Here is a 72,089-nt window from a genome sequence, read left to right on the forward strand (position 1 = left end):
CTCGATGAGCAATTGTTGGCCATTAGTAGAGAGGAAACACGTGGTACATAAATTATTGAACAACATTGCAAGTAGGGTATTTCCAATCAGATCTTGAACTGCATGCGAAGAGGAAGTTCTTACATGATGTGAGGCTCTACGTATGGGATGAGCTATACTTATTCAAGCAGTGTACCGATCAGTTGGTGAGATGCAAGATATCTTGCATGACTTTCATGCATCACCCTATAGTGTGATTCATATGGTGAGAAAACTATAACATATATGCTTTAATCGAGTTTCTATTGGCCTAAGCCATTCAAGGATGCACATAATTTTATGAAAAAATGTGATAGATGCCAAAGAACTGAAACAATCACAAGAAGGCAAGAGATGCTACTACAAGGTATTCTCGAGATAGAGATTTTTGATGTGTGGGGACTTAACTTCATAGGGCTGTTCCCATACTCCAATAGATAAAAAAACATCTTGATAGCAGTCGACTATCTATCTAAGTTAGAGATGGCAATGGGGCGGGGCGGGGCGATTGCGGTACGGGTTTAGATTCAATTCGCAAAACTTCAACCCGCACCGTATAGCAATTTTTTTTTCTTTTCAACCAGCTCCAACCCGCCCCGCGTGAACCCGCCCCACCTAACAAAAAAACTTTCGGTTTCTTCTATAAGTTCTCTGTTTCGTTTGAACTTTTGAGTTCTGTGCAACTTTAATTTAGTGAAGTTTAATTATTTAAGTTAATTACAAAATTTTCTCATCTGTTTATTGCTCGTTGAACTGATATTTTAGCTATGCTAATTATATATTACTATTATTTAGTCTTAATAAAAATGTATACTTCTAGATTTAACTACTAGATTGACTTTGTTTCTTCATATTGTTCTTTTATTTAACGGTAACAACTTTATTTCAAAACAGAAAAAGGGAAAAAAACTTGAATGAGAAAAGGAAAAAAAAAGAGGAAATGAAAAGTAGATTTTTCTAATTAATATAATAACCATAGGCTTGTAAAATATTAAACATCCAAAATCTCATTTTAAAGAAAAGTATAAGAAGCAATGCTCCCAACAGTCTGTATATTCGGTGGCAAATTTGCTTGAAATTGAAGAACCCGTCTCACATGATTTTCAACCCGCAACCGCTTTTAGTTTTTTAAAAAATATTCTAACCCGCCCCGCACCACACCCGCCCCGCATGATCTCAAATCTGCCCCGCCCCGCATGACCTCAAACCCGTCTCTCCCCGCAATCGCACCGCCCCATTGCCATCCCTAGTTTAAGTGGATAAAGGCTTTTTCTCATCCTCTAAATGATGTAAAAGTTATGTGAACTTCGTGAGAAAGAATATTTTTTTCAAGATTGAGACCCACGGGTATTAATAAGTGATGGAGGTACTCATTTTTCGTAACAAGCTATTGGATAATCTCTTAGCTAAATATGAGGTGAAGTATAAGTTTACTACTGCCTATCATCCTCAGACTAGTGGCCAAGTCAAGGTGTCAAATAGAGAGATAAAGAAACTTCTTGAGAAAATAGTGAGGGTAGGTAGAAAGGGTTGGGCTCTAATGGCATACCGAATTACTTATAAGACTCCTATAGAGCCTCCCAAACAAGTTGGTCTATGGGAAGGTATGCCACTTGCAAGTGGAACTTAAACACAAGGATTATCGGTCCATCAAAAAGTTGAACTTGGATCAAGAGTTAGCGGGTGAGAAAAGATTGTCGCAACTGAATGAGCTTGATGAGTTTAGGTTGTATGCTTATGAAAACACTAAGCTATATGGGAAAATATCAAAAGATGAAACTACAAGTATATTCAACATCATGAGTTTGAGCCCGAGCAATTTGTTCTTTTGTTCAATTCAAGGTTGAAATTATTTTCGAGTAAGCTTAAATTGTGTTGCTCAGGTCCATTTGAGGTGGTTAGAGTCACTCCTCATGGTACAATTGAGTCGCGCACTCATGATGGAGAAAGGTTATTTTTGGTGAACGGCAAAGAGTGCACTATGGTGGTAGTGACTTTGACTATCAAATATCAAAGGTCCTATTCGAAAACGATTAAGCAAGTATTATGCATCGTGATGCAATATTAAATTAAGCACTGCATGGGAGGCAATCCAATGATTGTAGTGTAAATCGTCGTGTCGTGATACTAAATTGAATGCTTATTGGGAGGCAAACTAATTTTCTTGTTTGTCTTTTTTTTTTTTCATTTATTTTGATTTTAGGTTATTTGACGTGTTCTTGAGTGATGCATGGATAAAAGATTGCAAAAATGTAAGGTTCAGGATGAATGAATTGAGAAAGTGGCCACAATTGGTCAAAAATACAAAACATGGAAAATAAGCGGTTGAGCCATCGTTTGGGGCCCTCGCATCGCACGAGACCTAGCAAGAAAGGTCCCAGAGAAAAAACACAAAACAATATATTAGGGCCGATCGCGTCAGACATCGCACAAAAAATTATCCGCCTCGTCCAAGGGCCTCGCATCGCACGAGACCTAGCGAGAAACGTCCCAGAGAAAAAACTCAAAACAGTAAATTAGGGCCGATCGCGTGAGACATTGCACAAAAACTTTTCCGCCTCATCCAAGGGCCTCGTGTCTCGGGAGGTCTTGTACACGCCCAAGTGAGTTTTACTAAAACTGTAAAACCCCCCCCCCCCCCCCCCTCACTTAGTCAAAACACACACCCATCATCATCTTCTCCCCTCCCCCTCCCCCCACAAACCCCATTATCAACCCTTCCCCCCTCCTCTCCTTCTCATGCCAAAACAAGGTAATTCTGTCCCTCTCTCCTCTTTCCGTCCTTGTTTCTTTGCTGCTATGCTTCTCTTAGATTATCCATAGTTCCCTTATTTTTCTAGTTTATGTAGTTAGATTAGTTGGTTAAAACGTTGAGCATAAGATTGGGTTTGTTTGATTTGGTTGTTGAACAAGTGAGGGGGAAAATAAAGTTTCAACCAATCACTCACAATTGGGATGGTATTCACGAATTAAAGGTATTGAAATAATGAGAAGAATTCTATGCACGTAAGGTGCTCGATAAAATACCTAAATGAAATTTTCAATAGATTTGGCAAAGTTTGAGTAGCAACCAGACTTTTAATGGACTTGTTAGCATTCCTTAAGTGTGGAGTGGCCATTTGGGAACACTTGAACTTAAATTGCACTTGTTCTGGACAAGTTTTAACCGACTTAGACACGACTCGCGCATCACCTCGGCCTATTTGAACTTCAATTGTATGATATGGTTTTAAATGAATGTTATTGTGTTAAGGTAGTCACTTGTGCCTCGTCTTCTCACTTACGCTCATGATCTAAGTGTGGGGTGCGTCACGTAGTACTTTAACTCATTAAGTTAAGATCAAATTATCATGAATTCGGTGTTCTTCGCTGGTACAATGGTTGTTTCTAAGATACCTAGTTGCACACCTAGAATGGGAGGAGATGGTAAACCTTAACCAAAGAAGCCATCTAATAATAAGGATGCGCAGAAACATGCAAACAAAGAAAAGCTAACTAAGTTGAGGTATGAAAGCACACATGGAGGAACTTCTAAGGTGGGTACTGAGGCCATCGTACTGAGTATTGAACCACCCATGCAACCACAACAAAAGGCAAAGACACAAACGTCTAGGACAAGAGAGGTTCCATTCTAAACTAAAAAGAAATCTTCAAAGCCATCTCCTGCTAACAAGCAAAAGAAGTCCGAGGTAAAAGGCAAAGGAAAGGTAAAGTAGGTGTTTGTGACACATCTGATGCTAAGGTAAGATTTTACAGCCCGAGGGAGATGAGAGCCAATTGCTCTGGTTGATAAGTGGATACGGGATAAGAAATTTATGTGAGAGCTTGCTTGGAGGATACATTATAGCATATCAAAGGAGCAAGTGCTTCCCCAATTGCTAGAAAGTCCCCTAAATCTAGAGGCTACAAAAGATGCATGTGTCAACAAAGTGGCTGAAATAGAAGAAAGAGAATGGTTATGCTTTGCCCAAAGACCAAAGATCAAGGCTAACTTGACTGTTCAAAGATATTTGTATGCTAATTGGGAATGAACTCAGGGTGACATTATGAAGCTTCGCAGAGTGGACATTGATATTTATTCAAAGCAATAAATAGGTATTACAGGGCAACAAATCAGGTTATGATAGATTATTGGAGGAAGGAGACATGACCGAACTTAACTCATATGCTTCCAACTCAGTGCGAAGATCCAAGTATTGCTAGTTGGAGCAAGAGAAATGGTTTAGAAAAGGCTTTCATGAATATGGAGGTGCCAACTTGGCTCAATTGGATATGCAACAGATGAATACCAATAAGTCAGATCATTGTGATATAGAAGCCAGTATTTTTCATCCATGCTTTTATGACATCGGTCTATGTAAGCATTGGAGAGATATAGAGGAGTTAGATAGCTAAGACATGTAAGAACATGCAATAGGGACACTACTTTGTACACACCTGCCTGCATTATTGGAGAGTACAAGTTGTACGAGAAGGGAGATGTGATACTTGATGGAAAAAAGAAGCCATTTCATGACATATTCTATGTCCAGTACCTAAATGAATATAACCTCCAGAAGAAAGGCCATGGGGAGCAGATCACTACCATGGAGAGTGAGCTCAGGTAGTTAAGAGTAGATTTGGAGGTACGTGATCATACATTGATGACTGCAGCAAAGGTCCGGGACCAGAGGATCAGTCCTAGTTTGATTACATGATAGTCGTCCTTAAGAAGACGTTACTGACAATGTCTGTTGGGGTGTGGACTGATCTAGAGGAGGTGCAAAAGATGGAGTCTATTGCTACTGATAACACTCTTGTTAATGAGTCGGAAATGATTATTGCTACTGAGGAGCCTATTGAGGCAAGAGTTGAGGTTGTGGCGACTGGAGATCCTCATATGGGGGAGGGTGAGCTGATAAAGGCCGTTGATACACCTAGCGTCGGGCTTAAGGATCCATCAACATAGAGGTCCGAGGTTCGAGGTTGATCCCCTCCTCACCACAGTTGTCTTGAGGAACTTTCTAATACCTACTCTACTTTTAAGCTTTATTTGTTATTTTTATGATAACGTGCAACTGAGGACAATACACAACTTACGTGTGGGGTAGGGATGTCAGACTTTTTGTGATTGGCATGTACTTTAACTAATATTCTTGATTTATGTGTTTCTTGTTTCTTGATATATATATGATGATTATGACTTGAGTCTACTGTAATTGTATAACGCATTAGTGTAGTATTTTTCTTAGATTTATCTCGGATTTTCTTTGAATCACGGTTGTTTACCGAGGATGCCAATTTTTTTAACCTGGTTATTGTAGCTATTAATTTAAGTTTTTGCGGGTTTGACATTAGACTTTTAAATTACTTTACTAGTTGTGGACCATGTATACTTCCGTATACTTTGTGAACCAATACCAATTGTATTGCATAAAATCGAGTGAACAAGATTGCATTGCTATTGGAGATATTATTGTTACACTGAGTTTTAATGATGACTTTCTCAATAATAGAAATACTCATCTCATTCAAATCTATACAGGAAAATAGAAAGGAAAGAAATGCAAGTGATGCAAATGGTCCGTCTAGATTCAAGAAATCAAAACAAGAGGAAAAGCAAACTAATGCACAAGATCCGAGACCATAAGACATTCGAAGGAGCATCAATCAAACAACTTAGTAGATGGAAGATGGATTTACTAGCGGAAAATGATCGAGTGATCAACTCTCAATCAACTAACTATCCGAAAATCCATCCTGAAGATATGGCAAACACAAGAAAGGAAACAGAGTTTGGCATATGAATTCAGTCCACATCTATTGACTGGATTCATAGGCATCCCTTGGGTCAAATCTCTTAGAAAATATCTTGTCTCAATCAATGGATATTTTTCAATCTCGCTTGAAAACAATGAAGATTTTGGTGACCGAGATAACTCAAGACCTGCCTATATGAAGAACTCAGAAAATCAGAGAACACACGAAGCTTCAATATACAAGCTTTCTACATCTTTCTAGTTTTTAGTTAAAATATTGTATTCTTGAGTTTGCTAGTGTCACAAAAGATAGAAAGAAATAGAAAACAGCCAAGAGGTTGCGTCAAGAACTTGGGAAACGTTTAATTGTACATCGTTTGTGGTGAACGAAAGAAACCATAACTGTTATAACACATTATCTTTGAAGAACTAAGAGAACCCTTGTGACCCAAGGGAACTGGATGAAGGTACCACACCGGTACACGAACCAGTATAATATTCAGTGCCTTCTTTATTTCTTTTTACATAAATATTCGTTACTGCTATTTTGCTCTAACCTATTGCCTGTAGGGAAAAGAGTCGACTAATATTAAATTAGTCACCTAAGTTTTTTTTGGACACAATTCACCCCTCCCCTATTGTATTTCAATTGGTATAAGAGAAAGGTCTAACAACAATACAATTTTCTTAACCACAAATGAGTAAAAGATCATTGGATCTAACACAGTTATCAGAGCACTCTTTCAAAAAGGAACCTCTCAAACAAGAGGACCCTACTTTAATGCATTTCTCACATTAGAAAGTGTGTATGGAAACATATGCAAAATCATATGACATTAATGTCTGGCGCATGATAAAAAAGGAGATCTCTCTTTTCCATCAGCAAAAATGGACAAAACCACTGAAAGCCATGTATCATATGATCCCATTGATTTAGATGACTACACTGACGAATATGCTGCCATTGTTCAGGTAAATGCTAAAGTAAAAAATCTCCTCTCTAATGCCATAAGTGGAGAAGATTATGAGAAAATATCAAGATGTGAAACTGCAAAATTATATGGAACAAACTTGAAGTCACTTATGAAGGGACAAACAAAGTCAAGGAAACCAGGATAAATCTTATGATTCATGATTATGAATTATTTCAAATGAAAGAGGGAGAATCTATTGAAGAGATGTTCTCTCGATTCAGTAAAATTGTTGGAGATTTAAAATCATTTGGGAGACTACTGAAAAGCCGAGAATAAGGCAGGAAAATTCTAAGGAGTCTACCTATTGTGTGGCAACCTTAGGTCATTACCTTAGAATGTCAAAGATATCGACAAAATCTCCTATGACAAACTATGTGGAGACCTTGTAGCCTTTGAAAAGACTCATTTAAACAGGCGTGTACAAGAAAAGAAAAAGGAAGAAGAGTGTGGCATTCAAAGCCACTGTAGTGGAATCTGAAAATGAAAAAGAAAGAAAGAGGAGGAGGAGGAGCAGAGGAAGATGAAAACATAGTAATATTATCAAGGGTGGTATCAAACATGATGAGAAGAACCAAATACGGGAAAAAGGTCAAGCAGTTTGTTAGAAAAGGAAGACCGTCAAGTGAAAATGAAACAAATGATGGAAGATACTATGAGTGTTGGAAATATGTTCATATACAAGTTGATATTCCTAGATCTAAGGAAGAAAATCAACAAAAGTTTTCAGAAGAAGAAATCCTTTGGCACATGGAGCGATGAAGAAGAATCTGACGGTGAAGAAATAACCAACATGTGTTTCTTGGCACTAGGTGAATGCGATAACAATAAATCAGACAATGAGGAAAATGCAAATCTATGTCTGATGGCAATCGGAGAAAACAGTAAGGGAATTCTTTGTCATATATGCAATGAACTTCAAGAATTTATTGATTTATCTCTCATTGATATTGAAAAAGTTCTTTATGTACTCCAAAAGATTCAAAGAGAAAAAAGGAATGGGAACTAAAACTAGAACTTTGTAAAATTAAAAAAGACATATTTTAAAAAGAAGTCTATGAACTCCAGCTACAGTTAAATGGATTAAGAAAATCAACCAGTCAAATAAGTCACTAATCACATAGGTTCCAAAAAGAAACTTCTTGCTGGATCCCATGAAGGATCTGAACAAAGCTTTCCTGCATGTTTTTATTATGGTAAATCCGGTCATATTTCTAATCGCTGCAGGTTTAGAAACAAAAAAGAGTGGGTTTCGCGACTCAAAACAACCTCTGAGGGTACCACATCTAAAGCTAACCAAAAGGACCCAAGAAAGTTTGTGTACTTAGGAGAAAATGATTTGCTTGTGTTGTAGGAACACCGCAAGAAAATTAGAAAAGGAAAGTGATATCTTGACAGTGCATCTTCCAGGCACATAACATGTGACAAACAACTTTTCAAATATGTCACAAAACTAGTGGAGGATCGGTCACTTTTGGAGACAATTCCAAAGGAAATCTCATTGGAGTTGGTAAAATTCTGTTGAGCTCATCATGCGATGTAGATGACGTATACCTTGTGGATGAACTAGGGTAAAATTTGCTTAGCATCAGTTAGCTATGTGACAATGACTATGAGGTACACTTTAAAAAGACTGGCTGGTCTAAAAAAACAAAGGGAGCCCGGTGTACTAAGCTCCCGCTATGCACGGGGTACGGGAAAGGGCCGGACCATAAGGGTCTATAGTATGTAGCCTTACCTGCATTTCTATAAGAGACTATTTCCACGGCTTGAATCTGTTACCTTCTAGTTACATGGCAGCAACTTTAAAAAGATTGGCTGGTCTATTATAAATAAATCAGGTAATTTAATTATTTCTGGAAATACAGACAAAAATGTTTACACTCTTAGCAAAATAGACAATCTTGAAAATCATATTTGCTTAGAATCCATGATTGATGATCCTTGGTTATGAAACAGGAAATTAGGTCATGCTAGCATGCATTCCATTGAAAAATTTTCAAACCAAAATTTGGTCATCGGTCTTCCAAAACTAAATTTTTCAAAAGATCATATTTGTGATGCATGTCAACTCGGTAAATAGACCACATCTTCTTTTAAAACAAAATACATGGTTTCCACTTCAAAACCTTTGCAACTACTGCATATGGACCTTTTTAGGCCTACCAGGACATCTAGCATAAATGGCAAGAAGTATGCTTTTGTTATAGTTAATGATTACTCTCGCTTCACCTAGGTTATTTTCTTAAGTCACAAGGATGAGGAATCAAAAAGTTTTGAAGTTTTTTGCAAGAAAGTCCATTGTGAAAGAGGTTACTACATCTCTAATATAAGAAGCGATCATGCATGGGGATTTGAAAGCAATGCCTTTGAAGCCTTCTGCAATGAGCATTGAATCACACACAAGTTTTCATCCCCAAGATCTCCTCAACAAAATAGAGTAGTTGAAATGAAGAATAGAACTTTTCAAGACATGGCCATAACATGATTGTAGAAAGTTCATTACCACATTACTTCTGGGTAGAAGTAGTAAGTATAGTCTCCCACATTATTAACAGATGCATGATCAGACCCATCTTGAGGAAGACTCCTTATGAACTTTGGAAAGGCAAAAAGCCAAATGTAAGCTATTTTCATCCATTTTGATGCAAATATTTTGTTCATAACAATGGCAAGGACAAATTGGTAAGTTAAACCCAAGAAGTGACGAAGGTATATTTCTTGGATACTTCCTCTCCAGTTGAGCTTATTGAATTTACAATAAGCATACTCTTGTCGTAGAAGAATCTATTCATGTAGTATTCATTGATACTAACCCTCGTTTTGAGATTGTTAAAACAATAGTAGAAGAAGAAGAAGAAGAAGAAGAAGAAATTACAGGTATTCCAAACACACTTCAAGTCACTAAAAATGACATTGAAAACTCAACACAGTAGAAAACTTAGTCAACTACTAAGGAACCTGCAAAAGAAACCTCTTCCACTCCTGAACTAATCCATGAAAGAGTTGAAATTGATGTTGAAATGGTTCCTAACGAATGGAAAGGTGAGCATGTATACCCCGAGAAGTTTATGATTGGAAAATCATCAAGAAGGCATTAGTACCATAAGATCTTAGAAGTTGAACTCTCATGTGGCTCTCATATCCCAACTTGAGCCAAAGAAAGTGCATGAAGCACTCAAGGATGACCACTAGTTAAAGCTATAAAAGAAAAGCTTGAACAATTTGAGAAAACAAAGTGTGGAATTTGGTTCCAAAACCATCTGGTGCATCAATTGTAGGAACAAAGTAGGTATTCAGAAATGAACTAAACGATTCAGGACAAGTAGTACGTAACAAGGCAAGATTGGTCGCGCAAGGATACTCACAATAGGAAGAAATCGACTAAGATAAAACTTTTTGTCACGACCCGAAATCCCAACCACTTGGTCGTGTTGCTAGAAAAGCCAACACTAGTTAAACACTTAATCAATTTTAATAGTTTAAAAGTAAATGATTAAGAATATAAGTCTGAAATACTCGTAACATAATAATATAAATCAACACTGTCTAGTCTACACCAAGAAACTGGTGTCATAGGTACATGAACTGCTAAAAGTACTACAAACAAGGTCTGAAGTAAAATGCAACTGTTTGAACGAAATAAACAGTATTAAAGATAAGAAGGTGACTTCAGGGTCCGCGAACGCCATGCAGTTCTACTTCAAGTCTCCGGATAATGACAATTTGAGCAAGTCTCCACTAAACACCACTGGGACAAACACCAAAATCTGCACAAGAAGTATACAAGTGTAGTATCAGTACAACCGATCTCATGTACTCCGTAAGTGTCGAGCCTAACCTCGACGAAATAATAATGAGGCTATAGCAAGGAACTCACTATAAACATGTACGAATTTAAGTAAAACAATAACAGAATAGAAAATCAACGATTAACATGAAAACCGAAATATGAAATACATAAGAGAGGGCCCCAGAATATCATCTACACCCGAATTCACAGCACAATAGGGATAAGGAACCAACAACCAAGAACAACCATAATATATATCTTCTCCGTTGCAGCGCGCAACTTGATCCACACATTTATATATACTAGTACTATTGCAGGGTACAATCCGATCCCACGTACATTATCAATATTTATTGTGACGTGCAATCGTATCCCAAATACAATATCAATATCCATTGCAGCGTGCAATCCGATCCCAAATACAATATCAATATCCGTTATGACGTACAATCCGATCCCACATACAATATCAATATCTGTTGTGACGTGCAACCCGATCCCAAATACAATATACAATATCAATATCCATTACAGCGTGCAACCTGATCCCAAATACAATATCAATATCCGTTATGGCGTAGAACTCGATCCCAAATATAACATTAATACCATTACAGTGTGCAACCCGATCCCAAACATCATATCAATATCTGTTGCAACGTGTAGCCCGACCCTCTATATCTATAGTAATACTACAAACAACTATGACGTAACTTAAAACATACGAGAAAGGAACCAAAACAAGTAAATACTCTAAGGCAAATCAATTGTCACGACCCAAAATCCCAACCCGTCGTGATGGCACCTAACACACCAGCTAGGCAAGCCGAAATATGATAACAAAGGAAACAGAATAACAAAATTCATAGAAATAGCATAAACTTGAGGTCTTAATACAATAACACTGCCAATACAAAGTAAATCTCCCTAGAAAATGGTAAGTACAGAGTCATGAACTACTATAACAGGATACAAGCCTAAAACTGAGCAATAAATACACTGTCTGAACTATAACAACAGTATGAAAGGAAAAGACAAGTCAACCTGCAACCAAGGATGCAACTCTGCCTCGCCTCTAGCAGATAGTCTGAAAAATAACCTATTGCTGATAACTGGTCCCCACACCTGAATATGCACAATTGAGTGCAGAGTGTAGTATGAGTACAACCGATCCAATGTACTCAATAATTATCGTAAATAAACACAGCAAGGTAAGAGAAGCACAAATTATTAATGATACTAGCCATCACATGTGTAGTTTATCCTTTAAACTGATACAAAACAATATTGAAGTCAAATCATCAAGTTTAGTAGGAAAACATCCATGTGTGTATGTGCCCTATTTCTCAAATACTTTGTTCATACAACATCTTGGCTTATAGAGGTGATACGCAGTTAAATCAGATAAATGATCAAGGAAATTGCAAGTAAAGATGAAATGCAAAATCCAACAAAATACTAACCAAATTCCCACACTTTTCCATATCTGTTCCAAACCACTATCAGTATTTCCAATATCCGTATGTACACCATCAAGAGAGAAACGTGAGAGGGTGACCCTAGGGGGATAGATCCATATCCACATACAAGCACGGCCAATTCAATATGCTGCCATCCCGGCATGATCACAAGCTCAATATCATAACTCGCCCCGGCGTGGTCGCAGGCATAACATACAATCCACCTGGTGTGGTCATAGGAATAACAATACAATCCGCTCGGCGTGTCATAGGTATAACAACATAATCCGCCGGCGTGGTCACAGGCATAACAACACAATCCGCCCAGTGTGGTCACGGACATCCAATCCAATCACATCATACAGGAGCAATAAAACAAATATACATGTATGAAATGAGTGAAGAACAAATCTCATGCTCCTGGACAAGCATAAACGACATGCTAAAGTAAAGGCATGTGCAAGTGTACTATCATAGCTCAAATCGGCAATTTTCATCAAAGAATAACATTAATCAGTTCGTTCAGGGATTAAGGCCCTATGTGGCCTCAAACATGGCCCAAATAGTTCACAACAATGTCACAAATGCGCGAAGTATCATAGTTTAAGGTTTGACAGTCAAATTCTAGTCTCATGAAATCCTAAGCACAACACGAATCATGAATAAATAACCCCGGTGTCCACACATGGGTTCATCCCCATGTATGTGCACACCCAATAGCAAGTAGCTATCACAATAATTTAGGCAATTAGTGCCTCAACCGAGTTTAAATATGATACTTGCCTCAAACAAATCAAATCACTTTGGTAGCAAGCCCTTCCCACGCGAATCAATCTCCGGAAGGCTTGAATCTAGCAAAAAATAACGTAATACTATCAATATAAGCTATAGGAATTGATCCCAAATGATAAAGCTACGATCTTTAACCAAAGTCAAAAAGTCAACCCAAAAGTTAACCCCGGGCTCACATCTCGGAATCTGACAAAATTTATAAAATCCAAACACCCAATAAAGAAGATGTCTTTGTCCAAAACAATATTTTTATTCACATGGAAAGAAAAAAGTTTAAAATTCATTATGTCAAGAGTATCTTTGGGTTGATTTGACCGAGAAAATTGGTATTAGAAGAAGGTTGTAGTAATGTATTGCCATATATATGTTATAAAAATAGAGCTTATTGCTGTTGTTGAGGCTTGCAACGAATTACTATTGATGAAGAGATTTTTTTGGGGAGCTAAGATTTGCCTAAGGGGAAGATGTATGCTCTATTGTGATAGTCGAAGTAAATTTATTCAAGGTGCAATTAATTTTGACAAGAACTTTACACTTCATTGTAGGCCTAAACATATTAATGTGAGATACCATTGGATTACAGATGTGGTGGATTCAAAAGTGATTGAATATTAGAAGATTCACACAGATGACAATGGTTTTGACATGTTGACTATGCCTCTGCCGCTTGAAGCATGTGATTCGATCATCAACATGGCGGTTCATCCACATATTCGAGAGGGAAACATTGTTGAGTTTTGCCCTTCCTATGTGTCTAAAAGATTGTTTTGGATCTATGGCCCATTAGTGTTTTAAATTGTAGGCCTAACTTTAGGTCTGTTCTTGAGAGATATTTGAAAAGATCAGCCGTTTTGAGAGAAAAGAGTGCAGTCAAATAGTTTCCTCTCTTGCGGCAGAATTTTCATGCAATCCACTTGGTTGTAATTGCGTTTCTCAATTCATTCATCGTTGGATCAAGTAAAGAGTGTAGAAAAATAGTTTCTTCTCTTGCTGCAGAATTTCCATGCAATCAACTTGCCTGTAATTGCATTTCTCGATTCATTCACTATTAGATCAAGCTGACATATTCACTGGGAGTATCTTAGATCAAGTTGTTGATTTTTTCCCATTCTTCACTTAAGAGTATTTGCTAATTTTGAGCAGTCGATTGTATTTGGAGATCCGTTTTGTTATTGTTATTATTTCTTTTTGTTTGGCACTGATGTTGACCAACTTGGAGTATGATGTCGACCATCTTGGAGTATTTTGTAAGTATCTATTGATATAGTGGAACTTTTCATGGACAGGAGATTTGTTGGTTTGTACTTTTCGATGTTATAAGTTTTATCACATATTTTTTGGTGTCCCGTGCGATTGGTTCTCGTGTGATAGGTTGTTGTACCTTTTCCATATTTATTTTGTTGTTTATTATACTTGCCGTTCACATATTTGAGTTTTGCTTGTTCCCAAGGGCAGCCTGGTGCACAAAGTATCCCCGCATTCACGCAGGGTCGGGGGAAGGGCCGCACCCTAATGGGTGCAATGTAGACAAACTACCCTAATACAAGCATTAGTGGTTGCTTTCACGGCTCGAACTCGTGACCTATAGTTTTGCTTGTTCCTCTTGGTTCAAATAGATTGGGAAGACTTTGACTAAGTGTTTATTCTGTTGTGCCATTTTCTTAGTATTGTTTTAGTGTGTTCTCTTCTTAGTAGACAAGTATCAAAGCCGAAGATTCGGTTGGACATGGAGATGACAAAGGGTAGACATTCTCCTATGTTGTTGCCCTTGAAGAGTAAAGAAACAAGTCCAACAAAGTGATTGCGTAGAAAGAGCCAGTTACTTGTTGTGTCCGTCTATGGACTAGTTGCCATTATCCATAGTCTAGAGACACACAAGGAGAAGCATGTTGGCCTTGGTGGCGATAAATATACTGTGATGCTGTGTGTAGCCGCTGAGACCAACACTAGAATCTCCACAAGAAGTGAAGAAGTGTAGTATGAGTACAACCAACCCCATGTACTCTGTAAGTGCCGAGTCTAACCTCGACGAAGTAAAGACGAGGATATAGCAAGGCACTCACTATAGACATGTATGAGTATAAGTAAAAACAATAACAAAATAGAGAAACAATGATTAACATTAAAACCAGATCATGCAATACATTACAGAGGGCCCCAGAATATCACCAACGCCAAAATTCACAATACAACATGGATACAGAATCAACAACAAAGAACAATCATGATAGATATCTTCTTTGTTGCGGTATGCAACCCAATCCACACATTTATAAATACCAATATCATTATGGCGTGCAACCCGATCCCATATACAATATCAATATCCGTTGCGACGTGCAACCCAATTCAAAATACAATATCAATATTTTTTGCAGAGTGCAACTCGGTCCCAAATACAATATAAATATCTGTTTCAGCATGCAACCCAATCCCAAATATCACATTAATATCGTTGCGGCGTGCAACCCGATCCCATATATCATATCAATATCTGTTGCAACGCGCAACCCAATCCCATATATCTATAGAAATACTACAACCAACTATGTCATAGCTTATGAGAAAGAAATCAAAACAAGTAAATACTCTAAGGCAAACCAACATAACAAACCGAAAGGAAATAGAAGAAAGCGAAGGCACATAAACAATTAAAGGCATAGACCAAGTAAAATCGGACAAGTAAAAATATAGACGCATGAAACATGTAGCAAGGAAGACATGTATTTAACAAATAAAGATAAGCAACAATGAAGGCATAACATGAATAGTAACACGGAGTAAAATAAGGCATGATATAGTTAAAAAGCACGGTTAATAGCCCACCCTGCATGCTTAACCCATAACAATGTATATATACTCGTCACCGTGCATATACTTTGTTCTCACACATAGATCACTTAGCAAATAGACCAATTAAGTCATATTTTCCTCAAATCAAGGTTAACCACGATACTTACATCTTTTTGAAATCAGATCAACAATCAACCACGGCTTTTCCTTTGGAACAAGCCTCCAAAATAACTGAATCTAGTCAAATATTGTTCAAAAAATGCAAAACAAGCTTTAGAAACTACCCACAAATAAAAAAGGTTCAATTTTGATCATATTTGAAAAAATCAACCACGGGCTTGCTTGGTCGAAATTGAGATTCAAACCAAATCCCGATTTTTCATTCACCCCAAGCCCGATTATGTGATTTGTTTCGAAAGTCGACCTCATTTTGAGGTCTAAATCTTATTTTTTTCAAAATTCCTAAATTCTACCCAAAACTCCTAATTTCTACCTTAAATTTCATAAATTTGATGTTAAAAATTAATGAAAAGTAGTTAAAATTGATTGAAAACTAGTTATATATGTTTACCAATGAATTTGGGAAGATAAAGCTCTCAAGAAATCGTCTCTATGGAGTCTAGAGTTGAAAATTAATGTAAAATTAGTTGAGTCCCGTTTTTTCCAACTTTTACCCAGCAGCATACGTCGCATTTGCAAAACTCTTGTTCACAATTGCAAACTCTGGTTCACATTTCCAAAGTTGTCCGAAAATCCTTGTCATCTCACAAGCGACAAAATGGTCGCAAATGCGGACCAAACTCAGTCCGCAATTGTGAAGGATTTCTCGCAAAAGCGAAACCCAGTCCCTAGCTCCCTCTTTTCATTTGAAAGCCTGACATCGCAAATTCGATGCTCGCAATTGCGATAAGGTTCTCGCAAATACGAGACCTACAACTTAAACCAGCATCAGACTTGCACCAGCAGTCCCAATATCATCCAAAACACACCCGAAACTCACCCAAGCCCCTCGGGCTCCTATATGAACATGCAACCAAGCATAATAATATCATACAAACTTGATCACTAACTCAATAATCAAAATAACATCAAATATCAAGAATCGATTATCAAAACCCAAATTTTTAAACCCTTAGATTAAGGGAAGGGAAGCCTCACAATAATAGAGACTTTCTATCTTGTCTGGGCTATTTGATAGCGGACATAGTGGATTAGTTAGTAATGCCTAAGGTAACCCATTCAAAAAGTAAGGGCGCCCCATACCTATTCCCTTAGTAAAGAAGAAGATATCTATCTAATACCATTCTTATCTTTCTTATCTTGATCTAACGGCCTAGGAAGACCCATAAATAAAGAAAGAGAGAACTCAAAGAGCAACTGCAACCTAAGAGTGGATAATAGAAGCGGATATATCGCTTTCTGTTTCCGTTCTATTTGCCAAGGGAAAAACCCGGTAAAGGGAAACCTGGCCCCGATAAAGTGCTGAAACACGTTCGGGTCGCTCGGGACCCCAAATAAATATGCGTACAAGTCCAAAAATATCATACGAACCTATCGGAATCGTTAAATCACTGATGTCCGTTTACTAAGAATGTTGACTGTGGTCAGCTCAAGCCTCATTTTAAGTCAAAAATCATGGTTTCTTCAAAATTTCACATAATATCTTTCCGAAAAGCAACACCGACCAAGCACGCAAGTCATATAACATCAAATGGAGCTTTGAGATGTCTCATAATAAAGAAATAAAGGCTAGTACTCAAAATGACCTATTGAGTTGTCACACGTTCGCTCATGTAGCAAGGTTAGAGTCTATTTCGTATACTTCTTGCTTATGCAGCTCACAAAGGTTTCAGGTTATTTCAGATGGATATTAAAAGTGCTTTCCTAAATGGATACATCTCAGAATAAGTATTTGTAAAATAACCTCCAGTGTTTGTCAATAGCGACTTCCTAATCGTGTCTTCAAGTTATCAAAAGCCTTGTACAATCTCAAACAAGCTCCCAAAGCCTGGTATAATAGACTAAGTTCTATCTTGTTAGCCCATGGTTTTCAATGACAACTTTGTTTATTAGACGATCTAACTCTGAAAATCTTATTATTTAAATTTATGTGGATGATATTATCTTTGAAAGTTCTAATCCTGCTTTGTGTGAAGGGTTTTCAAGTATTATGAAAGGATAATTTGAAATGAGCATGATGGGAGAATTAACTTTCTTGTTTTCATTGCAAATCAAACAATAATCCAAAGAAATCTTCATTAGACAAACCAAACACACAAAAGAACTTATAAAAAAGTTTAGAATGGAAAATGCAAATTCTAGTGGAACACCTATGAACCCACCAACGGCTCTTGAACAGGACAGTGATGGAAAAAGTGTTAACAAAACTATGTATAGAGGAATGATTGTATCTCTCTTGTACCTTACCGCCAGTCGACCAAATATAATATTTAGTGTATGCAAATGTACAAGGTTTCAGTCAGCTTCTGAGGAATCACACCTTACTGTGGTAAAACATATCATTAGATATCTTATCAACACTTTTGAATTAGTGGGACATGTCAATTATTGGGAAATGCTTTAATTTCTTGGCATAGCAAGAAATAAAATTGTGTTGTATTGTCAACTCCTGAAGCTGAATATCTTGCAGTTGGAAGTTTTTGCACTCAGATTCTATATATTATGCATCAACTTTTAGATTATGATCTTCATTTGATTTTCACTCCTATTTTATATGATAATACCAATGCTATTTGTCTGTCGAAAATTTTTATGCATCACTCTAGGACCAAGCATATAGAAATTAAGCATCATTTTATTCGTGATCATGTTACTACAGGTGACATAGCACTAGAATTTATTAATATGGAGTTTTAACTTGTTGATATTTTTATAAAACCCCTTCTAAAAGAAAGTTTTTGCTCTTTACGCAATCAAATTGGCATTATGCGTGCTCCTTAGAGATTTTTTTTATTTACTAGAATCTTTCTACTCTTGCAAAAATATTGTGTTTCCTTATACATTGTATGATAGTTTGATAGCATCCATTAATTGCATTACATGATTTGCATAATTATATGCAATGTAAACCGCCGAAGAGACTCCTTAGAACAGTCACTTCACTCCTTTTTTCTACCTTTTTACTCCAATCGAGAAAACCCTTCATACTCTCTAGTAGCCTTTTTAATTATCCCTCTACACTCTTCATCACTTCATCACCATCTCTTAGACACTCATCTACTATGGCTAAAGCTAAAACCTTCTCCTCTTCCAAACGTCGTAGCCGTTGTTTCTAAAAGAACCAAACCCCTGAAGAAATAGTTGATCTAGAATCATCCTTTGACTCTGATCCTCTCAAAACCGACAATGGAAGCAGTAACTCCTCTGAAGATCAAGTTTTGAGCCAGAAAAGAGCTGGTAAAAGACCCGTGGACCAAACCCCAAAAAGGTCTGTATGCAAAAAGGGAGTATTGGAGAGTAATGATTTTGGGCCTGAAGACAAGATAATCTTCTATGGACCACCGGAGATCAAAGTTTGAATCTTACAAATCAAAGTCCATGGCATATGGTTGTATGGTAAGTCTCTCTCTTATGAAGGATATTCATTGTGATGTTGTCTCAATTTTTGACTTTCAACGTTTATCTCCTCTATTTGACACTATTGGAAACACTGTGTATGAAGAACCTGTGAAAATGTTCTATACAAGTCTGTTTGTGAATAATAAAGACAACTTAGAATCAATGGTTTTGGGTACTCATATTGTGCTTGATGCTTATCACTTTGAGAAAAATAATTCTGTAAAATATTATAGTTATGATGTGTTTGTTCGAAACTCCTGACCAAAAGACTTTAAAGTCTCTCTAGAAGAGGCAAAACTTGTGTTGTCTTAGAACCTCCCCCCTCCCTATATTGGCCATAAAAGTTTAAAATTTTAACATCGTTTGTTGGCTCACATGATTGCCACTACTCTTTTACCAAGAACTAGTTCTTATAGCTCTTTGACCACCTGTGACATCTTTATTCTGTATTATCTTGTGAAAAATAATAGACTTAACTGGTTTGTGTGGACTCGTCAATACATGCTAGAAAGTATTAGAGAGGTCTCATCCTCTGCCTCATGTATGCCCTATGGTTTGCTTATTTCGCACATTCTTGAAGTGACGAAGGTAAATTTGGCACGTTTTTTACCTAAGATTATCTCTAGTACATATGATAAGACACCCTTTGTTATAATGGCTACACTCTGGTTGAGGATGTATGGGTAAGGTGAGTTAAGGCAGCAGAGACACCAGCACATGCTGAACCACCCTCTGAGCCGGCAGAGATTCAGTCGACTGATCCTAGCAACCTATAATAAATTCATCAAGGGTTTGAAGGCCTACAGAGCATGCTCACGACTATGAAGGAGCAAATGGACAAAATAATAGAAATTACAAAGAAAACATATACATATATGGCTAAGCTCATGATGGACTTTGAAGCTACCAAAAAGCACGGGATCAAGGCATTCAAGAACATGACTGACAAAGTGGACAAGCTCACTAAGGATGTTGAGACCACCTATGACTCTTTTTGTAGCAAAGTGATCAACACCCTGAAGTACTTTATGGGGAAAAACTAAGGCCTATTGTGTATTTTGTCTAATAAAATCTTATTTTTGCTACTACTTTTATTAGTTTTTCGCTTGGTCTGTATCAACTTAGTTACTATTATGCCTTTTTTGGCATAAAACTACTATTATTAGCATATATGTATATGTGGTATTTGTTTTGCCCATTCTTGCATTGTTTTTCCTATTCTTGCATTGTTCTTTCATTTTTGATTTATGTGAAAGGGGAGAGAAAAGAAAAAGGCAAAAAGTTAGGGAAGCACAAATTCAACAACACGAGGGAAGCACCAAACCTACAGGGAAGTATCATCTATATTATTACTCTTTTTGGTTGTCATCATAAAAAAAAGGAGAGATTGTTACACTTTGAGTTTCAATGATGACACTCTCAATAATAGAAATACTCATCTCATTCAAATCTGTGCAGGAAAATAAAAAGGAAAGAAATGCAAGTGATGCAACTCGTCCGTCTAGATTAAGAAATCAAGACAAGAAGAAGAGCAAACTAATGTACAAGATCTGAGATCATAGGGCAATCAAAAGTGCATTAATCAGACAACTCAGCAGAAGAAAGATGCATTTACTAACGGAAAAAGATCGAATGATCAACTCTCAATCAACTAACTGTCCGAAAATCCCTCGTGAAGATATGACAAACACATCTATTGACTGAATTCAGAGGCATCCCTTGGGTCAAATCTCTTAAAAATGTCTTGCCTCAACCAATGGATATTTTTCAATCTCGCTTGCAAACAATGAAGATTTTGGTGACTGAAATAACTCAAGACCGGCCTATATGAAGAACCTAGAAAAGGAGAGAACACACGCAACTTCAATACATAAGCTCTCTACATCTTTCTAGTTCTTAGTTAAAACACTATATTCTTGAGTTTGCTAGTGTCATAAAAGATAGAAGTAGAAAACAGTCAAGAGGTTGTGTCATGAACTTGGGAAATATGCAACTGTACATCGTTTGTGGTGAATGAAAGAAAACCACGACTGATGTAACAAATTATCTTTGAAGAACTAAAAGAACCCTTGTGACCCAAAGGAACTAGATGTAGGTACCACACTGGTAGATGAACTAGTATAAAACTCTGTGTCTCATTTATTTCTTTTTGCATAAATATTCGTTATTGTAATTTTGCTTTAACCTAATGTCTCCAGGAAAAAGAGTCGACTAATATTAAAACTAGTCACCTAAGTATTCTTTTACACAATTCTTCTCTCCCCTCTTGTGTTTCAATTACTGCAATATTGAATGTAGTAATGTGTTGTGAAAAGATATGGGCAGCTAGTTGTAAAAGGTAGTTTGCTTTCTTTGTCGTCTTTTTATTCTAAATTATCTCCTACACTTCCATCACCTCGCTGAAAAGAATTCAATAATATTAATCATTTTCCGTAACCGATTTTTAGGCAAAAGTCATCAAGAAAACCTCGAGTAGTACTCTTGCAAATATTAGTAATACGGTTATAGAAGTCCATTTATTCAATTCGTATAAACACTTGTTACATCGTTGCTTGAAAAATACAAAGCTCATTAAAAGTTGGTACAATTTGTGCAGTCAAGAAACAACTTGCTACTCCACACTCTAAAACACTGCAACTCTTTACATAATTCAGCTATTGGTTATCCTCTAAAGCAGACTCGAGGACCACTATCTGGCACGTTTGTTTTATTGATCTCAAGTCCTTTGTTTTTGCAAGCTTGTGGTATATTGCGCCCTCTATAAGCTCTGCAGATGTATGCTATAAAATTCTGGTAATCCTGCAGCCAGAATTAGTAGAATATCTTCATCCATGTTGCTCGTAGTCAATACAACGAATGGAAACGAAACACAGAGAGATTGAGGTACTAACTTCTTGAAGAGGCTGGTTATTTACTAGCACCCATGGTACAAACCTGTGATTGGGGTTCAGGCTTGCAGTTTCATCTGCATATGCTTTCTCTAGCTGTGAGTTCATATACATTAAGAAATTATTAATTTCTACTTTAGTAGATATTAAAACAACAGAATAAAATTTCTTGGTTGTATGACTTTCGAATGATCAATAATAATGAGAATTGTGCCGTGGTCTACAGCTTGATCAACATTTGACCGACAGACGACTAAAACTTTTGTTATTACCCGATATCCAAGCCCATTGTTATAGCAATTCTTGATTGGAGTTTGGCTCAAACCAGTTGCAGAAAAACAAGATTGCCACGAGGAGTGCCTGTTTTCCAGATGCAATTGTTCTACACAATTTATAAACTTGAAATGTGTGTCCTGTATCATATTCAACAACTTGTGGAATTAGTAAACTTTGAGTTATTAACTGAATATGTAACAACCTATTGTTCCTATACTCGTATAATGCTGACTATTTTCACACATCAAATTTTTTTATTTCACGCTTTATTTTATAGTATGTGTCAGAGGGGTTACCAGATTTGACCAAACCTTGATAGCACAAGCTTCCACTGTGTTTAGCAGACACTCCGCTGGTCCATGCTGCATGTTAGTTTAATCATCAAATTGAAATGCAGACAAGAATGATCTTTAAAAAGGCAAGACCTAACAAGACATAGAACAGGACAGAATTTAGTTGCAAGGCTTTGCATAGAGTTCTTCATTGGAACACTTATAAAATCAAAGTCGAAGCATGAGCCTATTAGTTTTGGCTAGAATGAGTGTCAGTCTCACAATCGAACTTGTACCCAAGTTTGAGTCTGGGGCTATGGGGCTTTCTAGAATTTACTTCTTGTCCCAAATTAATGTATACTTTGTATTTTTCTCAAGAGGTGTCCGCCTGTTGTATATATGCATATTGGTTTTTAGAAAAATATTACTCTGAATTAGATTTATTATTAAGTACTGAAAGTTTTGGGAACCCCCTTGGTTTAAGGTGTCTCACACACTGGCTAGAATGGGTCTTAAAGCTTAACAAGAGTAAGGCCTAAGCAAATCTTAGGTTAAGAAAGTAGGGAAAATAACCAAACAAATGAAAGTTTTCATAAGCTGAAGTTTGGAAATTAAAGGAGTGCAAGTGAAAGTTGCTATTTTAGAGAAATTTAAAGAGAAATGGAACCTGGCAAATCCAGCTGGTGTTGGGTGCAATTTGAGTATTACCCCAAGGTACAAGCCTAAGATTCACAATTGATGCAAGATCTGTTTCAAGAACCTTTGCTAACTTGTTCACAATGAAGTCAGCACAATATGGACACAAGGATTCATAGTACAAGGACAAGTTAACTTTGTCCTGTGAAGACACATGAGATTGAAAGATGAGCCATGAAATCAAAGAAAATGTAATGATAACTCTAAAGATGTGATTATGAGATGCCATTTCCCCTTTAGGAACTAAAACTTTCTTCGACTGGCCTTTTATCCTGTATCTACACTTGCAGTTCAATTTTTTAACTTTTTTTTCAGTTTACTTTAGCTTTTACACCTATCTGCACTTCCATTGGTCACCCCACCTACCACAATAAATTGTTGAGTTATTAACTTCTGAACTTTTCAGGTCTGATAGATGAGCAACAAGAAAAAAAGAAGAAGAGTTATTTGTCATCTGCTTTAGAACTAAAACAACAAGTAGTAAACCTTATTTTAGTTGCTAGAGTTTTTTTGACATGTTGAAAATGTAAATCCCAGAATTATTAGGTGGGGCGGATTTTAAAAATCCACGTTCATTTTCACCATCTGTTTCATGCTTTAGGGCCAATATGGATTGCTAGAATTGATATGGTGTTAAGAAAAGCCAGGTTTATCCAAGAATTGCTCATAGAATCCTTATCTTGCCTAATTTTTTGTTCATCATTTTACAAGAAGTTAAAGTAAGAAATTTCTAACTTTTGTTTACCAGTTTATGGCTATGGATATAACACTAACAGCGATGTCTCAATCCAAAATAAGCTCGGATCGGCTGTATAAATCTTCTTTGTTGCTCCTCTAAGCTCGTACAAATCCAATATTATATAAGACAAAATAAAAAGAAAAAAACACCGGAAGTTCTCTATATATTTTTAGAGGAAATTTCATAAAGCACTACAGTTTCATAGCTAATTACAATTCGCAGCTATTGTTTCAATATTTACCATTCGTAGCAAATGTTTTGTTTCCAGGCATCTATATTCGCTGTATTCGTTCACGCGAAGTATACAATCTGTGCCAAATACAGGTAGATTTATTATAAAAGTCAAGTATAGGTACGAATTGTGATTTTCTGAAAGTATATCTACGAATGATACATATAGTGCATAAGTTAGCTACACCATGTAATTTTTCCTATTTTTTACAAGTATATAAATCTCTCACATTACTAGAAGGCTCTAAAAAAGCAATGGACCTAAAGTATACTTAGAGCCTGTTTGGCCATGAATTTTTTTCACTTTTTTTAAAAAAAAAATTTCACTTTTTTTCGAAATCAGTGTTTGGCCATACAATTTTCAATTTCACTTGAAGATAAATTTTAAAATTTTTCGAAAATTCGAAAAACTCCAAAAATTTATTTTTCAAAATTTTCACTCGGATCATTCACAAAAATTAAAAAACAACCCAAAACTATATTCATGTCCAAACACAACTCTAATTTTCAAATACCATTTTTACTTGAAAACAAGTTAATATTTTTCCGGAATTTTACAATTCTTATGTCCAAATGCCCACTTACTAATATGACTAAAACGTAATACCAACTACTTTGTATCACCTACATAGATCTTTTTTTTTCATTGTGTCTTATTTTTCACAAAATCGATATGGATTACAAGAGATAGTAGGTCTTCAAAATAATTTTCTTTCCTGTAATTTTAGATCTATCTTGTCTTTTTTTAGTACTATATAATTTCACACCCAGAACACTGTTTTATGGCCTACGAGTAATATTTTTATGGCCCATTCCAATTTCAGTATTAAAGGCAAGTGCAGATATGACTAACTTTATTTCATGCATATTTTTAATAAGTTTTTTTTTTTCATATAAAGGCATCTTAAGCTTTGGAATAGTGGTCGATATGGGTTCTTGCTTTATTCTGATATGACTCATCAGAATTTTCTTCCACACAATTGAAAAGGAAGGAAGGGTACTTAATTATGTTCTGAAATCAAAATGGTAGAAATTTGAAAAAGACAAATCAAATTTAAGCAACTCTCATGCATAGAACAGTTTCTGATCTTATTGAACTAACTGGTCCAAAGTTACATTTTAGTAGTACTATCTCACTATATTAGGGTAATTTTCACGGATGATCGTATAACTATGACTTTTTTCACTAAAGTCATATAACGCTGTTTTCTCACACAAAAATCATAAATCTTTCACTAACTCACATAAAAATTATAGTGACCGGAAAATATAATTTTTCAGTAGTATTTTCTTATTCCATGTCTTTTTATTTTTTATTTTTAGTTTAATAAATAATAACTCAATTAAAATAGAAAAAATATATATTTTTAGCCGCTCAAACAAAATATTAGCTGATAAAATAAATATTTTTATATATACGTGTATTATATATATATATATATATATATATATATATATATATATATATATATATACGATTCTATATAATTTTTGCTAGCGAATGCAATCAGTTTCAGTCGACCGCTCAATTTTATTTTTTCTCTTAAAATAGGAATGAACCAACCCAACCTGACAATACCCATATACATAAATTAAAATAATACTAAAAGTGAATTCTTCCCCCACAAAAATATTAGTTTGAAATGCATGAGATTCTGACCAAATAAAGAAGGTATAATTAGAGGGCACTTGAAACAAAAATGCTATCGATTTGAATGAAAATCTTGAAATGAAAAATAAAAGATAGAGTATCGGATTTTGAAGGATTCACTTTTAGTATTATTTTAATTTATATATATGGCTATTGGGTCGGGTTGAGTCATTCCTATTTTAATTGGATTATTATTTATTAGACTGAAAATAAAAAAATAAAAAATCGTGGAATGAGAAAATACTACCGAAAAGTTATATTTTTCGGTCACTATGATTTTTGTGCAAGTTAGTAAAAGTTTTATGATTTTTATGTAAGAAAATATAGTTATATCTATTTAGGGGGGAAATTGGTTGATAACAGGTGGTCGAATATTGACACGTGGAACCGAACACAGGCAGAAGGTGAGTCAGCAAATAACTGGCACCGGGTGAGGAGTATGTAACCGGTACCAGATAGATCCCAAAGGAAGCATGGCCGATAATAGAGATTCAAAGGTTTGACATCGGATAGCATTTAATAAGCAGTCGTTACAAAGAATATATACATTCAAAGCGAGCCGTTATGCACTCATCAATGACGTTTTTATTCTCATTCAAGAGGAATTTGATTTTAGGATCTTGTCTCCCTAACTAGAACTATAAATAGCAGGATTAACAACCATTGAAGGACATAAAACATTTTGCACTCAAATAGTTGTAATTAATTCTATTATTACACGGAACTCAAATACTTGAAATATTTTTTCTCATGTCATCGGAAGGGCTAAGCCTTTAGTCAGGCTTGTTATTTTCTTTAATTTCGTTCGTCAATCTTATTTTTGTTCTTGTTTATTTATCATTTTCGGACCAAATTGATTCGCTTGTCTATAAACCACGCTATAATTCAACTGTACCGTTCTACGAGTAAACAGTTTGGCGCTCACCGTGGGACATAGACAACTGCGTTATTGCTTTGGTCCATTCGTTTGTTACTAATAAATCATTGACTCTTTCCTTAGTTAAAATCGGACATGTGAGCTAACAATGTCAACAACACTTATAACGTTAGAGCACATGATGAACAGGATGAGGCATCCTAGCGTGATGACTCAATCAGCGAGATCCGTTATGAAGGGGATTAAACAACCCCAGTTCGTGAAGGTCAGTACCCATGGCATGTGCGTGTCCCAACTCCTAATGATGCGGAGGATGAACACGTGGTTGAAACGGTCAAACTCCTGATAGAACAGCAAAGGGCAATCATGGATCGCCTTTCAAGGCAAGATCGCATGATGACGAAATTAAAACAAGTTTTGTCGGGTGCTTCCAACAACACTTATGGAAGGGCCCCGGTTCATCCCAGCGCTACCGCAAATCAGACAGCACAAAGGACCAATAACAACACTCCAAAGGATGGGGTTGGTTTCAACAGAGCCGGAGGTAGCTATTGTAGATCTGGGAACAACAACGTGAATGATCTTTTCAAAATCGAGCTCATGAAATTCATGAGAGAATGGATCAAAATACGAAGGAGTTTTACGTTCGGATAGATCAGATGGACTTCTCCTATCGCACAATGACGTGATGGTAGTTTCACTTAACGTTTTAGATTTTAAAATTAAGCATTTTTTGGTTGATCCAGGAAGTTCAACCAACATCATCTAATGGAGAGTTCTGGAGCAAGAAAAATCAACCGGGAACATCATTCCAGCGATAAAGCTTCTAGTTGGCTTCAATCTAACAAGCGTGACGACCCGAGGAGAAATTTTGCTGCCCATGCATGCCGAAAGAATAACGAAGACCACTTTGTTCGAAGTGGTAGACGACATATGCTATAATGTGATCCTCGGAAGGCTGTGGATACACGAGATGAAGGCTATGCCCTCGACCTATCACCAATTATTGAAATTTCCGACACCATAAGGGATCAAGCAGATAAGAGGAGACCAACTGGCGGCAAGGGAAATGAACGTTGTAACCATTTCCAGTAGCAAGACCAGCTAATAGCAATTACGTGAACCGATGCCTTCTCCCATCCAAATCGAAGATGATAAAGATAGGGAGACATCGGAATTATATCAGGTACCAAGGTCTTTTCAGGTACCGGAGGAGACAGATGCAACCAAATCGACCGCATAAGAACTCAAACAAGTGGCTTTGTTCGAAGAATATTTGGAAAGAAAATTTCATTTGGGAACAGGGTTAAGTCCCGAACACAGGTTAGAACTTATAAATTTTCTTAAAGCTAACATTTACTGCTTTGCCTGGTCGCATTTGGATATGGCATGTTTTCCATTAGGTAGCGGTCCACAAACTAAGTCTGGATCCAAACATCCCACCAGTAAGGCAAAAGAAATGCCCAATAGTAGAGGTCAGAAACATGTTTGTTAAAGAAGAGGTAACCCGACTACTCAATATCTGTTCGATCCGAGAGGTAAAATATTCGTATTGGCTAGCTAACATAGTAGTAGTGCATAAGAAGAATAAAAAATTTAGGATGTGTGTAGACTATAAGGATTTGAATAAGGCATGCCCCAAAGACTCTTTTCCGTTGCCAAACATTGATCAAATGATTGATGCTATGGTCGGGCACGAGTTGATGGGTTTTCTTGATGCTTATTCTGGGTATAATCAGATTAGGATGAACCTGGAAGTTCAAGAAAAAACTTCTTTCATCACAAAATTCGGCACATATTGTTAACATGTGATGCCTTTTGGTCTTAAAAACACCGGAGCCACTTATCAAAGTCTCGTTAATAAGATGTTTGAAAAGTAGATAGGTAAAATAATGGAAGTGTATATTGATGTCATGTTAGTTAAGTCTTTAAATATATGAGATCATCTAAAACATCTCCAAGAAACTTTGACATTTTGAGGAAGTATAACATGAAACTCAACCCAAAGAAGCGTTCCTTCGGGGTTGGCTCCGATTAATTTTTAGGGTTTCTGGTCTCGTAAAGAGGGATCAAGGTAAATCCTGACAAAATCAAAGCCATCGAGGACATCCCGGAACAACTAACAAGTGCAAAGGAAGCACAGAGGTTAACCGGTAGATTGGCGGCTCTAAGAAGGTTTATCTCAAGGTCCTCTGAAAAGTGCCACCACTTCTTTTCACTTCTTAAAAAGAAGAACGACTTCGCATGGACTTCGGAATGCTAGTAGACACTGAAAGACTTAAAAAGGTACCTGTCCAGCCCTCTGGCAAGCATGTGCTAATTTATCTAGCGGTCTTGGAAGCAGTGGTAAGTGCTGTTTTGGTGCGAGAAGAAGAAGGTACTCAATTTCATGTTATTATGTCAGTAAATATTATCAGGAGAGGAGACACGTTATCCGCACCTCGAAAATCCGGCCTTAGCTCTCATTGTTGCCTCTCGAAAGCTTAGGCCTTATTTTCAGTGTCACCATATAGCCGTGATAACAAACTTTCCCTTATGGAATGTCCTTCATAAGCCTGAGTTGTCGGACCACTTGGCTAAGTGGCCAGTCGAAGTGAGTGAGTTCGACATTGAGTACAAACCCAGGACTACAATAAAGTCATAAGTTTTGGCCGACTTCATGGCCGACTTCAGTCCGGGATTAATGCCTTTGGATGCTAAGGAAGCAGTGTTGGTGTCGGGAACGACATTGAGAGTTTGGACCTTGTTTCCGGATGGAGCCTCCAATGTAAAATGGTCCGGTCTCAGGATAGTTCTAATCACACCCTCGGGGGAGACTCTAAGACAGGCCATTCGAAATGTACTGTTAACTAATAATGAAGTCGAGTATGAGGCTTTAGTTAATGGACTTGAACTAGCTCAGGGACTAGGTTCCGAGGTCATCGAGATAAAATGCGACTCCCAGCTGGTGGTAAACCAACTGTATGGGATTTGCGACACAAAGGGGGAGCGCGCACAACAGTACTTGAATAAGGTTAAAGAATTAATTGAACGATTCAAAGAATGGTCAATCGTCCACATTCTGAGGGCTGAAAATGTGGAAGCAGACTCATTGGATAACTTGGGGTCATCTATGGAGATGAAAGGAACTGATTCCGATACGGTCGTCCAATTGATGTATTCAGTGTTGGATGTGGATGGTTACTGCAAAGTAAATTCAACCAACTTAATTTGGAACTGGAAGAATGTGTTCATTGAATATCTTAGACATGGTAAATTACCCGAAGACCCAAAAGCGTCCCGGGCACTACGAACCAAAGTGGCTTATTACTGCCTTGTTGATGGACAGTTATACATGATATCATTCCAAGGACCATTTGCTCGGTGCCTAAGGGCCTCAGAGGTGGACTATGTGATGAGAGAATTCCATGAAGGAGTCTGCGAAAACCACTCCGGTGCAGACTCGTTAGTTCTCAAGTTATTCAGGGCTAGCTATTATTGGCCTCGGATGGAACAAGACGCAAATCATTCGTACAAAAGTACGAAAAATGTCAACATCATGCACAATTAGTGCACCAACTAGAAAAACCTTTGCATTTGGTGGTGTCCCCGTCGCCATTCATGAAATGGGGGATGGACATAGTCGGTCCCTTACCGCAAGGGCCCGGGAAGGTACGATATCTCTTAGTTTTAACTGATTATTTTACTAAATGTGTTAAAGCAGTTGCTTACAAAAACATCGGAGAGCGAAAAGTGGTTGACTTCATATGGGACCACATAATCTGCCAATTTGGAATTATAAAGGAGATTGTTTCTGACAACGGGCCACAGTTCGTAGGTTATAAGGTCATAAAGTTTCTGGAAGGACTAAAGATCAAACGGATCACGTCTTCTCTGTATCACTCGAGCGATGAAAGACATGCGTATTCAACCAACAAGGTAATTATTCAAAACCTTAAAATGAAGTTAGAAGATTCTAAGGGAAAGTGGAGATAAGGTATCGGGTGTTTTATGGGGATACCGAACCACGACGAAGTCGAGCACGGGTGAAACACCATTTTCGCTCGTATACGGCTCGGAGGCTCTGACACTGGTGGAAGTGGGGGAGCTGACCTAGAGGTTTTCTCAAGCGATCCAGGTAGAAAATAATGAAGCACTGCTGGTGAAGCTAGACTTGCTTGAAGAATACCGGAATCTGGCATATGTGAGGATGGTAACACAAAAGCAAAGGATGGAAAGGTATTACAAATCGCATGGCAAACCTCCAATATTTTGAAGTTGGAGATCTGGTTATAAGAAAAGTTACTCAAAGCACTCGAGAAATCAACACCGAGAAGATGGGGCCAACATGGGAAGGACCTTACCGGATTTCAGCTATAACCAGTAAAGGCTCATACGAATTGGAAAATCAAGATGGAGTCAAATTGCCGAACAATTGGAACGTGACTCACCTCAAAAGGTACTAATAATGAAGATCCTTGCTGGTACTGAAACTATGTGTTGTACACTTTTTCCCTTCGGCCAATATTTCTCCCAGTTGGGTTTTTCTGACAAGGTTTTTAACGAAGCGGTAACATAAAACATACTACAAAGGAAGGATCAACAGCAAATGCAAGACCCTTAATATCATAACACTAAAGTTCTTCCACCAATCGATGACCATGAGCTCGTGTGCTAAACAACTTGTGGATGGTTAAATAATCTTTGGTTCGATGGTGAATATCGCCTCCCAAAACTCAGACAGAGTTTTTAACCATTCACAAGTTGTCTCCACCGATGAAGTAACAGTATAAAGTATAAAACAAAGGAAAAGTCCTTCAATGAATGCAAGACTTCCAGTGTTCGAATTCTCATATTTAGCATTCGAACTTTGGGGGAAGCAAATGATAAGGCACCAAGAGCACCGCACAGATCGGGAACTGTTAGAACCGGGATCAATGTCTTATCAGGACCGGGGCCTGCATGATCAGCCCCGTAGAAATAAGTTGTACAAGTTAGCCACATGTATTGGCAAATTTATTTACTTAATCAAATGAATGTTTATGTAAATGTACCTTTAAAGATAGAGGGAATAAATCAAAGTCCTTTTATTTTTATCTTATTTCTTGTCCAAATGATAAGTTAATTTATTTTATCATTTGAGAGTTAACAAAAACTTCAAATGCTTGTGCCGTAATGAACATGAGACATCCTCTTCAAGAGCACCGTAAACATGAGGGCTATCTTTTATAAAACACTCATAGTAAAGGGTAGATTTCGGAAGTATTTATGCCCAGAATCAAAAGCTATCGGATGCAAAGGAATTCCCGAAGCTTTCTCAATTAAACATAAAAAGAATATTTTGCACAACACTTAAGCAAAAGTTCTTTTATTTATTAAAGAGCCAAACTTAGTAAAACGTTTTAGCATAATTACAAAATATAAAAGAAAAATTTATACATTATTCTTTGCTTCCAGAACCCGAAGGGAAAGAAGGGTCTTCATTCTCCCTGGTGGAAGAAGGTTGTTCCGCTGCCAGTTCAGGGCCTTCATCCTCTTCGGTTCCCGAATACTCAGAACCAGTATATGAGGAGTCAGTTGCAGCGGGATGAGCAAGAAGATTCTCACAAGCAGTTAACTCCACTCCCTGCGCCTGGGCAATACAGTCATCGATAATTGGCAATGCCTTCTTTGGCCTTCTCCAAAGTCCTCTTATTCATATGATACATGGCATAAGTTTTCTTGAAGATGAGGGAGTCTTATTGGTTCTGGAGTTTTGATCGGAGTTTGTCAATTTTGGCATGGAGCTCTTCATTTTCGGCTTTCATTGCGCTGAGTCTGGAATCAAGCTCAACATTGGTGGTTGACTGAAGCCGGTTTTTCTCCATGACTCGCTTAAGCCTCTCTTCCATTTTGGCCCCCTCTCCTTGGCAGCAGTGGCCTCCTCGGGTTTATCATGCAAACGGGCCTCCAAGTTACTAACTTGTTCCATGAAGGTTGATTCACGTTCGACAGCAGCAGTCACACCATGTTGAAGCTCGACCCACTTAGCCTTTGCTTCCCTTAAGTTCTCATAAAGCTGGGTGGCTTCTTGGATATGAGCCATCCTGTCTTGCTTCGACTACTACAACCGGGCCTCGAGCTCATCTATTTGAGCAACTTTGGCCTCCAGCACCAGAAGGCGCTCACCGAGTTGATTCTGCTCAACCAACAATTGTTCTTGTTCTGAAGCAAGCTCTTGCTTGTAAAGAATCAACCTTTGTAGGCCCTCAGAGGAGAGACGATTGGGCTGAAAAAGGGATAGGATCAAGATTATTACTTCGAAGCGTAAATGGAAAAAAGATAGAAAAAGGTGGGATTGATACCTGCGCCGAACAATGCATACTGTTGTTTATCATACACTCCCCAAAAAGTGAGTTCATCTTTCTCCAATCCTTCGTTGAATTCAGTGGCTTTAGATAATTAGTCAGCTCCACCGTCTTGGAGAGAATATGACACTCTTTCAAAACCAAAAGAGTGGTGCTCCGCCTTCCTCGAGGATCTTGGGAAGATGTCGAGTAAGTGTTCCATAACTTCCCATGGTCGGGAGACCGTAGAGAAGAGGCATTCCCTACTTGTTCGGCTGATGCCGGTGGAGGAGATGCAGTCAGTGCTGGTGGCGAAGGAACAACTGGTGTCAGTGGGTATGGATGTAACACCCCGAAAAATTTCGCAAAAGAATTTATAAGGCCCCGTTAAAATTTTCTAATGATTTAATATTTTAAAGTGCGACAACGGTATTCGGGAATAACGTATTCTAGTATTAAAGGAGACCAAAAGGAAAGAACCACATCATTTTAAAATGAAAATATATGTTTAAGGTGTGTTGGAACTGTAGCGACTCTACTTGTCGTTTTGAACATTTACGATCCTTTCAATTATTTGAAGTCTAGAGTAGCTTCATATGATGTATTATGACCAAGTTTGAGTTTTCTTTTGTATTCGACCTCAAATCGGAGTTTTGATGATTCCGTTAGGTCCGGATGGTGATTTTGGATTCCGGCGTATGCCAGAAATTTAATTTGGATATTTCTAGGATGTTTCAACGTCGCTTCTTCTAGTATATTTGGTATCACATAAAGAAAACGAGCTCCAAATTTAGTTTTTATTGAGGCATTGGATACGTATTGAAATTATGGAGCCATAACAAAACGAATCGTCGATTTCGGACATCGTATGAGAGAGTTATGCCCATTCCCATGACAGGAAAAATCATTTCCCGTCGCGAGCGCCCAGGGTAGTGCGGGGCGCTATCCCTGGCGCTGGGATTTCTTTCAGCTACTGGAAGCAGCACCACAGGAAGCCCCCGGCGCCACCTGTGGTGCCTGAAATGCTATATACTCATTTTGGGGTTCATTTTACCCCATTTCTCTTGGCCAAACTTTGGGGTTTTCCTCCATTCTCTCAAGACCTCAAACTCTCCCCATCTTCAAGGTGAGTAATCCCTACTAATTTTATGTTTCATTCCATAAATTCCACCCTAAAACTAACTCAATCCTCCATAAAATACATAGTTCTTCAAGAACTCAAACGAGGGTTTTGCAAGATTTCTTCCAAAAGGTAATCCTACACCCTTAGACTTACATGTATGGATATATTATGGGAATATGAGTATGAATTAAGTATTGGAACATATGGTATGGTGATTGAAATCCATAAGTTCCCAATTTAAATACATATCCATTGTAGAAATTGAAAGGTGATTATTTGATGGAATTTTGTTGGTTGGGTGTGAATGGATGGTCATGTATGTGATGTTGGAAGTTATGAATTGTTTAAGAATGATGGTGAGATAAATTGTTGGTAAATGGTAGTAGTTGGATGAACTAATTCTATGGGTAAGAGATGTAAAGATTCATGCCTACTAGGTGTTTGATAAAATGCCTAAATGGCCTAAATTATGGAATTTGTTACTAATATTGGTCCAATTGAATTATGTTGATGTAGATTGAAGTTGTAAGAGTAGTAGGTGGTTTAAGTAGCACTAAAGAGCTCCATCAAGGTATGTTGGCTAACTACTTTCTTAGAATTGAATTCAATGATGTTCACATAAGTTTCAAGTATGGTTGTCTCAAGTTCCTTATTCTATGTTCCGAGTTGTTTCCAATAAATTCGATTGTCCCGAATAAGCAAAGTGTCGAGAATTATGTATTCAAAACGTGTTCAGAATGTTCCTAATACATTATGTTATCCTTTGGGAATGTATTCAAGAATGATACGTGTATTAAAATGCTATGTCTTTGAGTTGTGTTTCAAATGAAGGTTATGATTCCAAATTATGTGAGAAAACTCAATATGCTTAAGACTCCTAATTGATCATATGTGTAACTAAAGCCTTGATTGGAAATGTCTTACTATTGATAACCTATAAAGATGTGAAAGAAGTGTGAAATGCGATGATTGATATAAGTGAAAGTTGTACTTGTGGCCAATAGAGCCAATGAAATGAAATGATGTGAGAAAGGTTATGAAATGAGCCTTGATTCAACTATTCTGAATTGACTTCGAAAATAGAATTGCCTAAAAGCCTATAAACTCAAGTCATTCTCATATGTGGCTGTTTTAACAAACGTTATGATTTGTGAGTATTTTCAATGTGTTTTGCGTTCTTACATATTAGTGAGTGAAAATTGTGTATTGCCCTTTGTGGGGGAAAATGTGTCAAGAATAAATGGTGTGTTATTTGCTGATGATTTAAACTTGCGCATCAATTGCCAATCATTTTACTCCACTTCTCGGAAAGAAATCTACGGTGCTTAAATTGGTCATTTCTAATGAACTTAAAGTTGTGATTTCCGGAATATTATATGTATGTTGATATTTATGATGATGATACATGAGAGGGAAGAAATAAAAGTGTGGAATAAACAATATGGCCACCGTGACTTGAATAAAGAATCTTGTGAATGGCCAAAAGAGCCAAAGAAATATTGTTGTTATTGTTGGTTGAAAATACTAGTGGAGATTTATACAATGTGGAAGATGATGAGGTAAATACATTTGCACCTATGTTATTTTTGTGAATTATTCCCCTTATTTGGGATGATATTGATGTGATAAAAGTATTCCTATTAATTGAGATAAGATTGATTGATATAAAAGGGTTGATGTCTTGAAATGGTGGTGATTGTGCTGGAAATTATAATTGAAATTGAGATTTTGGTTGATGTCTTCAAATAAGACAGCCTAGCCGATCAGGTCGTGATCGGACTCCGTGCTAAAAGTACGGTGGCATTGGTATTTTGAACATCGGTATTGTGAATATTGGTGCTAATGATCTCCCAACCATAAATTGTATATGAAGTTCGTATTTTGAAAATTATTATGTTTTAACTGGACATTTGGATATTGTTGATTGTGACTTGTTGTTTCTATGAGTTGCCTTTTCTTATATGGGTATTCTATTTTGAAAGAGGACTTTTAGCTATACATACTAGTGCTATTCGACGGTACTAACGCCCCTTTTGCCGGGGCGCTGCATCTTTAATAGATGCAGGTGGTTCTACAACAAGCGACATTGATCAGTGATAGCAGTACACTCTCTTCAGCTGGCTTGGTGAGCCCCACTCCATTTCGGGGCCATGTATCTTTTGTTTATCATGTACTTTGTGATTGAGGTATAGCCGGGGCCTTGTTACCGGCTTTTCCATATTTCTTTCCATTGTACTTAGAGGCTCCGTAGACAGGTTGTGGGTGGTGTTTAATGTGGGGAATTGAACTAGAAATGTTGGTATTTGGCAAACACGTTTTCATTATATCTATAAACTTGTAATACTTTAGAAATTATGAATGAAGTTGCTAATGGATATGAAACAGGAGTTGTTAATAAACTATTTTAAATGTTTGATTAATGGAGTACATCTCTTCCTTATTCATGGATGAGTTTGAGTAGAAAGAAATCTAACAGGCTTACTCGGCCGGGTTCACTCGGTTGAGCGCCGATCACGCTCCTCGATTTCGGGGTGTGACAAACTTGGTATCAGAGCCTAAGGTTTTAAAGTGTCCTAGGATGTCTCGGAGCCGTGTCTAGTAGAGTCCTTCTTATCGGTGTATTGTCGACCACATCTATAATGAGGAGGCTACATGGACATTTTGGAATTATCACACTTCTTTGATACTCCAGATCGTGCGATAGAGCTCAAGGTAGGAAGATAAATTCCTCATCATGTCTTATTTTCCATATGAGTAACCCACGGGTTTGAGGTAGCGATGAGGTATTGAAAGAACCAGTTGCTAGGGAAAGTGTTGTTGTTCCTATTAATGTTACCATGCCACCAGAATATGTGGTGAGAGCACCTAAGAAATGAAAGAGGATTATTGGCATCAATGAGCCATAATGTTTGATATGAAAGAAGAGCCACTCGGGTTTACGTTGGATGATTCTTGAAATATGTCATGGTGGTGGAAAAAGGGGGCATAAGAAGAACAAATGACCTTAGGTTGGATACACCCATCCCGATCTGCCCGATATGCAGGCGAATATATTTCGCCTCATGTTGTGAGTATGCTCAGAAGCGTGTTAGGGGTGATAGATTTGGGCAATTCCAAAAGTCCATACAACAAGTTATTGCAGAGATTATTACTCCCGCCATGAAGGTTTGGAGGAAGATTAAAGGGAAACACTTATGATGTATGCAAAAAGGGTAATATCAGGTAAATGGGGCGAGTCAATTTAGCGGACCCCATCCTCGTTGTGTGAAGTGTATGAGATGTCATTTGGGGGTATGTCACTATAGTACTAATGTATGTTTTGGATGTAGAGTAGAGGGGCATGAATTAAGGTACTGCCATGTCAATCTAAAGTCATCAAGTAAGTCATTCCTTAGTACATCATTATGAACACCTCATTATTTTCCTTGTTGTATATGAACATCCATATTGAAGAGCATTCATAAACACGGTCTTAACAAGACGTTGAATCACAAAACATTGCATGTACTTACTTTCTAAACGAGACGCATTATTCGTGAAGCATCTCTATAACAAATTCTCTTATTTACAACCTCTTGAGGAATTAAGCTCTATAATTATGTCCTTGAATTAAGTTATAACTCTAGGATTAATACTACCCACTTGCTTCCCTAGATTCTCAACAAGGGACTATACATGATGAATTTCTTATAGAACCTTTTGATTCGAATGAATAACATCTGCTCACTTGTGACTATGCACGCACCATCGTAATATTTACCTATGTGGTATCATATCTAATGTAAAGCATCCTAGTATTGAGATCCTTCCTGAGCCACTCTTTTCTCTCCGGTGTTTGTGGCTCCTATTATTGGATCAGTCATTTTACTCCTTTGTGACCATTATCATGAATCCATTTCACTGTCTAGTAACATGAGAGCATATCTCAACACCTATTATATGTGTAACTGTCAATTGAAAATGGGTCACTTATCCGCATAAAAGTTTCTCAGAAATTTGAGATTTTCAAAAAAAAGAATTCGTCACAGGAAGATCTTTTTGTTCACGCATCTCAGTTTGACTTTCATGTCCACCTAGATCATGTCCCAGTGAGTAACTCACTTTGCTACTGGTATTGTAGTTTCCCATGAAGTGGCCTAGTATTGCAGCTTGAGAGTTGTTATGGCAGAGATATGTCTAGCTCATAGCAAAGTGTACATTCTCTCTAACCAATACATGATTTCATCTAAACATTAAGATGTCCTGGCTACATGATTTCTCTCGTGTGAGGTTGAAAGTTAAGCAGCCTTATGATAAGCATATTGAATTGAAAGACAAATTCGTCGTATCTCCAGTCCTCTCATATAGGACCAACTACTGGCAAAGGTTAAGTTGTAAGAATGATAATAATCTCACAAGTGTTCAACTTTTCTTTTTCATCCTCGTGGGCTTGTGGCATAGATTCATTGTGCTAGTTACTGTTGAGAGTATAATGCAACTTCATGTATTTTGAAACCCATATCACATTCAGGTTGCTAAAATATTCTCATTTCGAGTTAAACTGATTTTTCCTACATTCCAAGAGGCGACTGGTGTCACGTACTTGGCTATTTATCTTTGAGGCCTACAATTGCCAAACAAGGCACATATGGAATGAAACAATTGTTGTTGTCCTTCCTTTTCATGACTCATAGTCTTTCGAGAATAACTCGCGCTAATGTTTTTATCCTCCCGACCATGCCTCCAATATGTCACATGTCTAAAATGACTCATTTCCTTTAAATATTAGAATCATGAACATGGTCCATACATTATCAATGCCTACTAGGCAACTCTATGCCTCATTTGTCAAATCAATGATGCCATCACAATGATTAACCATGTCATCACTATTAGTAGTAACCTTCATGTCTCTTAGGATATAACCTCCTGAAATGCCCTGCTCAGCACATTGATGGATTCTTGAAAAATTCCAGCCCAATCTTGGACCTCGTTGTTCCTATTTATAGTAACCTATGGGGGTTGAAGGTTAAAACATGTCAAAGAAGAAGCATCATCTCGTGATCAAATATATGGTATAGGAAGTCTTATGGTCATATTCAAGCTACAATACCTTAGAGTAATTGTTGGAGGTCGCCAAAGGTTTAGTTTAGGTGATCGGCGTAGGGATCTAGAGTTGAAGAAAGTGAACAGGTTATTCTCAAGATTTTCTCTATGATTATATTGGGTGAATTGTTAAGGAAGCTAAAGTATGTGTAGTCACATTAGGCCTTATGAAGTCTTGAAGGAAATAAGCCAAACTATGAGCATGATATTTTCCTATTATTGTCCTCCGTGTACCCGGTGTTTCATGTGTCTATGTCTAAGGAAGTAATTGGAAATCCTTTGTATGTCGTTCCGGTGGAGGTTATTGAAGGTGAAGTTAATATATAGTTAGCTTATGAGAGGTACATAATTGTCATTAGATAATACTGGAAGTTGGGATTGCCTACGTTAATGTGTAATGGCGAAGTCTATAACTCGAGAAGGCCACCTTGAGGGCCAAAAGTGTTAAGGAAATAAAATGTTCTCACTCGAGCGTATAGTCAAATGATTGTGATTTGAAAGGTACTTTCTAGGTGTTATGATTTAAAAATGTGCAGTTCCTGTCCAGATATCATTTTGATAATGCAATACTTATAATGCTGAGATTAGTGTTATTGATATATGCATTGTGGTACTTTATTGGGTTGTGGATGTGTTGTTAGGAGTTGTTTTGGTATTACTCTGACAGGTGGATAGGCCCAGTTACAGGGGAGACTCTGGCAAAATTTTTGGAAATTTATGGAGTTAGCCAAATTTTGAAACTCCTGGTGAGTGTGTGAACTAACAGTTGGGCAACACTGAATGCTAAGGACGGATTTTGACCCTCATTCGAAGATGAATGATCCTAAGCGGAGGAGAATGTAACACCCCGAAAAATTTCGCAAATGAATTTATAAGGCCCCGTTAAAATTTTCTAATGATTTAATATTTTAAAGTGCGACAACGATATTCAGGAATAACATATTCTAGTATTAAAGGAGACCCATAGGATAGAACCACATCATTTCAAAATGAAAATACATGTTTAAGGTGTGTTGGAACTGTAGCGACCCTACTTGTTGTTATGAACATTTACGCTCCTTTCAATTATTTGAAGTCTTGAGTAGCTTCATATGATATATTATGACCAAGTTTGAGTTTTCTTTTATATTCAACCTCGAATCGGAGTTTTGATGATTCCGTTATGTCCGGATGGTGATATTGGACTCGGGCGTATGCCCGGTATTTAATTTGGATATTTTTAGGATGTTTCGACGTTGCTTCTTCGAATATATATTGTATCACATTAAGAAAAATAGCTCCAAATTCAGTTTTGTTGAATCATTAGATCCGTATTGAAATTATGGATCCATAGAAAAAAGAATCGTCGAATTCAGACATCGTATGAGAGAGTTATGCCCATTCCCGTGACAGGAAAAATCATTTCCCGTTGCAAGCGTCCAGGGTAGCGCGGGGCGCTGTCCCTGGCGCTGGGATTTCTTTCAGCTACTGGAACCAGCGCCACAGGCAGCCCCCGGTGCCACCTGTGGCGCCCGAAATGCTATATACTCATTTCGAGGTTCATTTTGCCCCATTTCTCTTGGCCGAACTTTGGGGTTTTCCTCCATTCTCTCAAGACCTCCAATTCCCTCCATCTTCAAGGTGAGTAATCCCTACTAATTTTATGTTTCATTCCATCAATTCTACCCTAAAACTAACTCAATCTTCCATAAAATACATAGATCTTCAAGAAAGTTCTTCAAGAATTCAAAGGAGGTTTTTGCAAGATTTCTTCCAAAAGGTAATTCTATACCCTTAGACTTACATGTATGGATATATTATGGGAATATGAGTATAAATTATGTATTGGAACTTATGGTATGGTGATTGGAAGCCATAAGTTCCCAATTTAAATACATATCCATTGTAGAGATTGAAAGGTGATTATTTGATGGAAATTTATTGGTTGGGTGTGAATGAATGGTCATGTATGTGATGTTGGAAGTTATGAATTGTTTAAAAATGATGGTGGGATAAATTGTTGGTAAATGGTAGTAGTTGGATGAACTAATTCTATGGGTAAGAGATGTAAAGATTCATGCCTACTAGGTGTTTGATAAAATGCCTAAATGGCCTAAATTATGGAATTTGTTACTAATATTGGTCCAATTGAATTATGTTGATGTAGATTGAAGTTGTAAGAGTAGTAGGTGGTTTTAGTAGCACTAAAGAGCTCCATCAAGGTATGTTGGCTAAACTACTTTCTTAGAATTGAATTCAATGATGTTCTCATAAGTTTCAAGTATGGTTGTCTCCAGTTTCTTATTCTATGTTCCGAGTTGTTCCCAATAAATTCGATTGTCCCGAATAAGTAAAGTGTCGAGAATTAAGTATTCAAAATGTGTTCAAAATGTTCCTAACACATTATGTTATCCTTTGGGAATGTGTTCAAGAATGATATGTGTATAATGCTATGTCTTTGAGTTGTGTTTCAAATGAAGGTTATGATTCCAAATTGTGTGAGAAAACTCAGTATGCTTAAGACTCTTAAGCAAGGTATGTTGGCTAAACTACTTTCTTAGAATTGAATTCAATGATGTTCTCATAAGTTTCAAGTATAGCTGTCTCAAGTTCCTTATTCTATGTTCCGAGTTGTTCCCAATAAATTTGATTGTCCGGAATAAGTAAAGTGTCGAGAATTAAGTATTCAAAACATGTTTAGAATGTTCCTAACACATTATGTTATCCTTTGGGAATGTGTTCAAGAATGATACGTGTATTAAAATGCTATGTCTTTGAGTTGTGTTTCAAATGAAGGTTATGATTCCAAATTGTGTGAGAAAACTCAATATGCTTAAGACTCTTAATTGCTCATATGTGTACCTAAAGCCTCAATTGGAAATGTCTTATTATTGATAACCTTTAAATGTGTGAAAGAAGTATGAAATGCGATGATTGATATAAGTGAAAGTTGTTCTTGTGGCCAATGGAGCCAATGAAATAAAATGATGTGGGAAAGGTTATGAAATGAGCCTTGATTCAACTATTCCGAATTGGCTTCGAAAATAGAATTGCCTAAAAGCCTATAAACTCAAGTCATGCTCATATGTGGATGTTTTAACAAACGTTATGATTTGTGAGTATTTTCAAAGTTTTTTGCGTTCTTACAAATTCGTGAGTAGAAATTGTGTATTGCCCTTTGTGGGGGAAAATGTGTCAAGAATAAATGGTGTGTTACTTGCTGATGATTTAAACTTGTGCATCAATTGCCAATCATTTTACTCCACTTCTCGAAAAAAAATCTATGAGGCTTAAATTGGTCATTTCTATTGAACTTAAAGTTGTGATTTCTGGAATATTATATGTATGTTGATATTTATGATGATGATACATGAGAGGGAAGAAATAAAAGTGTGGAATAACAAATATGGCCGCCGTGCCTTCAATAAAGAATCTTGTGAATGGCCAAAAGAGCCAAGGAAATATTGTTGTTATTATTGGTTGAAAATACTAGTAGAGATTTATACAATATGGAAGATAATGAGGTAAATACATTTGCACCTATGTTATTTTTGTGAATTATTCCCCTTATTTGGGATGAGATTGATGTGATAACATTATTCCTCTTAATTGGGATAAGATTGATTGATATAAAACGGTTGATGTCTCGAATAAAATAGCCTAGCCGATCGGGTCGTGATCGGACACCATGTTGACACATGGTGGTGATTGTGCTGGAAATTGTAATTGAAATTGAGATTTTGGTTGATGTCTTCAAATAAGACAGCCCTAGCCGATCGGGTCATGATCGGACTCCGTGCTAAAATTATGGTGGTATTGGTATTGATGGTAATTGTGGTTGATTCTCTAATGAGATAGCCTAGCCGATCGGGTCGTGATCGGACTCCGTGCTAAAAGTACGGTGGCATTGGTATTGTGAACATCGGTATTGTGAACATTGGTGCTAATGATCTCCCAACCAAAAATTGTATATGAAGTTCGTATTTTGAAAATTATTATGTTTTAACTGGACATTTGGATATTTTTGATTGTGACTTGTTGTTTCTATGTGTTGCCTTTTCTTATATGGGTATTCAACTTTGAAAGAGGACTTTTAGCTATACATACTAGTGCTATTCGACGGTACTAACGTCCCTTTTGTCGGGGGCGCTGCATCTTTAATGGATGCAGGTGGTTCTACAACAGGCGGCATTGATTAGTGATAGAGGTACACTCTGTTCAGCTGGCTTGGTGAGCCCCACTCCATTTCGGGGCCATGTATCTTTTGTTTCTCATGTACTTTGTGGTTAAGGTATAGTCGAGGCCTTGTTACCAGCTTTTCCATATTTCTCTTTAGTTGTACTTAGAGACTCCGTAGACAGGTTGTGGGTGGTGTTTAATGTGGGGAATTGAACTAGAAATGTTGATATTTTGAAAACACGTTTTCATTATATCTATAAACTTGTAATACTTTGGAAATTATGAATGAAGTTTCTAATGGATATGAAATGGGAGTTGTTAATAACATATTTTAAATGTTTGATTAATGGAGTACATCTCCTCTTTATTCATGGATGAGTTTGGGTAGAAGGAAATCTAACATGCTTGCTCGGCCGGGTTCACTCGGTTGAGCGCCGATCGCGCTCCTCGATTTCGGGGCGTGACAATGGAGTTGTTGGTGTAGATGAAGAAGAAGCAATTGCAGTAGAAGGAGTGGTAGTTGTTGCTTGCCCAGAAGTTGATGGCAGAAGGAGGGCAGGGGCCGATCTCCTCTGACTGGAGATGGTAACCGGGGTCGAAAAGCGAGAGTCGGCATTCTCAACCAAGTCCATTTCCCACCTAGAGCGCCTGAACTTCTTCTGCTGGTGGGTTTTGGAGCTCCCCCGACTGAGCATCCGGTTGAGCTGATGAAGATCTTTTTCTTCTTTGAAGGGAAGCCTCGGTTGGTGTTCTTTTATTCTTTTCTCTTGAGTCCCAACCGAAGAGGAGCGTCTCCTCTTCGGTTTCTTATTTTTGGGCTGGGGAATCCGAGAGGAGGCACCCTCACCAGAGTCTCGAACAGATCTACGAGCCCTGCTCTGATTACGGGCACTCTACAGTACCCGCTCGGCCTCCTCGGGGTCATCGAGAGAGTCGATGTTAGGGAACATGATAGAACCCTTAAGAAGCCCTATACAAGCAAAAAGACAGTTTGTAAATTATTCTTAAATTGTTTTATACAAATAAGATTGAAATGAAGAAGAATTTTGCTCACCATGCTTCTTGGCTCTCCACCCATATTGGGAGCCATTTCTTTCCACCATTGGGATTCTGGAGTTATAATATACAAAATTTTCTGAACTCATCGGTCTATTTTGTGAAACCGTTGTGGTTCTCAGCAAGTAGCTGAAATGAAGGGAGAAAAAAATCAGCAAAGCAAGAAATTATCGTTCTGTATGACAAAAGGAAACAAACACCCAACGACTTACAGAACACATTTCACGATTCAGGGAAAGCTGGAGATGTGGTCAGGATGATGTCCTTAGTAGCAATAATAACGAGCCGCTCCATCCATGCACGGTCGTTGTCATCATCTACGCTGGTGAGAAGAACGTGGTGACCATGCTTTCTTAAGTTTAACACTCCCCCATGGAAAATCTTAGGGAGTAAAGTTTCATCATATGTGCGAGAGTTAGGGATTCCCCGTACTCGATGCATAACTGTCGAAGGCAGGCCACCGTACGTCATATGGATGGGCCTACTTATACCAAGCACACCTGGTACTGTTGGCAAAATTATAGAATTATTAGGTCAAGTCCTTCACTCAACCCCAAGGTTAAGTGACCCAAAGTAAAAGGATATGTATAGACACACATAAAGCCTGCTTTATAGTAGGTAGCTAGTTCTACCCCATATGGCGCGAATATTTCAATATTATTTCAGTTACAGGCCTCCCTCACAACAGGGATACTAGAAGGACGAATGGAGGAAGGATACCTAAGAACATGCCAAAACTTACCGCTTGTGGAATTTGTAGGTGCTTGTTGCTCCTGGAGATCAAATGTGGTGCTAAGATGAAAAGGTATGATGGTGTTTACGGTTGGAGGTTCAGACTCGACGTCAACCTATTTGGTTTTTGTTTTCTTTGGGTCTCCACCGAAGAGAAGTCTAGTGTTTCCGAAGATAGTAGTGTAAGAAGACATGCTAGTAAAAGATCAGTCAAAAAGTTCTTGCTGAGAAAGTTGAATGTTGTAGAAAAGCTCTAAGGAAATTCAGAGAAGGAGAAAGAGTTGTGAAAGTAGTGAAAGTGAAGAAGAAAAAATAATGAGTAGTAGAAAAGTGATAGACGACAAAGACCGTGGTCATGATTACCTCAAAAACAGGCAAAAATATATTTGCTGAATCGCGGGGCAACACTTGTTCGAGGTATTAAATGCGAGAAGACGTGCGTCTCTTCAAGTGTTAGAGGCCATTCAGGAACTTTCCCGCTAAGAAAAGAATCATCATCTACTTTCCTATAACACCGAGTTGCGTCAACCGAAAGTAGGGAAACTATCTGTATGGGGTGAAATTAGTTGATAACAGGTGGTCGAATGGTGAGGGATCAAGTTGGAACCGAAATAGGCAGAAGGTGAGTCAACAACTAACTGGCACCAGATACAGAGTATGTAATCGGTACCAGATTGATTCCAAAGGAAGCATAGTCGATAATAGAGATTCAAAGGTTTGACATCGGATATCATTTAATGAATAGTCATTATAGAGAATATCTGCATTCAAAGCCAGCCGTTATGCACCCATCAATGGCGTTTTTATTCTCATTCAAGTGGAGCTTGATTTTAGGATCTTGTCTCCCTAAATAGAGCTATAAATAACAGGATTAACAACCATTGAAGGACATGAAACATTTTGCACTCAAAAAGATGTAATTTATTCTCTCATTACACAGAACCCAAATACTTGAAATATTTTTGCTATTGTCATCAGAAGGGTTAAGCCCTTAGTCAGGCTTGTTATCTTTTTTAATTCCATTTGTCAATCTTATTTTTGTTCTTGTTTATTTATCATTTTTGGATCAAATCGATTCGCTTGTCTATAAATCAAGCTATAAATTCAACTGTACTGTTCTACGGGTAAACAATGACTTTGGTAAAAAAAAGTCATAGTTATATGACCTTTTGTGAAATTTACCCCTCTATATTATTATGACTATGGTAATATCTCCTTGAATTATGATCCAGGTATAATATCTTCTAATCCCTGTGAAAAGAAGTAGTTATCCGCATCGAAAACTCGACTTCAGGAGCTAGTGATTGGCAGATTGCAGGTCGTGTAGGCAGGGGCAGATCTACTAAAGCCCGTGGGGTTAGTACGCCACACATAAGCTTTGGCCGAAACCTTAACTATTTATGTATGCATATCTGCAAAATATGATTAATATACCTAGTGCCACCCGGAGTAACAAAAGTTGTTAAGGTGCTAGTGGCAAATGGCTGATAAATTATCTTTTGCAGTAAGGGATCGAACCACTGAGCCTACACTTTTTAAAACCTTTTTAGCTCCTTATTTTTCTTTATTTAATTATTGTTGACTATATCTTTCTTTGTTAGTAAATATTGACTTTTATTTCATCTTAGTTAGTAGTATTGTTTTTTGACCCCATCTTAAAACAACATCTCCTTTTCAAAATACTCGCTCCAAATAGAATCCCAAACAAAAATCCTTGACCATCGTCCCAACTTCCACCCCTTCGTTAGCGCCACTATCAGTCTTCACTTCCCTTCCGTTGGCGTCGCTGCTTCGTCCGTCCAGCTCGACATCTTCCGTCATCCTCCAGCAGCCAATTGTAGGGCTCTCTCACTCTTAGTCTCTCTTGGTTGATTTCTCTTGATTATTTTCTAGAAAGTCTTCGCTGAAATTTTTACATAGAACGTGACGTATTTATAAATGTAAGTAATGATGTCATTATTGACCGTTTCAGAATGTGAAAACTCGTCAAGGACAATTGTAAATGGATGACTTTTTGTTAGAAGTTTTATGCTTTGCGTCAATTAGTTATAGTTATTTTTTATTTTCGTTTGATCGATTTGTCTATATAGACAAAAAAAGATGAATAACCCAAACCAAAGCCAAAGTTGATCAAATCGATTAGCGTGGCACCCGGAACCTCCACATCTTGGATCCGCCTCTGGGTGTAGGTCCTGTATAAGCCTTGCAAACATATTTTTCATAGTTTAGATAATTCTTCAGTTAGAATAAAGTATTGGATTTAATAAAAAAGTAATAATAAGGGATTGTTAAAAAAATGATAGATTGAAAACTAACAACTCCAAGAGGATCATTGTTCACTAGCACCCATGGATGAAATTTATGTGGTGGGTCCAGACTAGCAGTTTCGTTGGCATAGTTCACTTCAAGCTGCACAAATTTCTTTGCCTCAGTAACATAGACAAGGTTTTGAAAATTTCAAAATTTTAAAAAATAATCTTATTAATGGATTTAAGTTATATATATACTGATAGTGTAAAAAACTTTTATTCTACTATTGCAGGCCAATTACTATTTTTATCATATTATCAGTTAATACTTATCATTAAAAATACTACCTATAATTACTTTAGAAGTGAGAGATGTGTCTTGGGAGAATGAGAAAACATATGTACAGCATGAAAAAACTGACATCTATACCAACTGTGCTCTTATGCAAATAGTAACATTATCAGGATATAGATCGAGAGATTCAAAGCACTTTGCCAACTCTGTTTTCTTTCCCATCAAAACTAGATTCTCAACTGTATAGGGTAAAATCGGTTCGTATTAAATGATCGACTAATATCATGTCACGTGGAATCGAAGACAGATAGAAGATAAATCAAGTAAGAAGTAAGACCGGGGATAACAGCTACATATGGCATCAGATAGACCCCGAAGGGAGCATAATTCCTGGGAGCAGGATGAATGTTTACCACCAAATATCATTTAATGAATAATATTCTCTAATATTAAATGGGCAGCCGTTGCAGAGACTTATGCATCCATGACCTACCGTCACACATTCATCAATGACCCCTTTTATTGTCATTTAAGAGGGACCTGATCCAAGGATCTTGTTTCCTAGGTATAGCTATAAATAGTGACTTCAACAACCATTGTAAGACATGAAATCTCTGGAAAAACTTATGCCATACTATATTCTCAACAAAATAATACAACTTTACTTTCTGTTTGACATTGCTCTTACTGCTGTCCTCGGAAGCATTGTTCCCGAAGCTAGGCTTGTCATTTCCTTTATTTTTAACTCTAAGTCTTATTTTTAATTTAATTTTTTTTATTATTTTTGATCAAATCAGTTCACTTGTCTATAAACCACGTAACAAATTCAACTGTACCGTTTTACGGGTAAATATCAACACATGCTATAAACTTGTAATGTGTTTCCAACATCACAAATAAAATGAATATAAGAAAAAAACTTTCCGAGGCTAATTTAGGGATATCGCTAAAACATATTTAACTACTATGGACAGAGTATTTAACCAAATACTTGTTCAAATTATTTAGAGTTTAACTTCTATAAACATTGATATCAGATCATCTACCCACCGCATCCTCCATACTATGGGTATTGTGGAGTCTAGTGGGATTTCTTTCACTACGCTCATGCTTAAGGGAACGACTTATCAGTGGTGGCGAGCGTATGATTTGGGTAGTTTGGCGGAGGCAACTTCACTCACTTGGGATCAGTTCTCAGATACGTTCTTGAGGGAGTTTGTTCCCAAGAGTCTTAGAGATGCATGGCGCGCAAAGTTTGAGCAGTTGCACCAAGGTTCTATGACCATATTAGAGTATGAAGTCCGGTTCAGCGATTTGTCTAGGCATGCACCGACCTTGGTTGCTACTATTAGAGAGCGAGTCTATCAATTTATCGAGGGGCTCAACCCTAGTATCATATTTAGCATGGCCCGGGAGTTGGATATGGACATCGCATAACAACAGGTAGTGGAAATTGCTAGGAGATTGAAGGGTATGTGGGCCCGGGAGAGAGAGGAGAGGGAGGCCAAGAGGCCTCGAGATTTTGGCACATATAGCGGTGCCCGTGCCTCGGTTGCAGCTCATCATGGTTGGAGCTATGTGAGTCTCCCTGTTAATTCAGCAGTTCCAGCTTCCAGCGGTATTTCAACCACTCCTAGGACGCATACTCCCTATTATGCACCGCCATTGTCTAGTGGACCTCCTGCACGGGGAACTTTCAGCAGTCAGTCCAGCCGATTAGGCTCGAGCCAGTCACAGCAGCCAGGTCTTTCGAGAGCTTATTTTGAGTGTGGTGATACTTGTCATATGGTGAGGGATTTCCCCAGACTCAGGAGGGGTGCACCTCCACAGTCTACTCAGGCTCAGCGTATTCCATCGAGTCCTCAGGCTTCTCAGGCCATAGTTACCACACCAGTTTCCACTCCACTTGCACAGCTAGCTAGAGGTGGAGGTCAGGTAGGTAGAGGTCACCCTAGAGATGGAGGACAGGCCAGATATTATGCTCTTCCTGCTAGGACGGAGGCAGTTGCATCCGATTTAATCATCACATGTATTGTTCAGCTCTGTCATAGAGATGCATCAATCTTATTTGATCCAGGCCCCACTTATTCCTATGTGGAATCTTACTTTGCTCCATATTTGGGTGTATCCCGTGATTCTTTAATTTCTCCTGTCTATGTGTCCACACCTGTGGGAGATTCCCTTGTTGTTGACCGTGTGTACCGGTCGTGTTTAGTTGTTCTTAGTGGTTTTAAGACCAGAGCCGATCTATTTTTGCACATTATGGTAGATTTCAATGTTATTTTGGGGATGGACTGGTTGTCACCCTATCAAGTTATTCTTAATGGTCACGCCAATACCGTGACGCTAGCTATGCCAGGTTACCACGGTTAGAGTGGAGAGGTACTTTAGATTATGTTCCTAGCAGGGTTATCTCATTTCTAAAGGCTCAACGGATGGTTGACAAGGGATGTTATGCGTATCTAGCATATGTGATAGATGTCAGTGTTGATACTCCTACCATTGACTCGGTTTCGGTAGTGAGGGATTATCCAGATGTATTCTCGGCACATCTTCTGGGCATGCCGCCCGACATGGATATTGATTTTGGTATTGATTTGTTATCGGGCACTCAGCCCGTTTCTATTCCTCCATATTATATGGCCTCGCCATAGTTGAAGGAGTTAAAAGAGCAGTTACAGGAGTTGCTTGATAAGGGTTTCATTCGGCCTAGTGTATCACCTTGGGGTGCTCTGGTCTTGTTTTTAAAGAAGAAGGATGATTCTATGCATATGTGTATTGATTATCGCCAGCTGAACAAGGTTATAGAGAAGAACAGGTATCCATTGCCACATATTGATGACCTATTTGATCAGCTACAGGGTGCCAGAGTGTTCTCCAATATTGACTTGTGTTCAGGCTATCATCAGTTGAAGATTCAGGAGCCATATATCCTGAAGACTGCCTTTAGGACTCGGTATGGTCATTACGAGTTCCTTGTGATGTCGTTTGGGCTTACTAACGCCCCAGCATCATTCATGCACTTGATGGACAGTGTATTCCGGCCCTATCTTGACTCATTCGTCATTTTATTTATTGATGACATTCTGGTGTACTCCTGGAGCCGGGAGGATCATGAGCAGCACTTGAGGACCGTGCTTCAAACCTTGAGAGAAAAGAAGTTATATGCAAGATTTTCAAAGTGTGAATTCTGGCTTGATTCAGTGGTATTTTTGGGTCATGTAGTGTCGAGTGAGGGGATCAAGGTAGATTCAAATAAGATTCAAGCAATGCAGAGTTGGCCCAGACCGTCTTTAGCTACGGAGATCCAGAGTTTTCTTGGTTTGGCGGGGTATTACCGTCAATTTGTAGAGGGTTTCTCGTCTATTGCAGCACTTATGACCAGATTAACCCAGAAGGGTGCTCCATTCAGGTGGACTGAGGAGTGTGAGGAAAGCTTTCAAAAGCTCAAGACAGCTTTGACTATAGCCCTATTGTTGGTGTTGCCTTTGGGTTTGGGGTCTTATACTGTGTACTGTGATGCATCGCCTATCGGTCTCGGCGCGATGTTGATGCAGGATAGTAGGGTGATCGCCTACGCGTTTAGACAGCTGAAGGTGCATGAGAAGAACTATCATGTCCACGACCTTGAGCTAGCAGCTATTGTTCATGCCTTGAAGATTTGGCGGTACTATTTGTACTGTGTCCTTTGTGAGGTCTACACCAATCACCGGAGTCTACAACATCTATTCAAATAGAAGGATCTTAACTTGCAGCATCAGAGGTGGTTAGAGTTGCTTAAGGACTATAATATCACCATTCTATATCATCCCGGGATGGCCAACGTGGTGGTCGATGCCTTGAGTCGCAAGGCGGAGAGCTTGGGAAGTTTAGCATATTTACCGGTATCAGAGAGGCCATTAGCCTTGGATGTTCAGGCCTTGGCCAACCAATTTATTAGATTGGATGTTTCTGAGCCAAGTCGAGTTTTGGCTTGTGTGGTTTCCCGATCTTCTCTTTATGATCATATCAGAGAGTGTTAGTATGACGACCCCAATCTGCTTGTCCTCAAGGACACGGTTCAGCACGACGATGCCAAGGAGGTCACTATTGGGGATGACAGTGTATTACGGATGCATGGCAGGCTATGTATGCCCAATGTAAATGTCTTGCGTGAGGTGATTCTCCAAGAGGCTCACAGTTCGCGGTACTCCATTCATCCGGGTGCCACCAAGATGTATCAGGACTTGAGGCAGCACTATTGGTGGAGGCAGATGAAGAAGGACATAGTGCAATATGTAGCTCAGTGCCTATATTGTCAGTAGGTGAAGTATGAACATCAGCGACCAGGTGGATTGCTTTAGAGGCTAGAGATTCTAGAGTGGAAATGGGAGCGGATCACTATGGATTTTGTTGTTGGGCTCCCACAGACTTGGAGGAAGTTCGATGCAGTATGGGATATTGTGGATAGGTTGACCAAGTCGGCTCATTTCATTCCGGTGGTGACTACTTATTCTTCAGAGCAGCTGGCTCAGGTCTATATTCGCGAGATTGTCAGGCTTCATGGCGTGCCGGTATTTGTCATTTTTGAACGGGGTACACAATTTACATCGTGATTCTGGAGGGCCATACAACATGAGTTAGGAATGTGGGTGGAGTTGAGTACAACATTTCACCCTCGACGAACCGACAGTCCGAGCGCACTATTCAGATATTGTAGGATATGCTTCGTGCGTGTGTGATGGAGTTTGGGGGTTCTTGGGATCAGTTCATGCTGCCCGCAGTGTTTTCCTACAACAACGGTTACTAGTCGAGCATTCAGATGGCTCCGTATGAGGCTTTGTATGAGAGACAGTGTCGGTCTCCGGTGGGTTGGTTTAGGATGTTTTGGAGAAGGTTAAATTGATTCAAGATCGACTTCGCACAGCCCAATCTAGACAGAAGAGTTATGAGGATTGTAAGGTTTGCTACGTTGCATTCATGATTGGGGGCGGGTCTTGCTTCGGGTTTTTCCCATGAAGGGCGTTATAAGGTTTGAAAAGAAGGGAAATCTGAGCCCTAGGTATATCGGGACATTTGGGATACTTGAGAGGATTGGAGAGGTGGCCTACAGGTTTGCTCTACCACCCAGTCTAGCTGCAGTTCATCTAGTATTCCATGTTTCTATACTCCAAAAGTATCATGGCGATCCGTCTCACGTGATGGATTTCAGCTCAGTCCAGTTGGACAGGGATTTGTCTTATGTTGAGGAGCCGGTGGCCATTTTGGACAGGGAGGTTCAAAAGTTGAGGTCGAAGAACATTACTTTAGTGAAGGTTCAGTGGAGGGGTCAGCCAGTCGTGGAGGGGACTTGGGAGACCGAGCATGATATGCGTAGACGTTATCCTCATCTTTTCACCACTTCGGGTATGTCTCTATATTCGTTCGAGGACGAATGTTTGTTTTAAGAGGCGGAGGATGTAACAACCCAGCTGGTCATTTTGAGTATTTTAGCCCCTATCCCTTAAATTATGCTTCCTCTATGCTATATTATGGTTATGTAACTTTCAGAGGTGGTTGGTTTTGGTTTTGGGTGAGTTTTGGAGTGAAATGGGACACGTAGTCCCTAAGTTGGAGGTTTAGGTTGTAAAAGTTGACCGTAGTTTTACTTGTGTGAAGATGACTCCAGAATGGAGTTTTGAGAATTCCAATAGCTCTGTATGGTGATTTTGCTCTTAGGAGCGTGACAAGATATCGATTTGGAGGTCCGTAAGTCGTTTCGGCGTCAATTGGCAAAAGTTGGCAAAATGGGAGATTTTGGAAAGTTTGACCGAGTGTTGACTATATTCATATCGGGGTCGGATCCTGATTTCAGAAGTTGGAATAGGTCTGTAATGTCATTTATGACTTATGTGTAAAATTTTGTCTCAATCAGAGTTGTTTTGGTATGAATCGGCGTTGGTTTCAGAATTTGGAAGTTCATAGGCTTGAATTTAGGTTGCAATTCGTAGAATTTATGTTGTTTGATGTGATTTTTGGCCTCGAGTAAGTCATTAGGTGTTTTGGAACTAGTTTCTATATTCGGATGGGGTCTCGGGGGCCCCGGGTGATATTCGGATCGAATCCGGAACAATTTGGACTTGTTGAATTTTGCTGAAGGTTGGCAGCGCGACCGACGCTCAACCGAGATACCCCGGTCAAGCAAGCCTTTACAATGCCTTCTACCCAACTCACCCATGAATAAAGAGAAGAATACATTTCATTAATTAGACAGTAAGAGGTCATGTGAATAACACTAGTTCATTTCCATTAGTTACGTCATTAACAAGTCTCTAAAACAGTACGTTGTACAATCATAGTTAAAGTGGAACAGATGATACCATTACAACATTTTTAGTTTAACATTGCCAAAAACAAATACAACCCACACTATATCTATGGAGCCTCTAATCGGAACAATAGAGTGCTATGACAGTGCCGACAACAAGGCCCCGACTATACCTCAAAATGCTATATACAAAGGATAAGAGATACAGGACCCCAAAATGAAGTGGGGCTCACCAAGTCAGCTGAGGAGAGGGTGTGCTGCTATCACTGATCAATACCATCTGCTATGGAACCACCTGCATCCATTAGAGATACAGCACCCCCGGCAAAAGGGACGTTAATACATATGGAATAGTACTAGTATGTAAAACTAAACACCCTCTTAATAGAACGAGTAACAATAAACGGAGAATAAAACATGAAATCAATAAGAGACTCAAACAATATCAAGGTGTCAAGTTAGGGGAAAGGTAAATTTCAAGTAAGTTTTAGTAATTTATGTTGGGATATCTTTAGCACCGATACACCACCATATTTTAGCACGGAGTCCGATCTCAGCCCGACCGGCTAAGCCGTCTCACCCCGAGACATACACTCACAAATACCACAATGTGCGCGGCATGGCGTCCGATCTCAGCCCGATGGGCTAAGCTGTCTCACTACAATGACGTATGGGTCAACATCACATCACATCTCGCTAGCAATAATCTCATCCCATTTAAGAGGAAACATCTCAACACACCAATCTCATCCCATATAAGGGGAAACAATCTCGTCACATTAACACGGGGATTTACCCCTCAATCACTCCTGCACCGGCACGTGTAGTTTTGGGATTAGGTTGTTCCGACCTACCCTTCCTCGGTGGCTAAGCGATACTCCCAAGGCATTTATTATTAAAAGGATTTACCACTCATTTGTTATTTTTTTACATGTCATTCATTTTATTGGCACCATTGGCCATAACGCAATATTATTCTTGGCATGTTGGCCGCACTTTAATTCATGCTCACTATTCCACTTTCAAACATTATCACGGATTGTCAACAACAAACATTTCTATTCAAGACTTTAAGCACACATTTGAGCAATTTAGGATCTTAAGCACATGTGATTTCCTACATAATTTGATGTGATCACTTTCATTTGAGCTTAACATGAAGTCATAACATTTTAATACATACTCATACTTTGAACATGCTCCCGAAGAATAACATAATATGATAAGAATATTTCGGAACACATTTTGAACATAATCATATATATACATCTTCCAACACCAAACTTATTCAGAAAAGCCAATTCATAATGGACAACTCGGGACTTACAAGAACATTGTGGGAATTCAATTCTACGAGAGATGTTTAGCCAATATACCTCGCCTCGAGCTTTTTCAATTTTTACAATGTTTCAGAAATCTTATCCACTTCGATTTATTTAGAGATATAGAAAAATCAAACACAAATTAGGAAGGAGTTCATAGTTCCAGCTCACTTGAGCATTTTATCAAACACTAGGTGTGCATTAAGGTTTCAAGATCCTCCTTGGTGGATTCTTTCATCCCACTACCCAAAGTTTACCCAAATGAGCTCAACAATCTTCCCACTACCCTTGATGGTACATGAATGTATAATGAACAACTCCCATCCCCAAGAATTGCCTTACTTATTACCTATTTCGAATTAAATTCCAGAATTGATGGCTAGGGAGTAGAATCTTACCTCTAGGATGAAGACCTAATGAGTTCTTCTTATAAATGCTTCAACTTTGAGCAAGAATTGATGAATGATAAGCTTAGGAACTTCCCCTCTCACTCTATGACACTCCCTCTCTCTAGAAATATAAGTTTGAACCTTCTAAAATGATCCCTAAGACTGTTTTATAAGAATGGGGTCGGATTAAAAAATTAAAAAAAATGAAGCCCCAATGCAGATCTCTACAATCATCAACGTATAAGTCTACTTCGGCACCATGAAACCCCGGTTTTTAGGTAAAATTTTACGGGGCCTTACACACAAACCTTGCACAAATTTGTGCAAGGTTACAAATCGAGCCTAAAACCATTCTTTTGCCTTCTGAAATTTGCGAATCCAGTGATGCAATATCAAATCTCAGATTTCTCTCATGTGCTGTTAAATCCATGGCATGCATGGCGTTTCTTCATCATCACCGCTATTATTCTTTGTTCAGAGGTCAAACGTAGTGACCTCTAGACATTGAGGTTTTTTTCGATGGTTCTTTGCCTACAACGGACATTCTTCACTCAGGTAAACTTCTTCATCATTATTTCCTTTGTCTCCTTAGCTTTTTCCCAATTTTGCTTGCATCACCACTCCTCCGTCACTCTACACTACCCTGGTTTGAATTTGTTAAAACCCTAAGGTTCGAAGGTACTATAAATAGGAGCCTTAATGGCTCTTACCTAACAATTCCTAATAATATAAAAAACATCAATACACAATACAGTAGCATTTAGTGTTTTTCAATCGATGCCTAAGTTCTTAATTGATTTTTGATTTCTCTCTATTTTTCCAGTTTTGAGTTTACTCACTAATCGAAGTTTAAGTCTTTGGCTCCCAAATGACTAAATAAAGTTTTTGTTTGGTTTGCTGCTTAAAGGAATGTCAGTACACATCGACCCTTCCTCTCTTTTAATTGTTTCAAGTTAAACTCATGTTCCTCTTATTATTCTTTGCTTTGTTTATAATGTATTAGTTTGATCATTATGCTTTGACATTGTGTGAAATCACTTTCCTCTAACAATCTAAAATTAGTTTAGTGCTCATCGACCACCTTTGCAAACTTAATAAATGCTTCTCTAAGTTGAGATATTCTAAGTGTTGTTGGACTTCTATAGTTGACTAAGAATTTCAATGATCTTTTGCACTTGTCCTGGCTTTAGATTTCATGATATATTTGCTAAAGCTTTCATGTCTGCTCTACTACTCTTGCCTTGATACTACATGTTGATCTATATCATGTATTTGAGTTACTTGTTCGATAAAACTAAGACTATGGTAATTATGGATACCTAAGGACAATTACAAGGTTGTCAATGTAATTAAAGTGTATCAGTTCAGTTGCCTTCTTTCTTCAAAAATATATTTTTTCTGTGATTCTGAGACTTCCTGAAATACCATTTAGAAGGTCTCCTGTTGACCTTCATGACTGTGTGATCATCTGTAAGTTTCACTGTATGAAAAGTATTTTGAAGTGAATCAACTAAGTTCTAATAAATTTATGTAGTTGGCCTTATATGTGTTCTGTCAGCCTAGCTTAAACCATGCCCTTGATTTTCCTTAAGAGCTTAGTATCTATTGTATTTGTGCATTATCTCTTGTTTATTCCATGCTGATGAAACTAGAACTTCATCATGTTCGGACTAATATACTCAACCTATTTAACTAGACTAGTTATCCTGCTATTAGAACCATGCCTACTTAATGTGAATATTCATTCCTTTGAAATCCTGCAATTAGCATGTTGATCTAATCCTATGCTATTTAATACTCCACCATGTCTTATAGTCTTTCAATCTTGTAAGAACATCTCATGTATGTGTCTGGGTGCCCTCTCTTAGAAATTCTGCCCTCATTCTTGTTTAAACAGAATTCTTGCCTTCTTGTGCTCTCATATCTTTCAGAATTGTGTCACCTTATAAAGAAGAAAGCTGCATCTTGTTATTCTAAAAAGGATTAACCACATAGCATAGGGATATAAGTCAACTGGTATCACTAAAAGAGTTTAAGGAAAACTTTTGATGTTTATATGCCTTGTTTGAATGCTACATTGTGTCTTTATGAGTATCTTAATTCCTAAAACGCATTGCATAAACTTTCACTATTCAGGATCAATTATGATGGGCATGTTAGTCTAGTTCCATGTTTAGTACTCAGTCATGTTGAATGATGTATTATTCGTTAGAATACAACATGTACATATTTGAATGCCACTCAATATGAATTCTATACTCATCCTTATCTTAAAGGAAACTGCTGCTTGCACATCATGTTTGTGATAGTATTCCCAGGCCATTGAAACCTACTAAGTTCCCTGAAGCTTACCCATAAACTTAGAAGAACCCCTTTTAAATGTCTATCTACCCTGTTTGAATGTAGGACTATAACAACCCGACCGTTCCTTTTGAACTTTAAGCTTCCGTTTAGTGGTTCGAGGTCTTGAGTAGCTTCCTATTATGTATTATGACTTGCGTGAATGCTCAGATTTTATTTTTGGATGATTCGAAAAGAATTCAGATGAGGGATTCTCACTTTAGAAGCTTAAGTATTTATCGAGGTTTCAATTTTGTGAAAATGGCCCCGCAACGTGTTTTGATAGCTCCGATAGTTTTGTATCGTGATTTTGGACTTAGGCGTATGCCCAAAATCAATTTCAGAGGGTACTAGGTTGATTTGTGTTGTTTTGCCGAAAATTGGTAATTAAAAGGCTTAGAATTTTTATAAGTTTGACCGTAGATTGACTTAATAGCTATCGTGTTTGAATTTCTATTTCGGGACTCGAAATAAATCTGTTTTGTCATTTGGAACTTGTCCATAGTTTGGCATCATTCCGAGTTTATTTGATAGGAATCGGACGCGCGGTTGTGTTTTTAGAAGTTCTTGAGTTTTGATGTTGAATTCATGTGTTTTGAGGTCCAATTCGTGATTTCGGATGTTATCTTGATGATTTATTCGCGTGAGCGAGTTCGTGTTATGCTTTTAGACTTGTGTTTGTGTTTGGTTTGGAGCCCCGAGGGCCCGGGTGAGTTTCGTACGCATTTCGGAGTGTTTGGGAGAGTTTTACTGTTGTTGGTGGGAGATTGTATTTGCGATGTTTAGCTTAGTCTTCTAGGTTTGCATTTGCGAACCCTGTGTTCACATTTGTGAAGGTGGTCTAGGTTCAGCAATGATTGCATTTGCGATCATCTTGATCGCTTTTGCGAAGGTCCAAAGTTCGCATTTGTGAACAAGTCGTCGCATTTGTGATGACAGCAGTGATGGGAAGAGTTTTGCTTATGCGATAATTACTTCGCGTTTGCGAGGTTTGCATTTGCGAACCCCAGGTCACATTTGCGACACATGCGAGTGGACAAAAAGATGAGGGACGGGAGTTTTAGCCGCATTTTCATATTTTGGAACCCTAGACTCGATAGGAGGCGATTTTGAAGAGGGATTTTCACCTATATCAAAATCATGTGAATCAAAGTGAAAATTTGTGAAACTTTGTCAAGTTTTTGAAAAATAAGAATTTGAGTTTTGAGAGTCTATTTGGACTCGGATTTTGAAACTAATCACATATATAAACTCATGGGGTCATGGATAGTCGCAATCTACCATTGGACCCGGGTTTTGACCGGGCAAGCCCCGGGTTGACTTTTGTTGACTTTTGAGGAATTGTGTAAAGATCATAGATTTATTTATTGGAATTGATTCTCTTGTATTATTTGATGTTACTAAGTCGATATTGGTTTAGATTTGTGCCAAGCGGAGGTGAATTGTAAAGGAAAAGCTATTTTTGAGAATTGATTAAGAGCTTTTGAGGTAAGTATCTTGCCTATCATTATGTGGGGGAACTACCTAGTAGGGATTGGTTTGTTTGTACTATTTGAACTACATAAAAGACATGTACATGAAGTGACGAGTGTGTACACAGCTTATATGTGGAAATTTGACCGTTTAGACTCTTAGGTTTCTTATACACATTAAAATGAAGTCGCCTTAACATGATTACATCCTCCATTGCTAAATTTACCCTTACACGTCTTATTTGAGGTTGATTGTTACATGTTCTACCCTCGTTGCCAAATATACTCTTATATGACTTAATTGAAGTTGTTGCCTTTTTTATTGGCATGTTATCTTTCCCATAATCGCTTATCCTTAGTTGAAGTTCTTGTTATCTCTTACATGGTTGACTTATCCTTATCAAAATCATTGTTACATGTTATCTCTCTTATTGTTGAGTTATTTTTATTTGAAATCATTATTACATGTTATCTCGCCTATTGTTGAGTTACTCTTTTTTTACATCATTGTTACATACTATCTCTCTCATTGTTGAGTTATTCTTGTTTGAAACCATTATTACTAGTTATGTCTTTCTTTGTGAGCTCGTTTTTCCATTCTGTGTTTAGAAATTCTTGTGTTGATTTACTTGCCATACTCCCATGTTATTGTTATTGTTGTTGTTGTTGTTGTTGTACTTAGTGTTATTGAGCCGAGAGCTATGTGTGGTTGTGGCATTGGAATTGTTTTGAGGAAATGTTGTGGCATATTGTCACATGTGGTGTGAGTTGTTATATTGTGTTGTTATATTTTGGGCACATGTAATATTGTTGAGAGGATTGTCGGGGTGTTCGCACGTGAGTTGTCTGTGCTATTGTTATTATTGATATTTGCATATGTGGCGAGACAAGGCGGGCTATATATGTGTAGGTTTGCGTATGTGGCGAGACAAGGTGGGGATATTATTATGCGCGTGCGATAAGACAAGGCGGGCATTTACTTTATTGTTGCTCACGTGGTGAGACAAGGGGGCTATGTCGGGGATGATTTGTGATGACTTGTGATGACCTGGGGCATTGTTATTGATGATATTTGTGTAGTAGTGTGACTAGCTTGTGTGAGTCATGCATTTTATGTTTTGTTGTGTTGTTTCCTATTTGTCATTCGTTGTCTCTACTCTTACTTGTTCACTCGAGTTGTGATAGAACACTTGCACAAGTGTACACGTAATTAATCAATCATATCAGTTTAAGAAGATGAACCTTGATGTTTATTGATCGTTTACATGTATTCTCGTATACTTATACTTGCCTTCTATGTGAGAGTCTGGCACGTGAGTTGTCCGTACGATTATGAGGTATTGTTATGTCTAGCACGTTAGTTGTCCGTGCGAATATGAGATATTGTCACTCTCTTAGCATGTCAGTAGTCCGTACAGATTTGAGGTACTAATGGTATTGACACGTGAGTTATCCGTGTAGCACGTGAGTTATCCGTGCGGTTATGAATTTTAATGTAGGCACAATATGTCAGGTGAATAGGGTTCATTACTTGGGACCCGCGAATTGTGGTTATGAGGTGTAGCACCTTGGAAAAATTCTTGTATAAACCTTGTGTGAAAGCGATAGTTTATTGGGTTGTTACCTGCTTTCCCTTACTTGGTTTTACCGGACTTTAACTGTATTCAGTTTACTCTACGACGTTATTACCTGATGTTCCTTGTTGCTAATTGTTGCTTTTAGTTTCTATTGCAAGTATTGTTTTGTTATTTTTACCATGCTTAGCTTTATATTGATATTGTTCCCTGTTAGTTTCACAATCATACTTGTACAGGTTATTAAGTCTAGTAGGTTTCTTGACTATCCCTCATCACTACTCCACCGAGGTTAGTCTTGATAATTATTGGGTACTGCTGTGGTGTACTCATGCTACGCTTTATGCACATTTTTGTGCAGATCCAGGTACTTCGGAGTTTGTTGATCATTACATAGCTGATTAGATATTGCTGTGGAGATTTCAAGGTATACCTGCCATCGCATTCACAAGCCTCAGAGTCACCTTTTGAAGTCTATCTTGTACTCTTTAATTCTATTCCAAAATAGTTGTACTTAGAGATTTTCTAGTAAACTCAGTAGAGTTTATGACTTGTACTACCGGTTTTGGGATATTGTATATCATGTTGGGATTATTGACTTTATATAGAAATTATGGTTTAAGTCTAATAGTTGTTTTGGTTAAATTCTGTCATTAATTCAGCAAGTGTTAGGCTTACCTAGTCTTAGAGACTAAGTTCTATCACGATATCCTATGGAGGGAAATCGGGGTCGTGACAAGTTGGTATCAGAGTTCTAGAATCATAGGTGCTACGAGTCATAAGCTAGTTTAGTAGAGTCTTGCGGATTGGTACGGAGACGTCTGTACTTATCTTCGAGAGGCTACGAAACTTATTGGGAAACTTCACTTCTTTCATTCCTATCATGCAAGTTTATTGATTTCGGAGTTTGAGCCATAGTCATTCTATTCTTTCACAAAGATGAGAACACGAGCTACAGTTACTGATGACGCTGCCACTAGAGCCGGTGTTGCTAGGGGATGGGGCAGAGGCAGAAGCCTAGGAGGACCACGTGCTATAGCTAGAGCACGTTCCAGAGTAGCAGTCGAGGAGCCACCAGTAGCTCCGATTAGGGGATAGGCACCGGAGGCGCCTGTTGCTACCCCGGGACTTTAAGAGACTCTAGCTTAGTTCCTGAGCATGTTTGGTACATTGGCTCGGGCGGGATTGATTCTAGTTGCACCAGCTAATTCACAAACCAGGGAGGAGCTCAGACTCCTGTCGCCTGTACTCCAGAGCAGCGAGTCCATATTGGTCAGGTTCCATGTGTCATGCCAGTACAACCTGTTTTTTCGGTTAAGCCTGAGGTCAGGCCAGGGGCATCTGAGGAGGAGCAGTTGAGACTTGAGAGATTTAAGAAGTATCTTCCTCCTACTTTTAGTGGCTTAGCTTCAGAGTATGAACACGGTTTTCTAGAGAAGTGTCATCGTACTCTCCATACCATGGGTATTGTGAAGACGAGCGAGGTTGCTTTTCCTACATTCAAGTTGTCGGGATCAGCGTATCAGTAATGGCAGGCTTACATTGAGGGTAGCCCACCCGATACAGCTTCACTTTCATGGACTTAGTTTACAGAGATGTTCTTGAGATATTTTGTTCCCCAGACCCTTCGGGATGCATGGCGTATGGAGTTCGAGCAGCTGTGCTAGGGTACTATGTCAGTGTTAGAGTACGATGTTTGATTCAGTGATTTCTCCAGGCATGCACCTGCTTTGATTTCTACAATTAGAGAGCGAGTCTACAGGTTCATTGAGGGGCTCAGTTATGGTATCCGATTCAGTATGGCTCGGGAGTTGGAGATAGATGTTCTGTTTCAGTAGGGGGTAGAGATCGCTCGGCGATTAGAGGGCATGTAGGGCCAGGAGAGAGAGGGCAGGGAGGCTAAGAGGCCCTGTGGACCGGGAGGATCTACTAATCCCTATTTTTTAGGAAGGATACATCATGGAGGTAGTTTGGTAGGTCAGCCGGTTTAGTTTGCACTTCAGGCTTCATGCGATGTTTTAGATACCCACGGGTCCCAGAGTACCTGTACCGGACAGCTTCCACAGCCATGTCAGTGGAGAGGTTGCTTTGAGTGTGGAGATACCAGCCATATGGTGAGAGATTGTCCCAGACTTCAGACAGATGTGTCATAGCGGGGTATTCAGGCTATGAGTTCTACTCTAGTTGCTGCTACACCTACACCACCAGCTAGGTCATGAGACTTGGGTGGACTTTCTGTTAGTTAAATACAATAAGTTTTGACGTGATTTCTGGGTGGTTTGGCCACGATTTATGATCTGGGTGTTCTACAGGTATGAGAAGTTTGTTTCGTGTTGTGGTTTTGGTTCTACGGGGTTGGTTGGTAGAGTGTCTTAGTTGATGAGTTGTTTATTTTACTAGTGATTTCGAGTTAAGGATGAGGACCTGTTGTTCTTGATGGATAGGTGTGTTTGTGCTAGGCTATGTGCCGCAGCGAGGTTATATTAAGGAAAGATTTGTGGTGGTTGTTGCGTGTGTCTTGCTTCTTCCTTGAGGATTGGATCTGTAGTATGGTATTAGTGGGGAGTTGTGCCTGGTTGGATTGTTTAACGGTCCTCTTATGTGTTTCGCTATTCATATTCAGTCATATTCGAGTTGTTCTTTGTCACGCCCCGAGCATGGGGGCGAGACCGGCACCTGGTGCCTTACCTATCCTTGCGTACCACATGCGACTAAGAGGCTCTGAATATGTAATGTCATACTCTGGCCATGGGCCACATTACAAGATAATGTGCCAAGAAAAATATAAAACTGAATAGAGACTAACACTAACTAAATGTCAACATAAAGCTGGGCCGGCAAGGCCGTCATAACCACTATAACTGACAAGCCAACAAAATATGTGTGCATGGCTTACAAGCCCAACATACTGTACTAACTGACAGGATATGTCTACAAGCCTCTACTGATAGATGTACTGTGATCGGAGCAGGGCCCCGACCTACCCATAACCTATCTACATATATACACAAGATGTACATAAAACTTCTAGATCCGGCAACTCCGAAGGATGGGGAGTTTACCGATAAAGCTGAACTCGGGCAATACCTACTGAAGAGGTCTACCCGTCTGTCTGTCTGAACCTGCACGCATGAAATGCAGCGTTTCCAGAAAGGGACGTCAGTACGAAATAATGTACCGAGTATGTAAGGCAGTATACAGAAAGCTGAAACTGAACTGATAATCTAAACATATGCTTACCTACTGATACTGACTCAATTCTCTCAATATAATAAGTAAAATAGATGTCTGGCCCTATAAGGCTCGATATATATATATAACTTCTCTGCCGTAGTAGGCTCGCTCGTAGGCGCTCGGCCATACTAGGCTCTATATCTCAACCAACTGGGCTCGTTCATAAGAGCTCGGCCATAGTAGGCTCGGTATATAACTTACCATCTGATCAAAGTTTGCCCAGTAGGGGCCTGCCCATCGATTATAGCTCGATGGTAATGAAAATACTGTAATACTGTCCTCCTAACTAACTTTCTAACTAACCACTCTAATAAGTTAGCTAACGCTCCTCTTAACCACCTTAGCTAACTATGGTTAGTAATCCTACTTATCTCAACAAAATCCATATATATTATATGACGGTTAGATGTAGAATTGTAATAGATGTGTTAATGAATCATGATGAAGCTAGTTCTTCATGTTGCTAATCACAATATCGGTATTATAAGCCATGTATTATTATATAATAACGTTTTGCTATATTGTTATTACAGTGTGGAAGATATATAAAAATCTAATTTGTACACATAATATGTATTGCACACTTATTGAAGAAATGCAATGTAATTCAAACAAATTCTAGCGACCACAAAACACAATTGATTTGATAAGATAATAAACATACCTATTGTAATAGACCAAGCAATGCCTGCTTATTCCTTATAGTTTCTTTGAATGATGTACAATTCAAGGAGACACAAGCTATATATCAGGTAAAAATATTGACTAGTATTTAGCATTAGTTTTTGCCATATAGATTGGTTTGAAATTTGAGTTGTTCTATATAGACTCTCAGCTCTCTTTTCTGGAAAAAGGAAATACTCAAATGAATATGAAATCCTGATAAAGAGAATATTGTAACTTACAAAACTAGAAAAATATACGTAAATTCCAGGATATGGATTTTTCTTTATGTTTCGTTATCAAACTCGTGTAATTACGGGATCATTCCAAAATGAAAGAAGGACTTAGCCTTAACATACCTGGAGTAGGGAAAAATCTGTATAATATTCTTGGAAAAGATTACATCGTACTCCTTTAGAACCGCAAAATTTTACGTTGCTATGGTTCTAACAATTCTCGTTGGAATTGTTTGGTTGCAAGAATTATTTTGAAATCTTGCTGGATGGAGTTTGAACGTAATGTTTATGAAACCAAATTCTGGTTTGAAATGTGTTGTATTGGATTTTTAGGAAGAAAACCAAATCTTGTAATGTTATGAAACTAAGTTTTATAAGGTCTTACACTTACTTACACGTAGGTGTCTTGTAACTTTAAATGGACACTAAGCCACTATGACTAAGTGTCATAGGCCATAGTAGTGGCTTGCTTCCACGTGGAGGTGGGGGTGGAAATTATTAAATCTTTATCCACTTATTAGGTGATTAGGTAATGTTCCGTCACCCGGTAATTAACCAATTACCCGCATAATTAAGAATTGTCTCACATTACTTAAAATTCTACTCATTTTTAATATAATTTATACATCATACTACCATGGTCATATGGTACCCTGTATGGTACTAGTCCATAAATATCGGGTATTATCGCTCGACCCGTATTTTATCCCAAATCGGCAACCTTCAACGAAACTCATTTTCTTCTATTTGCTTACCTTCTCTCTTTCACGAATTTACTCATCATGTATTTGAAATAGCATAATACTTATAATCTCAAGAAAATCTCATCCCCGAATCTATGTTAATTAACTGAAGACGAAACTTTAACGTACGAAAAATGCGAGATGTAACATCCTTCCCCCCTTAGAAGCATTCATCCTCGAATGTATACTCTTAGATAATTTGGGAAACTTTTTGCCAGAGTCTCCTCCGCACACTAGACTAAAACCACCCTGCGCACAACCAGAAAGCATACTATACATGCCACACTTGGTCCCACATAGTTGTCCATTATAAATTCGGAACATAAAAAACAAGAGCTTACCCGAGGACCTACTGGCCTGAATAGGGTTGTACTGAGGTATCCCATCTTGAGTCATATCTTCGGTTTGAAATAGGTGGGGGTATTTAGACTTTATTTCTTCCTCCGCTTCCCATGTCATCTTTTCCACATTCTTGCTTCTCCATAAGACCTTCACGGAGGCTACCTCCTTATTCCGTAGCTTGCGGATTGTTCGGTCTAGGAAGGCAACCGGAATTTCCTTGTATGACTAGCCCTCTGTTCCGTGGGCACCACTCGGGTAGGATCGCCAATGCACTTTCGTAATATAGATACGTAAAAAGCCGGATGGATAGACTCTAATTCCGAGGGCAATTCTAACTCATAAGCTACTTGGCCCACTCTTCGAATGATCCTATAAGGCCCAATATACTGTGGGCTAAGCTTGCCTTTATTGCCAAACCTCATTACACCCTTCATAGGTGACACCTCTAAGAATATCAAATCATTAACCCCGATCTCTAAATCTCGTCGCCGTACATTAGAATATGACTTCTGACGACTCTGAGCCGTCACCAGTCACTCCCGGATGAGTTTTACTTTTTCTATGGCATGCTGAACCAGGTTTGGCCCATGTAATCCATATTCTCCAACATCAAACCACCCTATAGGAGATCTGCACTTACGCCCATACAAAGCCTCGTACGGAGCCATCTGGATACTGGAGTGGTAATTATTATTATATGCAAACTCGATAAGAGGTAGATGTTCATCCCAACTTCTTTTAAAATCCACTACACATGCTCGTAACATATCCTCGAGCATCTGAATTGTGTGCTCGGCTTGTCCATCAGTCTGCAGATGAAAAGTTGTGCTGAGATTCACCTGAGTCCCTAGACCCTTCTGAAATGACCTCTAAAAATGTGCTGTAAACTGGCCCCCGCGGTTAGATATAATAGATATTGGTGCTCTGTGTAGTTGCACTATCTCCTTAATATATAATTTTGCATAATCTTCTACTGTATATATAGATCTGACCGATAGGAAATGAGCTGATTTCGTGAGCCTATCGACTATCACCCATATGGAATCGAACTTACGATGAGAACGAGGTAAACCCATGATAATGTCCATATTTATCGCCTCCCATTTCCATGTCGGGATCTCTATAGTCTGCATTAGCCCTCCGGGCTTCTGGTGCCCTATCTTTACCTGCTGGCAACTAGGACACTGAGCGACATACTCAGCAATGTTCTTCTTCATATCGTTCCACCAAAACGTCATGATACATCTTCGTCGACCCAGGGTGAATAGAGTACCACGAATAATGTGCCTCTGACATAATCCTGTCTCTAGCCCTGCTACATCCGGAACACACAAAAGACCCATGTATCTGAGAACCCCATCTCCCTTGAGTTCTAACAACGACTTTTTCTACTACGGAACTCGCTCTCTCAACTCGACCAACTCTGGGTCCTCGTACTGCTTCTCCTTTACTTCAGCTATGAGAGATGATTTTGCAATATTTTGGAGTACAACTCCACCACTGCCAAATTTTACTAACCGAACCCCCAAACAAGCCAATTGATGAATCTCTCTAGTTAATTGTTTTTTTTCGGTCTCTACATGTGCTAAGCTACCCATAGATCGGCGACTTAAGGCATCTACTACCACATTAGCTTTCCTTGGGTTGTAGAGAATGTTAACATCGTAATCTTTTAATAACTCAAGCCATTGCCTCTGTCGCAAATTCAACTCTTTTTGCTTGAAGATATATTGCAGGCTCTTATGATTTGTAAATATATCAACATGAACACCATATAAATAATGCCGCCATATCTTAAGCGCATGGACAACCGCAGCTAACTCGAGATCGTGGGTTGGATAATTCCTCTCGTGCTTCCTTAACTGCCTTGAAACATACGCAATTACCTTCCCATGTTGTATCAGGACACACCCTAACTCGACACCTGAGGCATCTTAATACATAGCATAACCATCTGGACCCTCTGGAAGTGCTAGAATTGGCAGTGAGGTCAACCTGTTCTTAAGCTCTTGAAAACTCTGCTAGCAAGCCTCTGTCCAATGAAACTTAGTCGCTTTCTTCGTCAACTTCCTTAATGGTGCTGAAAGAGAATAAAAACCCTCTATGAACCTCCAGTAGTATCCTGCTAAGCCTAGAAAGCTACGAGTCTCTGTCGGAGTGGTAGGTCTAGGCCAGGATTTCACAGCCTCAATCTTCTGAGTGTCTACCTTTATACCTCTATCGGATACAATGTGCCCCAAGAATGCTACAGACTTCAACCAGAACTCACATTTAGAAAACTTAGCATACAATTTATTATCACGGAGGGTTTGGAGTACCACTCGTAGGTGGTCCACATACTCATCCTCTGAACGTGAATAAGCCAGAATATCATCAATGACGATTATAACGAACATATCGAAATATGGCTGGAATAGGCTATTCATCAAGTCAATAAATATGGTAGGTGCGTTCGTCAACCCGAAGGACATGACAAGGAACTCGAAGTGGCCATATCGGGTCCTGAAGGCTGTCTTGGGAATATCATTCTCTCGAACTCTGACTTGGTGGTATCCCGACCTCAAATCTATCTTTGAAAAGCATCTAGCCCCCTGCAACTGATCAAACAGATCATCGATCCTTGGAAGTGGATACTTATTCTTGATAGTTACCTTGTTCAGCTGCCTATAATCGACACACATCCTCAGCGAGCTGTCTTTCTTCCGCACAAACAGTACCGGTGCACCCCAAGGTGAAGTACTGGGCCTGATGAAACTTTTCTCCAGCAAATCTTTTAACTGCTCCTTCAACTCCTTCAGTTCGGCAGGTGCCATTCTATATGGAAGGATGGATATTGGTTGAGTTCCCGTAACCAAATCGATGCCAAAATCAATCTCTCGCTCTGGGGAATACCTAGAAGTATATCGAAAAAAAAAACATCGGGAAGCTCATTAACCATAGGGATAGATTGAATGGTTGGTGACTCTACTTCCACAGTCTCTACCCGAACTAAGTGATTACCATAATCTTTTCTGATCATCCTCCTTGCCTTAAGATAGGAAATAAATCTACCTCTCGGTCATGCCGTATTACCTTTCTATTCCAAAAACAGGCCCTCCTGGAATTTAGAATCGAACCACCTTTGATCCTCAATCAACGTTAGCATAACAAGAAGCCAACCAATCCATACCCATTATAACATCAAATTCTACCCAACCAAACGCCACGTACCTTATCCTTATTTGTTATCAAACTTATCACGGGCCATTACGAGCATATCTATATATATACGTAACAATCTTAGGACTTAACTCACAGTACTCCTTCAAGAAAAAAGTTTATATGGATACATAAGGGCCGACAAGGCTGTAGATATGTCATACCAAAAAATATATACAGGATACTATCTGCAAAACCTCTAAGAAAACATAACCATAATATATACAAGTCGGGACAGGGCCCCCTACATCCTCCTAAAACAACCTAACATATTCATAACCCTGACTTGGTAATACTCCAAGAGGAGGTGGAGCTCACCAACCAAAAGCTGACATCTGGAAGAAGTCTACAGTAGAGGGTCCTTGCCTCGTCCTATGTGAGAGCCTCGATCAGACACACTTCGAAGAAGAATCTCAATATCCTTATCAGTTACCTTCATCCTCTTAGCCCGACTACTATCCTCTTCCTCTACATATCCCATAACATACACAGCTGAACCTTGATTGACGGACTCCCAAGACTGTGGACTATCTGGAACCTCAGAAGAGCTGGTATCCGCAAATACCCTGACATAGTTTTGAGCCTGAGGGGAACCCGGTTATACCAATCCGTGCACCACTCCCCTTATACCCTGATCAACGGGCTGTGATAATAAAACCAAGGGCCTTGGTGAGGTCGGAACTCCTCTCACCCCAACTGCTGCCGGAGTGGTCAAATCAGCTCGAACGAATGACTCATATGGATCCTCGGATGGATCCTCCTCAATAGAGCCCATGATCTCCGATGGGTCTGACTCCATAGTGTAACTTATATCTCCTTCTAATACTTTTATAGCCTTCTGACCTGCGCTAGCGGCCTGCGTCTATTATCTAGTAGTAATAGGCATCACTAAAAAAACATAAATAAGGAAAAGATTAGGAGTAGATACTTATGACTCAGTTCTATCGCACAATCTGGATTAGAAAGAAAAGTAACCATCCTAAATATCCTGTAGCCTCCTGTTTATAAGTGTGGTGCATAACACACCCATAAACAAGACTCTACGAGACACAGCTTGTAGACTCCCTAGGACAGAACTGCTCTGATACTACTTTTGTCACGCCCCGAGCCTGGGGGCGAGACCGGCACCCGGTGCCTTACCTATCCTTGCATACCACATGCGACTAAGAGGCTCTGAATATGTAATGTCATACTCTGGCCATGGGCCACATTACAAGATATTTTGCGAAGCAAAATATAAAACTGAATAGAGACTAACGCTGACTAAATGTCAACATAAAGCTGGGCCGGCAAGGCCGTCATAACCACTATAACTAACAAGCCAATAGAATATACGTGCAGAGCCTACAAGCCCAACATACTGCACTAACTGAAATGATATGTCTACAAACATCTACTGATAGATGTACTATGATCGGAACAGGGCCCCGACCTACCCATAACCTATCTATATATATACATAAGATGTACACAAAACTTCTAGACCCTGTAACTCCGAAGGATGGGGAGCTTTCCGATAAAGCTGAACTCGGGCAACACCTAGTGAGGAAGTCTACCCGTCTATCTGTCTGAACCTGCACGCATGAAATGCAACATCCCCAGAAAGGGACGTCAGTACGAAATAATGTATCGAGTATGTAAGGCAGTATACAGAATGTTGAAACTAAACCAATAATCTAAACATAGGCTTACCTGCTGATACTGACTCAATTCTCTCAATATAATAAGTAAAATAGTTGTCTGGCCCTATAAGGCTTGGTATATATATATAACTGCTCTGCCGTAGTAGGCTCGCTCATAGGTACTCGGCCATACTAGGCTCTGTATCTCAACCAACTGGGCTCGCTCATAGGCGCTCGGCCGCAGTAGGCTTGGTATATAACTTACCATCTGATCAGAGGTTGCCCAATAAGGGCCTGCCCATCGATTATAGCTCGATGGTAATGAAAATACTGTAATACTGTCCTCCTAACTAACTTTCTAAATAACCACTCTAATAAGTTAGCTAACGCTCCTCTTAACCACCTTAGCTAATTATGGTTAGTAATCCTACTTATCTCAACAGAATCCATATATATTTTATGACTGTTAGATGTAGAATTGGAATAGATGTGTTAATGTATCATGATGAAACTAGTTCTTCATCTTGCTAGTCACAATCTCGGTATTATAAGCCATGTCTTATTATATAATAATGTTTTGCTATATTGTTATTACAGTGTGGAAGATATATAAAAATCTAATTTGTACACGTAATATGTATTGCACACTTATTAAGGAAATGCAATGTAATTCAAACGAATTCTAGTGGCCACAAAACACAATTGATTTGATAAGATAATAAACATACCAAATGTAATAGACCAAGCAATACCTGCTTATTCCTTATAGTTTCTTTGAATGACGTATAATTCATGGAGACACAAGCTAAATATTAGGTAAAAATATTGACTAGTATTTAGCATTAGTTTTTTGCCATATAGATTGGTTTGAAATTTGAGTTGTTCTATATA

General features: G+C 38.5%; 1 protein-coding gene and 2 long non-coding RNA genes across 4 annotated transcripts; 2 read left to right on the forward strand and 1 right to left on the reverse strand.

Annotated features, from left to right (window-relative positions):
- Positions 1-2,324: 2,324 nt before the first annotated feature.
- Positions 2,325-6,254, forward strand: LOC104113234 (uncharacterized). The gene is made up of 2 exons (XR_011409816.1): positions 2,325-2,621; positions 5,543-6,254. It is a non-coding gene; the product is annotated as an uncharacterized lncRNA (long non-coding RNA).
- Positions 6,255-18,416: 12,162 nt separating this feature from the next.
- Positions 18,417-21,406, forward strand: LOC104113233 (uncharacterized). The gene is made up of 2 exons (XR_690187.4): positions 18,417-19,141; positions 20,401-21,406. It is a non-coding gene; the product is annotated as an uncharacterized lncRNA (long non-coding RNA).
- Positions 21,407-21,632: 226 nt separating this feature from the next.
- LOC104113232 (gamma-interferon-responsive lysosomal thiol protein) lies at positions 21,633-23,641 on the reverse strand. 2 transcript variants are annotated; one of them, XM_009623345.4, is made up of 5 exons: positions 23,248-23,641; positions 22,620-22,670; positions 22,305-22,445; positions 22,036-22,128; positions 21,633-21,943 (listed from the first exon to the last, which is right to left on the reverse strand). In XM_009623345.4, the coding sequence occupies exons 1-5, from the start codon at positions 23,503-23,505 to the stop codon at positions 21,806-21,808; spliced, it is 681 nt and encodes a 226-aa protein (XP_009621640.1). In that variant the 5' UTR covers positions 23,506-23,641; the 3' UTR covers positions 21,633-21,805. The 2 variants fall into 2 exon arrangements, with proteins under 2 accessions (XP_009621640.1, XP_009621639.1); XM_009623344.4 differs by having other exon boundaries at positions 22,605-22,670; positions 23,248-23,639.
- Positions 23,642-72,089: the final 48,448 nt, after the last annotated feature.

This window comes from Nicotiana tomentosiformis, chromosome 7 (assembly GCF_000390325.3).
Source record: "Nicotiana tomentosiformis chromosome 7, ASM39032v3, whole genome shotgun sequence".
Taxonomy (NCBI): domain Eukaryota; kingdom Viridiplantae; phylum Streptophyta; class Magnoliopsida; order Solanales; family Solanaceae; genus Nicotiana; species Nicotiana tomentosiformis.

Coding starts and splice junctions, on each gene's coding strand:
- LOC104113232 (XM_009623344.4), bottom strand. CDS start 23,505: ATGGCATCTCATAATCACATCTTTAGAGTTATCATTACATTTTCTTTG. Junction 22,671..23,247: donor ACACCAGCTGGATTTGCCAG/GTTCCATTTCTC, acceptor ACTAACATGCAG/CATGGACCAGCGGAGTGTCT. Junction 22,129..22,304: donor ACAATGGGCTTGGATATCGG/GTAATAACAAAA, acceptor ATGAACTCACAG/CTAGAGAAAGCATATGCAGA.